The following is a 65,631-nucleotide window of genomic DNA, read 5'->3' as shown; positions in this document are numbered from 1 at the left end:
ATAGGAGAAGGGGAGAGGGGTTCTGAAGAGTGGACCAGGTACGTGTTTACTTGGTTTTCCCTCTACCGCTTTGCTCCAGGTACTTTGAGAATGGGGGTGGCGTGGGGGTTCTCTAGATCACAGCCCCATCTCACTGGCTTTCTAGGGCACCCTCAGGTGGCGTGTGGTGCAAGCCAGCAGGGCAGCCGTGACAGAGGAACAGGTGACCTTCAGACCAGCAGGGGTGCGTCATCCCAGTTATAGCTGGAAAGAGGGCAAGGTGGGGGTGTGGGGCGGGGAGGCGGGTTACATCGGGGGAGCACAGGGAAAGCCAGTCAGCCAAGCCCAGCGCGAGATCCTCTTTCCACCGTTTTCCACTCACTCACGCGGGACCAGGCAGAATGGAGACATCTTTCCACACAGAAGAGCAGAGGGCCCTCGGGAGCTCCAGATTCCTCCACATTCCCCTGAGACCACCAGACCAAAGCCCCCTCCACATGCTCAAAACCACCCCAGGAGAAAAGCAGGGGAGGGCAGCATCTCGGAGAGGATGTAGGTTTATCCAGGGGAGACTCAACTCAGGAACCCATAAAATTCACATTTGGATGAAAATGGTAAAACTGGTTAGGTAAGCTCACTAGGACTGCCATAACAAAGTACCACAGACAGGGCAGCTTAAACAACAGAAATGTGTCGTCTCAGTTCTGGAGGCTACAAGCCCAAGATCAAGGTGTCGGTGAGGTCCGTGACTTCTGAGCTTCGGATCGGCTTCAAGCCTCTCCTGGGCTGGTAGGTGGCCACCTTCTCTGTTCATATCATCTTTCCTCTGTACCTGTCTGTATTAAAACTTCCCATTTATAAGGACACCAGTCATTAGATTAGGACCTAGATTAATTAGGATTAGATTAATGACCTGATTTTAACTTGATCACCTCTGCCCAGCAAGTCATATTCTGAAGTACTTGGGGTTGGGACATCAAAATATGAATTGTAGGGGGACACAATTCAACCCATAACATGGATAAAAGCTCAGGGTTTTTTTGTTTTTTGTTTTGTTTTGCTTTCTGCCAGTGCAGTGGGGTGGGGGGTGGGCGATGGGAGGGTTTGAGAGGGAGGTTATAAGAAAGACCAGATCAGCTACAGACAAAGAAATTCCATTTTCTTCACACACCCAAATTGTAGCGAGCAGTCAATGTACCACCCCAATACATAATTTAGGCAGATTTGTGCAGCCTCCTGAATCAATGGCCTGAATTAGGCATGGCCCCCAGAGATAATAAAGCAAATGCAGTCTTGTCGCTCCAGTAAAAGAAAAAGGAAAAAAGGAATAAAACATTACAACAGTGAGAGCTAGCAACTTTTAAAGCACATGATATTTTCCAGGTACTGTACGTGTATTATTTTATTGAATCTTCATGCAACCCTAGGAGGCATTTCTGTTACACTTCCAATCTTACGGATGGGGAAACCGAGGCTCAGAGAGGAAAAGTGATGTCCCCAAATGGGCCTCATTCCAGAGCCTACATGTAGTCTCACCGCCCACCCCACCAGCTCCTTTCCTGAGCTTTTCTCAAAAATTCCAAACAATGCTTTCCTCTGCTCCAAGGGAAGAGGGGATTGGTGGTGCAGGGACCCAGAGACCGGGCTTGTGGGCAAAAAGTTCGGGTTAATCAGGTCTTCCAGCTTCCCAGAGCTTGAGTGTCAGGCTTCAGAGCTCAGCTCTACCTTACCTTCTTCGGGGAGAACCCAAAAGGGGATTACAACAACAATAAAAATATTTCTAAAAAGAAACACAACCTAAATGTCCATCAACAGGGGTTGGCTAAATAAACAGTGGTACGTCTACTAGGTCTCCTAGGCAACCACTGGAATAATCAATGCGAGATAGCAGAGCACTTGGTGACTTGATCACACAGTGGATAAAAGGTTATAGAACAGAATTATCTACAAATCTTTTTGCTGGATAGATATTGAAAGATATACAGACTAGACTGTATCCCCACATTGTCCCTGAGGTTTTAAGTGATTTTCCTTTTCTTTTTGCTTGTTCATATATTTTAATTTTTGTTTTGTTTTGTGTTGCCAAAGACTGTGCATTACTTACCATAAAGAAAAGGAGGAAATCATTACTCTCCACAGAGGGTGGTGTTTAAAGCATTTTGATTTTCTAAGAAATAAGTTCCTAATTTCTAAGAGCTGTCCCCTCTCAGGCCCCCACTGTATTTTTGCGCAGATCTCAGAGTCTGTGTTTCCTCGTAACAAGAAGGGGAATCGGCAGCCTGGGTAGTTTGCTTGTTATTTTTCAGAGCATCTCCTGTCCACCACAGATGCTCTTTTTCTTCCTGACATAGAACCCTGATTGTGTTTGAATGTTCACGCCTCTCCTATGTGTCTTCTGGGTAGATCCTGATTGATCAAAGCCATCTCCTTTCCCTGTCACCGATTGGTCTAACTGTGACTCAGTTCCAGCCAAAGTAATCTGAAGAGAGCTCTGCTGGGGGCTCTGGGAGAGATTCCCTTGCAACATATTCAAACATTCTCTCCTCTTCTGCTGGATGCTACACAAGACGGAAACTATCTTCTGTCCAGGAGAGATGCCATCCTGAGGACAAAGCCCAGCCTCTGAAGACGGCAGAACACAGAGAAGGAAACACTCTGGGTCCTTGATGTCATCATTCGGCTCCTGAACTCCCAACCTGCAGGTGTCCTTATTACGTGAAGGAGTGCGCTTTCTTCATTGTTTCAGCCATTTTGAGTTGAGGTTTCTGTTACTTGCAGCCAAATGCATCCTAATTGATATTATCTTATTTCTTTTGGCTTGTGCTTGGTTTAGTTCAGACTGGGAGCCCAAGGAGAAATGCCAACTAGAGTGGATAATGAGACTTTCATTTGTGTCATGTATATTCCCAGCCTTTGAAGGTACACCAATTTTGTGAGAAAAAGACTGAGCTGGTAATGGGAACCGACAGAACAGGGAACAAAGGAACTGGGCATGGGGACCCTAGGTGCTTGTCCTCGTCCATCTCTGATGCCTTGTGGGACTAGTTCCCCATCAGGGACCCTCAACTCAACTGACCATAAGGACCTTGTCATCTCACACGTTAAGGTCGAACAAGTTGTTTCCACGGGTCTGCCTGCATCCTTGAAGATGCTATGGTCAGGGGACCAGGATAAGGTTTACAATCCAGGAACCAGGAAGGGGTGACATGTCACATTCCAACAGGATTGATGATTCCATCAATCCCTGGAATGAACCTGGACGGGGATCAGGGAACCCTCACTCCATTCCCAATTTCTTGTCCCTTCAACCTGCCTCAGTGCCTGCAATTCCACCTTTGGCGTGCTCTTTCAAAGGAGGGAAAGAGCTGTTGGATCAGATCACTCTCTTACTTTCAGGAATCAGGGATGTGGGAGCAGTTGCTGACGGCTGCCTCCTGGCTGCCAGAATCAACCTCAATTCAGCAATTCCAGCCAATACGTGAGTCCTCTCTCTCTGACTCTTGAGAGATCCAAGGCTTTAGAACAGGAAGTCTTTCTCTGTTCTGCACTAATTGCTCCGTACCTCATTTATGTAACTCTGGAAGCAGCATCTCTAGTGAAAGAGTGTAAGCCACAAAGTGACAGAGACATGGGTTCAAATCTCAGCTCTTCTATGCACTGATACATTGTAAGATTCATGAAAGTAAGGATGGTGACAGCTGCCATATCCCCTAGCACAGCGACTGGCATGTAGTAGGTGCTCAGTAAAAATCTGTGAGTGGCTATCTGTGTGGTTCTGGGAAACTTACGTAACCTCTTTGAGTTTCAGCTCCTTCATCTCTAAAGTTGGGTTTACCCTGCAGGCTTCTAATGAGAATGAAATGGGATGATGGGTGTGGAATTGCCTCTGGCTGCTCGTCACCATGCCTGAAATCCCATCACTGGTCACTCCTACCCAGTAAAGCACAGGGGCCTGGGCAGTGGCCTGGACATCATAGTAAACTGCCTGCCATCGACCAGGGGCTCACAGGCTATTACCAGCCACTAGCGAAGAATGAGCGCCTCCTTTCCCACCTTCCTGTACGTGTTCCCATTCAGCAGCACCACCATCAGGGAGCCGTCAATGGATGCCAGGATCTCATTCATTCATCCAGATGTTTTTGTATGGGCACCAAATAACTGTATGATGGACACCAGGGAAAAGATAATCCTGGGTTCTGCCTCTGTGGGGACAGAGTCCCAGAGAGCCGTTTCCAGGCTCTCAGCCTCACGTGGAAAGGTGCTGGCTCGGGTAGTAGATGGCCATCAGCTGTGACTAGTTGGCCATCAGCTGTTACCGGTTAGCCATTAGCCACTGATATAACTGCCTTGGCTACGCTGGTTGTGGGTTGGTTGGCAGAGAAGCGGATGGCAGATTACGCATTGTGTGGCTCCTGCTTCCTGTGTCTCCAGCCCAGCCGCCAGCGAGAATATATAGTGGTATGACTCCCCTATCTATGGCTCCGTGGGTGTTCCTTTTTGGCCTCACCATGTCCTACGTTCTTGTGCAGGGAGCGGGAGCAGAGACCCCGCATGACAGCCTCTCTCAGAGATAGGCATCTGGGCTCCTGGGACCCTTGGGTGTCAGGTATCTGGCTGTGCTTTTGGCCATCGCATCACCCAGTGCCCAACACAGACCTGGCGCCCAGTTGGCTGCTCCTCTGTGATTTCGAAGAGGAAGGGTAAATACAGGAAGTTTGTGGTCACGGTTGTACCAGCCAAATCCTTAACAGAGTCCTGGGCTGGAAAAAAACTACAAAACAATAAAAGCAGGGGGAGGAGAGGGAGGGAGGCATCTGGTTCCTTTATTTTCAGGCTGCAATAAATCAGACAAAGGGGAAAGGAGAGCTGAGGGAGGAGAAGCACTTAATGGAAACTTCCAGCGTGTGTGACTTTCTGACGGAACAAGGGAAAGAACTGTGGCTTCTCCACTTCCAACTAAGTGGCCTGGGGCCTCAGTTTCGATGTCTGTGACATGGGGGCACTCGTACCATTCCCAAGTGTCATCAGTATGGAAAAAAATGTGAAAACACTTTACAAATGGTGTATTATAATAGTGCTTACCATGAAACTCGACGATGGTGAGAAAAATAATGTCCACTTGTGGTTATTTCTTCATTCGTTCAACAAAAATACTATGAGCACTTTTTCTGTGCCAAGCATTGCTCTGGGTGCTAGGGATACAGAGGTGAGCCAGACAGACACGGTCCCGGTTCTGATGGAGCTCACGGCCCAGTAGGGGGAAAGACTTAAGGCAGCGAAACACATAAATAGTTATTCCAGATGTCAGGAAGTACTAGGATGAAAGTAAAACAGAGGATCTGATAAGATAATGAACAGGGGTGGGGAGCTGTTTGGAGTGGCGGGATGGGTCAGGAAGGACCCCTCTGAGGAAGGAGGGGACATTTGAGCTGAGACCTGGAAGCACCAGCCATGCCAACAGTGGTCCGGGGCCAGAAGGAACAGCAGAGGCAAAGGCCTGAGGTGGGAACAATCTTGGATGTATTAGTGTCATTTGGGTCTGTTTGTTGTTTTTGAGAGTCAGAAAGGCTTGCCTGGCTGGAGAGCAGCATGAGGTGACGATGGAGGAAGTGCTGCTGATCTTCCAGGGCTTTGCCAGCCCTAGTGAGAGGTTTGGGTGATTGTACTCTGTGATGGAAGTTTGCCCTGGCTGCTTTGTGGAGAGTGGGTTGTGGGGGGCATGCCTGGAAGTGGGGAGACCAGTGAGGAAGCTGATGATCCCAGTCCAGATGAGAGAGAGTGGGGTATGTGAGCCTGGCACCTGCTAAATGCTTACAAGTGGCATCTCATTTAATCCTCACAACAACCCTGTGAGCAACAAATTGTACCCATTTTACAGATGTTAACACTGAGGCTTTGGAGAGGTTGAATAGCTTACCCAAGATCATAACACTTAATCCTAGCCCTAACCCTACCTGATATAAATAGTGGAGCTAGAATTCAAGCCCAGGCGATCTGACTCCTGAGCCCATGTGATCCTGTGTCATAATCATCAAAGGCCCTTTGAGTCAGGGGACAGGGCCGGGGTGGCCCCTGGGAGGGCTCAATCCTTCCTGAGACCCTGCCTATTTGGATGGACCCTGCGGGGAGCCCCTCCCTCTGAGATGCTCTTTTGAATCAAAGAGAAGTCCCCAGACAGAACTGGCCCTGTCCAGTGGAAGTGGGAAGTCATTTCTGAAGACACCATGAATTAATCTCCTCTTAAAAATACTTTCATTGAATCATAACTTGCTCTAGTAAGTGCATTCATCTTATACATACAGAACAGACAACTGGGTTTCTACATATAAAGATAGCAGCGGAACCACCATCTAGATAATACAAAGGGCAACCCTCACCTGTATCCAGGACAATTTCGAAGGGTAAAGTTTGTGACCCAGACACAGCATGCCTCCCCTTCAGCCAGGATTCTGCTGGAAACTCCCCAGTGCCTCCCATGTCCTGACAAGTGCAGGTCTGCCCCAAAGCCTTTGTCAACACTCTAAGAAGTGAAGAGGGGCCTTAGGGAATGGCCAGGTCTCTAGAATGGAGGTGCTTTCAAAGTCACTCCCATGAGCATTTTCACACATATCTTATCTCACAGCAGTCAGTCAGTGAGGTAGGAGGTCCCAATCTTATTTGCTAAGAAGCCTCGGTTTCACCATCTGTAACATGGGGAGATGGGAAGGGATGAAATCAATGAAGTCGAGTCTCTTCTAAACTCAAACTCAAAAATCCCAAGATTCCCAGGGCTGCGAGGAAGTGACTAGGTCCTCCAGATACCACTTCCTCCCTCCAAAGGAAAAAGCATCTTCCCCACCTCCTCAAATTCTCACCCTTGAAAGAGAGTATATGACATGCTTGCCCTCCTCTTCCACGGAGGAGGCTCCTCAGAGGAGTTTGAATCCCAGCTCTGTCACTTACTAGCTGTGTGACACTGGGCAAGTCCCTTCACCTCTCTGAACCCCCATTTCCTCTTCTGTACATGGAGATAGTAATGGCCCCTACCACAAAGGTCCCTGTAAGGATTCAACGAGATCATGAAAGTAAAGTTCTTGGTGGCACCCAAACCTTGGACGTGCTCAATTCAGATGACCCATGACTGACGTGTTGCTTTGGTTGAAGCTTTGAGCCCAAGGTGAGTGATCCATAGACCTGTGTTTCCTCCTCCCTCAGCACCGGTCTCCTCGTCCCCACCTGCCCATGGACCAGGTCTCTAGAGCAGTAGCTGGCTGACACAGCTGGGGGTATCCCATCTCGCAGGGGGAGAGACTGCTGGAAGATCCCCCAGGACAGAACGCGGTGACCGCCAAGGTTATGCCCCAAGTCCAAGCGCTGGGAGTCTTGTCTGCACAAATTCCCCACAGCCACCACCAGCAACTGCAGCATTAACTGCCTCCGTTCCTTGTAAGTTAATATATAGATTATTTATAGGGCTTTATTGTGTGCCCAGAGGGCTCCCCTGAGCAATATAATTGTGCATTGGGAGGTAAATTTGAATAATATTTACAATTAATTTCCATCAATAAAGCAACGCACCAGGCCCTCTGTACAGCTGAAATGGTCCCTGGGTTGCTTTCCCACTAACCACTCCCCTGAGAAAGCGTGGGGAGCTTTTAAATCTCTCTCCAATAGTCCACATCTCTCAGGCGGTACCTTTATTCCCCAGTCCAAGCTCCATCGCACTCATTTGGAGGCAGCAGCCGCCCCCACCCCGAGCTGCCCCTCCTGCCCCCCTCTCCGACTTATCATTCCCAGAATGGCACAGGCATCGGGCATCATTTCAATACCAGGTCTGAGCATGACGCTAACCTGCACAGAGCTTCCCCTTCAGTCTCAGGGTCCCACGGTCTGGCCCTGCCTCCTCTCCATCCTACACGGCCCAGGCTCCGTCTACGTGTCTGTCGTAGTCGCCATTGCCTTCCAGCCCCTCGAGTTCACTCTGCTCCTTCCCACATCAACACCGCTGCCCTGCCCATTCTGCTTCCTCCACCTGGAGCACCTTCTCCTGCACCTCCCACCGAATCAGTGCCTACCTGTCATTCACCTCTCCAGGGTCTCTTCCCCGCGAAAGTGTCCTTGACCTCTGGACAAGGTCAGAGCCCTCTCTAATGTGTGCATTGCACTCCCTGAGCTTCTTTCCCATTCAAAGGGTGGGGTTTTGTTCTGCTTTGTTTGTACATTATTGGCCGTCTCTCCCACTAGCCAATACATGAGCTGAGAAGGACAGATTGTACATGGCCCAATCGGCCCAATATTCCCAGTACCTACTACAGGGCCTGCCAAAGCGTAGGTATTTCATAGATCTTTATGGAATGGTTCAACGGGTGGAGATAGAGAGAGAGGTGCTTATGTTAATGGATGGGTGGGTGGATGGGTGGGTGGATGAATGTGTAGATGGGAGCGTCTGTCCTTGGATGGCCTGACGTGATGCCAAAGAGCAGACTGGGCAGTAAGGCATCCAGGAGTTCAGTCTCCTATCTGCCATGGCTTGTTATGTTATCTTGGGTAAGTCACTACCTGTCACATATCCTTGGTTGCTAGGGAAACTAAATGAGTGGAGGGAAGTTTTTTTCAAGATGCATACTTCTTGAAGTCCAAGATTTAGGGAATGGTAAGTTGGGAATTTCAGGGTTTCTCCTACAGGGTCACCACATAGCTGTGTGACTTTGGACAGGTCACTTGGCCTCTCTGAGCCTCGACTGCTATTCTGTGAGGTGGACAGGGAAGGCAAGGGGGTGTTTGTGGCAGGAATCTGCTGCACGGAGCCCCACTCTTGCTTCAGTCTCTTCCTTCCAGAGAAACTTAGTCCTCAAAGGGAGGAAGCAAGCAAGCCCTCTATTGAATTATTTCATGGCTTCTTGGTAGTTCTGAATACCACGCCCAGCAGCAATTATCCAAATCTGGGGTTTGGCAACCACAGGCCCAGGGTGCTCCGGCTTCAGCCAGAGCATAGCATGTTAGGGAGGAACGGGAGAGGGAGGCCAGCGGTAGGAGTTGGGGAATGAATCACTGATGACTTCCATCCAAGCCAAGTACCACTTCCTTTAGCAGATTTCTCAAAGGGCAGCTCCCAAAACCTCAGCTCCCTCATCTGTATAATGGGAAAGGCCTGGGTGAGATGATTTAAAGGGCCCTCATAGCTCTCACTATTGGATTCTCTCTTCTCCCACCCATCCTGGCCCCTAAGTTCCCCCCCACCTTCCCCTTTGTCCCCCTCTTCAATCCTCCTGTCTCTCTCCTTCCTCTCAAGGGCTGAAGAAGCTGGGAGCTCAGGCAGCAAACCTGGTTGAAAGGCCAGCTCCATCATTTACTAGCTGTGTGACCCTGAATAAGTGAGGTCCGCAATCCAACCCTCCCTTTCTGCATCCCCCATATGTATCTGCTGGTCCTCTTCTCAGAACTATTCTGAGGGTTTCATGACATTTTGTGCCTATACATGGAAGAAGCTTAATAAATGCCAGATTCCTTCATTGTCACTCTCCTTTCTTTTGTGCTTCCCTTACCCTTCCCTCTCCCGACCTCAAATACCACCTTCTCTTCTAGCCCCTCTGCCTGTTTCCCAGCACTCCCTGGGCCCACCCACCCCACCCACCCCACCCACCCCACCCACCCCACCCACCCCACGCAGGAGGCAGCACTGCGCCCCTATGCTGAGTCCCAGCCACCAAGGGAGGGCTCTCGGGCACCACGTGAGCTTGTCTGTAGAGTAATGCAGGTGACCACACCTTGGGAACCACAGGGACATTGTGTGTGACCGGTGGCGATGCTCAAAAGAAGCGGTAGGGACGAGAGTGAAGGGGATGTCATGTTTGCATTTAAGCATTTGATGGGAAACTACAGTTAGAACAGGAAGACCGGTGGAGCGGCCAGAAAAAGGAGGTCTAACCCGAAGGAGGAAGACAGCTGGTTTGAATTTTGCTCCTGTTCATCAGCTTTTCCAACAACAAAATGATTTCCTGGCTCCCCCAGCCTGGCCACTGTGCATCCGGGAGACCTGAGGTGTGGGGCCCAGGAAGCAGCCCCGTCCTGGGGGGGTCAGAGGCCCGAGTGGCAGACGACTGTCTCTGGGACCTAGAACATGTCCCATGCTGCCTTGTACTTTAGTTGCTTCACCTGTGAAGTTGAAGAAGAAGGTGCTGGAGGGTGGGGCCCTGGGTGATAGTTAAAGCCCCCTTGTTGTTCTCAAACTGTGCTAGTACAGATTGCTTAAAGCAGTTGGAAGCCCCAGCTTGGGATCAATTCAGAATTGGCTCATCATAAACACAACAACCCAACCATGAAAGAACAGTTTGTCTCTTAACGAGGTGTGATTCCAAACAGCCCGTGGCCTCAGGAGCTTGCCCAGCGCCTATGGAGACATTACATCTGTTCACGGCATCTTGGAGAATTGGCTTCATGATGAAGGGGCTTGGAAGAGAACAGAATGCGGCCCCTCAGAGGCCAAAGGGCCTTTGGCCCACAAGGGCTACTTCCTGCCAGGCCTCTCTCTCCACTGCCTTCCCTGAGATCTCAGGGGTGCAGGAGCGGGTGGGCGTGTGTGGACGGGTGTCAAGGGAGCTGGAGGCCAACTGCATTTTCTTTGCCATGTTGGGTCATTTTTGAAAACTATTTGCAAAGCTGGCTTCAAGGCCACTCGGATGTTTACATTCATCGGATGAGGAATGTATTTTCATGGTCCAAAACCCAAGCCCTTCTCAGAACCGTAAGATTCCACAGCCTTATCTGAGCCAGACAGGCCTAGGTTCAAATCCAGGCTCTGGCAGAGACCAGCTGGGCGCCCTCTGGCAACTTACTTAACCTCTCTGAGCCTCTGTTACCTTATATGTGAAAGGGAAGTAATACGTAATTGTACCTAACTCAGGGCAGCTGTGAGGAATAAATGAGATACATGTAAAGTGCTTATCATAGGAAGTGCTAAATAAATGTAGGCTATCATTATAGTCTAGAATATTCTTAATAGATACATTTTCCATAGGGCCAGACAGAGCCTCTGACTAGCTGTGTGCCCTCGGGCCAGTTACTTGTCTCCTCTGAGCCTGGTCTTTGTCATTTGTAAATGGGGAAATAACACTCCGTAGCACAGGAAGCTGTCCTACGAGAGGAGAAAAAGCAACATGGCTGCACACAGGACGAGCTCTGTGCCTCTGGCACCCCATGGCCTGCATCTCAGGAGCACAGTTCCAGAAGTCAGGCTCCAGACTCCATTTGGAGTTCGGTGTCTGAGCCCTTGGACACGCTTATCAGCCCTCGAGACACTCCCAAGTTGCTTCTGGAAGCTGATTTTGGATTAGTCTCCAGCAAGTCTTTAGGAAGTTGAGGTGAAGGAGAAGCGCTCCTTACTCACCTCTTGTCCCGGAGTGTTTTACTCTGAGCACCTTCAGCCAGAGCCAGGGAAGGGAAGGAGGGAGGAACCCCTGGGATGGGGTGGGGGGTGCTGGTGAAGCTGGCCCCTCAGCCCAGCCCCCCGGGGACAAATGCAAAGTGAGAACAGGGCTTGGGGAAAAGGACAGACACCACCTCCACGCTCAAAATAGCTACAGCCCAAAGCACCGTCACGCTCAGTTCTAGGGTGAGCTGCCTCTTGCCACACCCTTTGAAGGGCCCCAATTCCTCACTGCACCCCACTTGTCTTGCCCTCACAAAGAGCCCACATGGCCCCTCAGGACCTGTTCCCCGTCTTCTCAACTGATCTGAAAGCCAAATTCATGGTCCTGGGAGTTCACAGGCTCATCCGTCATCTTCCCCTCCCAGGTAACCTGTGTATTTACACACGCCCTAACCCAGAGGAAGGGCTTGAGTGGCGGGGTTTCTGGCTGGCTATTGAACAGGTACGTGGGGTGAGGTGTGATGTGCACCATGCTGGGTTTGCTCCAAGCGCCTCTGCTCACACTAGGAACGGACCCTGTCAAGCGTTGGTGTCATTCCTGGGGAGCACACAGCAGAGCGCGTAATCTCGCTCTTAATGCTGATCGCAGTTCATGGCAGTGTTTTGAGAATTCTCCCTTTTTTTCACTTTGTGTCAGTCAAGACTGGTCTCCCCAAAAGCAAGGATGCTGGTCCAAAGCTGTGAACCACACAGCACACCCTGTCCACCATGCCACTGGAAGAAAGGGGTCCTGAGCCCTGGAGGCCCCGCTGCAAACAATGTTAACCCCCGTACAACACATGGCGGGCATTGGTGGGTACTGAAGAGGTCCCTGCCATAGTCTTGAGAAGGCAGAGCTTTGGACTCCAAGGTTGGGAGTGTCCATTGGGGTCTCCCAGGTGAGGATCAGAGCATGCTGGTCTCCCTCCCATTCACCGAGGACCTCTCATTGAGCGACGACATCTTGGTAAAGCTCCTGTGGCTGGGGTAGGGGGAGTGGCCCGTGTCCTCACTCAGAGCATTGACCAGGCGGGAGAAGAAGGCCACCTTGAACTTCTTGAAGTCCTGACCCATGAAGACGTACAGAATGGGGTTCATGCAGCTGTTGGCAGTGGCGATGGCCGTGGCCAGGGGCAAACCCAAGCTGAAGACGGACCCAGGCATGGCGGTGTGGTGGAGCTCCAGGAGGTAGAGCGTGTGGTAGGGGCACCAGCAGAAAAAGAAGGTGACGATGATGGTCATGATGATCTTGAAGGGCTTCTTGGTCTTGGCCAGGCGGTTGCGTCGCAGCTTGCAGACGATGGTGAAATAGCAGGCGGTGATGATCAGGACCGGGATCAGGAAGCCGCAGAGGAAACGGGTGACGGTCACCACCATGTGCCGGCCAAACGCCACCGCGTCCAGTCGGGAGGAAGAGGACGACGGGAAAGCGTTGGCCGCCGACAGGCTGAAGTTGTTGAAGCAGGATATCTTCCCGTGCACATGCGCTGTGTCCCGGAACACGAGGGATGGGGAACTCAGGAAGAAAGCCAGGAGCCAGATAACCACACAGGCCCCGTAGGCCAGACGCACGTTGCGGTGGTTCTGGGACCAGACGGGGAGCATCACGGAGACGCAGCGGTCGAAGCTGATGACGGTCAGCAGGAAGACGCTGGTGTACAAGTTGTGCATGAGCAGGAAGCTGCTGATCTTGCACATGGCCGTCCCAAAAACCCAGTGGTAGTCCATGGCGGTGTAGGCAATGTGGATTGGGAGGAAGACGTTGAACAGGAAGTCTGCCACGGCCAGGTTGAGGAACCAGACGGTGTTCACCGTCTTCTTCATCTTGAAGGTGGCCATGAAGATGACTAAGCCGTTGCCCAGGATCCCGAGGAAGCAGACGACGCTGTAGATCGCCACCAGGAAGATCCTGACCGCTCTGCTTTCAGGGGGGGAAAGCTCCTCCAAAACCATGATGGTGCTGACCTCGTCAGGGTAGTCATCGTAGGACGCGTTGTAATCCTCGTCCCCCATTCTCTGCAACGAGGACACAGGGGTCATTACAGGAACCTTGAACGCAAGTGTTAAGCGTTAAGAGGATGACCAACACCAGCAAGACCGACATGGCTCTCCCCGGTTCTGAGCAAGGCCGGTTTGGTGCTTTAACTACTTCCTGTTTTGCTGTTTTTATTTATTTAATGAACACCTCTCCGGCACCTCCTACGTACCAGGTGCTATTCTAAAGGTTTGATATATATAAAATCTCTTTGTCCTCCCAACAACTCAGTGAGGTAGGGAGGTTACGAACCCATTTTTCAAATGAGAAAACTGAGGCACAGAAAGCTTAAGTTACTTGCCCAAGGTCATACAGCTGGGAATCAAGCCCCAGGTTCAGAGTCTATCCTTTGGACAACCATGCTCTGCTGCTACTCTGGGACCCTCCCCTTCCCCTTACAGTCTGGTGGGGGAGACAAACATTCATTAAAAAGTTCCTTAATCATGGAAAAATCTCTACGATGCTAAGTGCAATGAAGAAGAGGAGCATAGCACCACGAGCTTGGTTCCAGCCATGTTTCCCAATCCCAGGGGACAGTTATGTTGGCATTCTCTGGTGCTCTCACCTTGTCAGTGGTCCCCCGCTGGTGCCTTTTGGAAATAGTTCAGACCACAAGAGTCCCTCCCCATTCACTGTTATGGTGTCCGAAGCTCTCCAGCATGGGTCCTCAGCCAATCAGTTCCTGTGCACAGCTGGAAACACCTGCAGGGAAGAACAAGGAGGCAGCAGTTGAATCCTGGTCTAAAGGCCAGAGCTCTGGGTGGACCAGGAACCACAGAGAGGATCTATTGTCATTACTTCCAATTTACAGAAGAAGCAGCAGAGGGCTGCAGAGGTTCAGTGACATACCCAAGGTCACTCAGCTCGGAAGTGGTGGAGCCCCTTACACCCATATCAACTGCTTGACCCTTTATCCCAAACCATAGCACATCCATAAATGACAGCCTGAGTCAGGGGTGGGTGCAGGGGAGAGTATGGATGGATCGAAGCAAACAGTGCTAGGGCAGGACCCAGAAAACACCATTCCAGGCTATGTTGGGCACCCAGAAGACAGAAGAGGTGCTAGCCAGAGCACCCATTATGTGCCAAGAACTGTAACACCTTTTTCATCTCATTTCATCTTCCCAGGGGCTCTTCCAGACCACGTTATTAGTCCTTTTTTGAAGCTGTGGAAACTGAGAGAGAAGCGTCGTTCTCACTGGGCATTCATTCTCTGGGCCCTGCATGTACCATGAATGAGACACAGACCCTGCTGTCACAGCAGTCTGGTGAGGAGATAGACACAAATAGATTCACTGAGTACCTCCTAAGAACGTAACGGGTCCTTCCCAATTGGGAAAAACAGTTGGGTATTTTCCCAATTGATAGGAGAACAAACTGAGATTCTGGGGAGTTTGAAAGCTTGGGAGGTCTTGGAGGCAGTGGTCGTATGCATGGTTCACGCCCAACCTTGGCCATTTACCAGCCGTGTGGCTTGGAACACGTGACTTTTCCCCCCCTGAACCTCAGTTTTTCTCATCAGTAAAATGGGAACAGTCACTTCACAGAATGGAGGTAAGAACCACTGGCATCAGGAACATGGTGCATTTGGCTTAGTGCTGGCACACAGTAAACCTTCAGTAAACATTAGTGATTACATTATGGCCCAGAGGTAACAGCTGCTGCGCAACCAAGCTGGAGTTTGAACCCAGGGCTCTGACACCCCAGAGTCCATGCATATGCCACCACCCAAGCTCTCCTCATCTTGACAAATGGGCTCCAAACCAGACCTCTCAGCCTGGCGAGACTGCCAATCAATGCTTCTTGATCAGTACCTCCACCCTTCCTCCGCCTAAATTCATTGCTGGTCCTTAGTGGGTTTGCGTTTAATATTTTATTGCATAAAAGTCATCTTTTGCTTTTATTAAGTAAGAGCCACTTGGGAAATTCCTTTGAGAACTCTGGGCTCCGATGACTCAGAATTTGAGCTCGGGTGTTGTTCCACTCTGCTGGGAGGATATTCCAGAGGTGACCAATGAGGGGTCCCCAGAGCTTCATGGGACACTGGAATTTGGAGAGACGACAGGGACACTGCAGCTGGCCCCTCTTAATTGGGGAAATGTGACTGGTGTTCATGATAATGATGAATGCCAGGGACTGCTGAGCCTGTAATACAGGTGGCCCCACTTTAGCCCATGAGTGGCACCCACAGGGCTGAAGACCCTTGTTCCAGGCATCCAGGCAGGAGGTGGCAGAGCTGAGATCCGGGATCCAGGATGCCTGGATCCCAGGCATCTAGGCAGAGGTGCAGAACCAGGTCTGCAGAACCTGGGCTCTTACCATCACCCTGGTGCCCTGAAATCATGATCTGATGACAGTCACTGAGTATATCCTTGAGGAAGGGATGACCGTGTCCTCATTCCCTGTGCAGGCCCCAGGGACAAGGAAATGGCTTTCCTGCAGCCATCACATTCAAGTTCCAGGCAGGAAGAAGGGAAAAGACGAAGGAAGGGGACTCCACGAAGCTCAGTTAGTAGCAAGGCACAAGGCAGAGGAAGTGCTGCGGTGGGAGCCAGGTCAGGAAGTTCGAGCCTTCCCGGGGCAGGCGGATTCCCACTAGAGTCCCGTGATGCTAAAGTTTTAACCTCCTAGCTGAGTTTTCCAGGACAACTATGAGTTAAGAAGATGGAAGGAGGGCATTCCAGGCTATCTCCCTACGCCCCCCCAGAGCTCCCCCTTGATGGCAGTATGGGGATGTCTGAGCCGCAGGAGGAGGGTGGAAAGGAGTGGGGACTCAGGCCCAGCACTTTGCACCACAGTGTCTGCAGAAATGTGCCAAAGACACAGAGAACGTCATGTCTGGCTCTCCTGCTGTACAGGAAGTAGCTTGGGGTCAGAGGCCACATCTTTTCATCTTTGAATGGCGGCCAGACTGGGCGCTCACAGGGTGGCTCTGACATCCTCTGGGCATTTCTACCCGTTCACCCCTCACCCCTCATCCTGAGAACTGAGTGAGTCAGTATCCCCAGTTAGTATGTGTCTTCCCCCCACCAAGCCCCTCAGCTCTTCCTGGACGGGGGCCTCAGTCACAGGTTTGCATTCAGCCTCCACTCCGTCCCCACACACATTCCTCTTATCCTGAGCCTGTTTCTGCCCCCAGAGCAGGAAGTACTGGAGTGGTTGGTCAAGGACACAGATTCTGTGACCTAGCCAGGCTGTCAGCATCCAAATCCTCCTTGTGCATGAACTTCCTGTGACCTTGAGCAAGCGAGTTACCTTCTCTGCACCTCTGTAAGGGAAGAAACAGCACTGTTTCCCCTGAGAAACTGGGCTGCTTCCTCATTCTCAATAACCCAAACTCTACAATTGATCACATTTTCCTTTTTTGATGTGGCCACAAGGAAGCTCAGAGTCACATTTGTAGGTAAAAGGCAGCAACCCCGTGAGTCCTGTTGGTCTGCAGGTTTCTGCATTGGTTTTGGTTAGCCTTTATGTGTACATCTAATTATACTTTATACTGGTTTTAGTTCCTCGTGATAATGACTGATGGGTGTACACAAAGCCCAAATACTACACCAAACGCTTTAATTGCATTAGTTCGCACATTCCCACTATTGCCCGGGAGTGGTACTTTTGTTAGTCCCAATGTAAAGGTGGAAAAGTGAGGCCAATGTCACAGTCAGCTAGTGGCCAATGCACATCCAGGTTGCTCTGACTCCAAGCTCTGCTCTTCCCCACCTTGCTTTCCATGTCTATTCATACCCTGCCTGACCCCCCAGGGTCCACCCTCCAGGAACACTTCCTCATTGATTTCCTTTGCCTAGTCCCCTCAAGGAATCTCTTGTCCCATTTTCAGGACAATCTGGCTGAGGTCTGAGGCACACATGGGGGTCATTGCCAAAGATGACTTTGTCCATCACAGCCCAGGCAGGCATGAGAGCCTGTGGCCAGCCTGTCCCCCTTCCTGCCCTCAGTTCCTCAGGGAGCCCAGGGGGCAGATGAGCTGTCCTGGATCGGCTACCAGATTCTTCCTGTGACCCTGAACTCACACCCCATTTGGAAACAGGGCCTAGAGCTGGTCTGCTCTGAAGCCCCTGGGACAGACTCCTGAGGCCAGTCCTGGCTGTCCTTTCCTTGGGACAGTTCCCATAGGTCGCCAGGAGAAAATGTCAGGGAGAAGGTGGTAGAGAAGGCAGGAGACCTGCTGCGACATCTGGGCAAGTAGCTTCTACTCTCTGAACCTCGGTTGTGTAATCTGCAAAATGGGTATAATAGTACCTGCCCTACCTACTTTTCAGGGCAGCTGGGAGGATGAGCTAAGGCAATAAATGAGCTTTTGGAGTTGGGACTGGGAGATAAATGGTTTCTAGATCCTATCTGCCCAGTTCAATAATAAGAAATTGCAAAAATAGTATTGAGAAGTCCTATTTACCTATCACCCAATTATCCCCCATAACAGTGTCTTCATAATTCTGGCACATTACCTGGAATATTGTTTGACAAATAAATGAATGAATGAATGAATGAATGAATGAATGAATGAACGAACGAACGAACAAATGATTGAAAGAACAAATGGATGGATGAATTCATGCTTTTTCTAGTTCACCGGGTTGCTCTGGAAATTAGAAATAATAACAATGACAGTAATGATGTCATGGAAAAAACAAAGCCCAATAAAACAAAGGGATTTTAAGGGCCCAGAATATGGCCTTACACCCACCAGGGTTGGACTCTTGGCTCCACAACCTACATGCTGTGTAACCTTGACATCTTTGTGTCCCCCCAAAAATTCATGTATTGAAGCCTAACCTCCAATGTGATGCTATTAGGAGGTGGGGACTTTGAGAGGTGCTTAGCTTATATGGGTAGAGCCCTCATGAATGGGATTAGTGCCCGTATAAAAGGGACTCCAGAAAGCTCTCCTCTCTTCCACCATGTGAGGACACAGTCTAGGAACCAGGAAGCAGGTTCTCACCAGACACCAAATCTGCCAGCAGCTTGATCCTGGCGTCTCAGCCTCCAGAACTGTGAGAAGTAAATGCTTGCTGTTAAGCCACCCAGTCTATGGTATTCTATTACAGCAGCCAGAACAGACTAAGGCCTCTTGCTTAGCCATCTCGAAACTCAGTTTCAATGCAAGGGGCTAATGCATGGGGCTAATCCGAGGACCAAGCTCCCGGGTCTCTTGTGAGGCTTGAATAAAGGGTGTTGGTTAAATGCTTGGGTGCTGACTGCCTGGCACATGGAAAGCTCACCATTGATAATTAAGCACTTCCTGTGTGCTGGACAATAGGCCACGTATTTTACTCACAGGTCTCGCCCAGTCCTCGTGACAGCCCTCCGGGGTTAAGAAATGATTATACCCATTTTCAGATGGGAACACCAAGGCACAGGAAGGTAAAGTAAGCTCTGTGAAGCATTTTGCAACACTGTGGACCTTATGGCCACTACTGTTTTTGTTTTCGTCGTCGTTGTTGGTAGTGGTGGCTCTGTCTATAATGAGTGTTTACCAGAGTTTTCTATTAGCACCCGTTTCTGACCCTTCTTGCCTCCTTCATCTCCACTCTGTCCAATTCCCCAGGGCTCTCCCTGTGATGCTGACCATGTCCTACCCGCCCCCCAGGCCACCTCCCCCATCCCCCCACAGAAGGGATGACACTCGCTCTTCACCAACCCCCAGCTTAGATCTGGCACACAGCAAGTGCTTAATAACTACGTGTATTACTATTACTGGCATCGTAATTTATTGGGCACTTACTATGTGGCAGGTGCCGAGTCCATTAGAAATGTGGTCACAGACTGTCCCCAAACAGCCCTGCAAGAGGGGGTGGTATCCTTCTCTCCAAGGCTTTGGAAACCCAGCCTGCTGTATCAGTCAGCTCGGGCAGCTCGAACCCAGTGCCACAGACTGGGCTACATAAACAACAGACCTATTTTCTCACAGTTCTGAAGACTGGAAGTCTGAGATCAAGGAGTCGGAAAGGTGGGTTTCTCCTAAGGCCTCCCTCCTTGGCTGGTAGATGGCCACCTTCTCCCTATGTCCTCACCTGGTCGTCCCTCCGTTTGTGTTTGTGTCCTAATCTCTTATAAGGACACCAGTCGGATTGGATTTGGACCCACCCTAGTGACGTCATTATACCCTAATCACCTCTTTATAGGCCGTATCTCCATACATTCTGAAATACTGGAGGTTGGGATGTCAACATATGAATTTGCGGGGGGTGGGGGGGGTCCCGTGGGGGAGGCACACACAATTCAACCCATAACAGCTATGTCATTGTCATTGTTGTTATAAATTAACATTCCTATCTGGAGCGCCTCCACGTCACTGACTGTGCGTGGGGGTTTCAACCCCCAGCTCTCTGCCCCAAGGCCCCACCATGCTGGGGACCAGGCCCTGTCCTTCCAGTGGGCTACACACACACACACACACACACACACACACACACACACACACCTGCCTTCAGCATAAGTTTACAAGCTCTAAGCCTGACAAGGAATTGCTATCTAGGCTGTACAAATAACTCTTTCCTACAAATCCAAAAAGAGAGCAACCCCAACAGAAAAATGAGCAGATGCTATGAAGAGGTAATTTACAGGAGGGAAACCCCCAAATCCAGGCATATAACAAATTTATCCTCAAAGACGTGCAAATGAGAACCAGAACATGGGCCGGCCCAGTGGCTCAGGCGGTTAGAGCTCCGTGCTCCTAACTCCGAAGGCTGCCGGTTCCATTTCCACATGGGCCAGTGGGCTCTCAATTACAAGGTTGCCGGTTCAACTCCCGCAAGGGATGGTGGGTTGCATCCCCAGCAAGTAACAATGGCAACTGGACCTGGAGCTGAGCTGCACCCTCCATAACTAAGACTGAAAGGACAACAACTAGACTTGGAAAAAGTCCTGGAAGTACACACTGTTCTCCAATAAAGTCCTGTTCCTCAATTCCCCTTACCCAATAAAATCTTTAAAAAACAACAAAAAAAAACCACAACCAGATAATACTTTGTGCCTACCAGACTGTGGCAAGGAGTAGGAAGCTAGGAAGCTGGCATGGATTCCCCCCGGGTTGGGGAGGTGAGGCACAGGCTTGCATACCAGTCTGAGGGGACCCGGGAACCCCTCCCAATCCCCCAAGGGCCTATGGAGAAGAATGCCCATGAGCTGTGTCTGCACGGGCACGCCTTAGCTCCGGTCCTGCAGAAGCAAGCCTCACATGAGGATTCCTGCAAAAGTGATTTATGAAGGAAGTGTTTCAGGAAAAATCGGTAAGGGAGTGGAAAAGTAAGATTGGGAAGGGGAGGAGGCTAGGCAAGGGCACAGAAGCGTGGCCTTGGCCCAGGCTGGTGACTCAGGAAACAATGGAGTTCACCCTCCAGGAGGCTGAGTATTTATACCCCCTCCGCCCCCCCCCTCCTGGGGGTGTGCTATCCTCCCACAATGAGGCTGTCAGAAGAGCCCTCAGGGAGACTGTGCTCAGGCAGCTCGTCTGCCTGTGGTTGGAAGAGAGGGGATGGGTGACTGCTCGGCAATTGGTAGAAGCCACAGATTATCCAGAGCACACACAGCAAGCAAACACAAAACACCTTGATACCTCTTACCCTAACAGCACTTGAGGACATCGAAAACATGCATGCAAAGGCAGCAACAAGCATAAAACAGTAACGCACTGTTTGCAAGAACACAGCCAAATCACAAGATACACACTGAATAAATTAGGGTGGTTCTCTGCAAACGGAAAAGGGAGGAGGAAGGAGTAGCAAACAGGGCTAAAAGGAAATGAATGCAGTGAAGAGAGAAACTAGGACAAGTGCGAGGGCTTCCAAAGGCCAGTGATGATGATGAAGATGGATGGAGGGGTGTCATTATGTCAGCCCTCCCTCCTCTCCCCAGGTCCAGAAAAATCCAAAGCAAACAAACAGACACCTTAAACCCCTGCCTGGGGTTTATGCTTGGGAAGTGTCTGGATCACTGACTCCCTGAGGAAGACACACTGCGCAGGTGAAGGGCCAAACAAGCAGCTTTGGCCTTGCGCTGCACGTTTTCAGAGGGCCACTAGCCTCCTCTGTCAGGTAGGGAATGAACTTAGAAGCAATGGAAGTCACAGCATCAGCCCAGTTGGAGGGTGGCTATGCAGCAGTCAAGGCGCTGGTACCTGTTCGGCAAGCCCAGTCCCCTCCAGGGACCAGACGGTCACCAGGCAGACGACACTGTGGCAGATGGCCCTGCCCTGCCCACACCACCACCGCACACCCTTGCTGGGACAGGGGCTGGGAGTCAAAGTCACATCTGGTTCTTCCTGCCGCAGAGGGCAAAAATCTCAGGCAGACGTTCTTTGCTTAAGTTTTGTTAAACAATCATGTATCTAGATAGCCCTGACTGCATTCCAGGTACAGTTCTAAGCACCATTACAGATGAGGACACGGAGGCCCAGAGAGGGTCAGTAAGGTGCCCAAGGTCACACAGGTAGATCAGGTAAGCAAGGTAGGTCTAATTAGTCAATGTGGACAGAGGAGGAAGCTCAGAGCCTGCTGAACTGCCAAACCTACTCTCTTTCCTTGTCCGGTGCCTCACCTTCTCAGAACACTCCAGAATGCTCTGGTTTTTGCTGCAGGGGAACCTCCCAGAAGCCCCCATGAGATCAATGGGGCAGGGTTCTGGGTGTGCATTTTACAGACAGGACAAGACAAGGCTTCAAGTTCACTGGGCTTTTCCCCAAAGCCTCTCTGCCTCTAGTGAGCAGCCCAAGTGGGAATGCGCCATGATCCCAGGTGCTGCGGGAAACGCCTTTTGTGGGCAGGGCTCATTCATTCATCCATCCATCCTGGGCCCTGCAGGGGAGGCTGGGGTGCCTTGAATGCGTCCTTTCTCCCCCTAACCCTGCAAGGTCGCTGTCATCAGTCCTGATTTACTAAGGGCACATCTGAGGCCTGGGTGCAGGTGGAGGACAGTCATTTGCCTGGTTAGAGGCAGTGCAGGGATTTGAACCTGGGTCCTTATGAATCCAGGGCCCCACCTTCTCTAGCTGCCACCTGCCAGCTCCTGTCCCCACCGGCTCAGTGGACAGCAGAACTGAGAGGTATCTGGACAGCAGAGATGTGCCTTCTGCTTCCTCTCCACGTCACTGCCCAGGCCAATTGGCCAAATGGGTGCCCTGAATCTGCAAAGGACTCCATCCTGTTCTGTCTATGTCTGTCTGTCTGTCTGTCCATGTCTGTCTGTCCTTGTCTCTCTCTCTGTCTCTTATTTCATGCTCTCTGCCTCTCTGTATGTCTCTGCGTGCCTGACTCTCTGCCTTTCTCTTCTCCATGGAGTCTCCCTGTCTCCTCTCTGTCCCCCCAGCCTCCCCTCTGAGAGGCTCAGCACCCCCTTACCCACCCATATCACTCACCTGGATGGCTAGCCCGCCCAAACTGCCAGCAGCCACGGACTGGCTCTCCTAACCCCGTGCTCTCCTGTTGCAGATTGCAGCTAAGCTTCTCCAGGCCACAGGCCGCAGGCCCAGTGCAGGGGCCTTATCAGACCCATGGGCGTGGGAGCCCGGCAGGGGAACTGGAAGATCTTCCCTAGTGTTTGGCCTGGCTGCCATCCCCATCTCCCACCTCCCCCACCGCCCACGCTGACAGCCCCGCTGGGCGTCCCCATCCCCTCCTAATGACCCTCCTCCTCTTGGCCTCTTAAAGGCTTTAAGGGGCTGCGGGGGCCCTCAGAGGGCATCCTGTTTTGTAGCTGGGGAAAGTGAGGTCCAGAGAGAGCAAGTGAACCCGCTAAGCCACAGCGACGAGGGCCCTGGGCTGTTTTGTGTGGCGTAGCCTCAGAGCCTACAACTCTACCTGGCACCTCGCACATCTTATGCCTCACCACTCTGTATCCTTACTGCACAGGTTTGCAAATGAAGGCTCACTCAGAGAGGTGAAGTGACTAACGCTGGCTCACACAGCGTTAAAGCATGGGCTTAGGATTTGACCCAAGGAGTCCAACCCCAAAACCTTGGCTATTTCTGCTCACCCAAGATCACAGCCTCAGTCAGCACTGAAACGAAATGGAGCCTTCCAGACACCCCTCTCCCCCTCAGATATCCCTCCCCAGAAGCCTCCTCGCCACCCCCAGGCAGGCCCAGCTGCTGACTGTAGGTGCTGATGTCTTTGGCTGCTGCCAGGGTTCCCTGGCTGGTCCCATCCACCAATTCTTCACCCTTTAGGACAGAGAGAAGGGGCCTCCCAGCCCCCATATATGGCTCTAGGAGACACTTCAGGGGTTACAGTCCCTGGATTCTCAGCTCTGAGAGACTCAGAAACCTCGAAACCACAGCACCAGCAGATGTTCCAGCGGCAGGCCTGGCTGCCAGCCCAGGACAGAATTAGTGTTGTGTCGGGAGATTATTTCCTTTCTGGTCCCACGCCCACACTCCGGAGTTCACACCGAGTCACTGCAGTGGGACTCGGAGGCGCTGGCTGCCTAACAGGCTGTCCCATTTTCTGTGGGTTGGGCTGGGGCCACGTGTGAGCTTAGGGCTCTGCCAGGGTGGGCCAAGCCAGGAGCTTAGGCCCCTGAATTTGGACAGCCCCCCTGCTTAGAGGCAGAAGCCCCAGAAACCTCCAGCAGCTGATATGAACACAGGAGCAGGAGACCTCAGATATCTACTCCACTGCCTGACTTCCCCCTATTAGATGGCCACGCCTTCCTCCCAGGTGTCCTCTGTCCCCAAATCCACTCCCTGTGACTGTTCTTCAGGCTGACCTGTAGGAATGACATCAATAGGCTCCTTGCCGTCTGCTCTCTAGTTGGGTTTGATCAATGAAGGGCCCACTAGTGGGGGTTACAGGGCAGCAGGAGAGCAAGCTCAGGTGTTTATTCTCCCAGCACCCTCTCTGCAGGGTCTCCCCGAGGTGGCCACAGCAATCTGCAGGGCCGTGATTGCGCCCTTCTCCAGCCTTCAGCCTAGGGCAGGAAGTTCTCTTTGCATCCAAGGCCTTGCATGGCTGCACCTTCCCTGATACTGTCCACCTCTGTCTAGGTCTTCCCTTGCCTAAGCTCTCATCGATCACCCCCACTTGAGCAGGTAATTCATTTCCTGCTGAGACTCTGACAGAGAACCCAGACTCTCCTGTCTCCCCCTTCTTCACCTCTATGTCTATCCAATCTTGTCATTCTGTCTCCTAAATCGCTCACACAACTGTCCATCATTTCTGCTCTCCTGGATGACTGTGAAAGGTCCCTAAACAGTGTGTTGCCTTAACTACGTATGATTTCATTTTCCCCCGAGTAGCTGGACAGATCATTCTAAAATTCAAACCACATCGCATTGATTCCTGCTTAAAAGTTCTCAGCTGCTCCTCTTGTCCTTAGAATAACACCAACTCCTTACCCAAGTCCCGAAGGCCCAAGAGATCTGGTCTCTGCCTACCCTAGGACGGAGGCAAGGCTTGTCACAAGCTCCAGCCCTGACCCAGGGCCCAGGTTGCTTGCAAGCGCCCCCTTGCAAAGCCAACCCCCTGTTTGATTACAGACCCAGCCACAAAAGGCCCCCAGCAAGAGTGTTTGGATGGACAGCTCTCCTTCCAGGCCAGAAAGCCACTCGGCTCCCCACAATGGGTCCAATGCACAAACACTACGTGTTCTCCAAGCCACTCAGCTCTCATCCAAAGCCATCCCGCAGACAGCCCATGCCTCTTCCCATAAACACTGCCCCCGCCCCTGGAGGTAGCCTGTAAACAAATTTTCTCCCCCACGTATATATCCCACTGGGCTGAAAGGCCCAGCGCCCCATTTGCTTAATCCCCTGAAGTAAGCCTTGAGTCCACTCACGCAAATAATCCCGAGCTGTGTCCACAGCGTGTCTGGCAGGCAGCAGGCACTGTTCATGCGAGCTGCTCAGGATGTGGTCTGAGATGGCTGCCGCTGATGGTAACCATCTCCCTAAGCCAGGACCAGCCCGTGGTGTGCGCTGGGTGTCCTGCGTTCAGCCTGGGTTTGGAGCCTGAACATAGGGCCTCCTGGGTGCTCCCTGAGAAGTCGCCGTCCCAGCCCCTGCCCCCTAAATCCAGGCCAACACAGCCCACCTTCAGCCCTGAGGGCCAGGCTACACCTGATACTACCCCAAAGCATGGGTTCTCTTCCTGGTCCCTTGAGACACTGGGAGTGGCAGCCAAAGCAACTGTCCCAATCAGCAGGGCGCTCACCTTCTGTGGGAGAGAAGAGCAAGGAAGCTGAGTACCAGGCTCGTCTGCATCTGGAACCTTTGTTTTCGACCCCCTAGGTTTTGTTCCCTCCATCCTTCCCTTCCTCTCTGTTGCTGTCAGATTAATAAGAAACTCACCAGGGCCCTGAAACTCACACCAGAGCCCCAGGCCAGTATATGAGACCCAGTTGGCCATGCTGGTTTAATTCTAGAATGTCAGGGTTAATTAACATTAATAATAACCACCAAAAGAGCATATTTTATTGAGCACCTACTATGTGTGCCAGGATTCTGAGAAGCACTTTGTGTACATCACTCACACAAACCCCATGGAATGGTGGCCATTATTATGCCCATTTTAGAGGTGAAGAAGCTGAGGACCAGCGAGGTTAAACATCTTAACCTATGCGCACCTGGCCACTGAGAGGCAGAGGTGGAATTTGAATCCAGATTAAGAATCTAGTGCTCTTTCTTTTATATCTTGCAGACTCTACTTGGCAAATGTTCTTAGATAAATCCCTGACCCTTTGGGGGCCTCAGTTTCCCCATCTGTAAAACAAAGAGGTAGTTGGAGTTGATGGTTTCACCCTTTTCCAGCTTTAAAAAATACCATAATTAAATGGCTCAAGTGTCTGTCTATTCCCAGGCTTGTGTCAATATAAAAACAACAGGATTCAGTGCCATACTGTGTGACTCTGGGAAAGTTGCTTTATCTCTCTGAACTCTAGTTGAGTTACCTATGAAATGGCAATAATAAAACCTTCCATTCAGAAAATCAAAACGTCTTGATGAAGTAATCTCGTGGGACCCCTTACAGACCTAAGATCTCTGGGCTAGAAGGTCAAGGTTAATTTACAAGCCTTCTTACCACAATCCCATGAATCTGGAGTTCTTGCTGTGACAAGATTGTCTCAGGCTTGTCTCCAACTCCAAGGTACCCAGTGGCTGAAGGAGCCCACACTTGGGAGTTCAAGTTCAAAACCCCTTCCCAGTTCAATGACTGTAGACAAATTCTCTCTCTTCTCCAAGCCACAGTGTGCTCCTCTGTAAAATGGGACTGACATTATTATCCTCCTCCTAGAATTAGTGTGAGCATGTCATGAAACAATGATGTGGACACAGTGCCTGGCACACAGTAGGTGCCCCACAAATGTTTGTATAGAAAAATCAGATGATGACGTATTTGCAAGAACCAGCAGCATTTCTGTCCCAGGCTGGGAAGAAAGCCAGGTTAAATCCAGTTTGCAGATTCCAAACCAAAGCAACGGGTTGTATTTCCAGAAACCAACGAAGCTCAAAGATGAGCCTGGAGGGTGTCTGGAAGCAGAGGAGGGATGGGAACCAGTCTGCAGCTAGCAGTTCTTCTCAGCCTCCTCCTCCCAGACCAGATGCTGCCTTGGCTGGATGCGGAAGCTGTGGCTACTGGTCCTCCACCCTCAGCTCGGCCCCATCTCCCTTTCCGGCATCCCCACATCCTCTGGGAGAGACTCTGCAAGCCATTTTTCAGCTTGATTAAAGCCTCTCCATTGAAATCAAGCTATTGTCCCACCTCTGGGTCCCACCTCTGCCAGGGCATAAAAGCTTAACAAGGAGATGGTCCCTTCAGGGACATAGAGATGGCCCAACATACTGTGAAGATGAAGGAAAGTGACTGATGGAATGCACTTAACAAAACAGCCAGCAGTTTATAGGGTCTCAGACGATGCCACTTTCCCCTTATTCCCATTTCTCCGTTGTGTGACTGCACAGATTACCTCCCCTCTCTCTCCTCTTCTGTGCTTGGGAAGTTGTGAGTGTAAACGTGCAAAACCTTCACTTCTTTAAAATGACCTGTTCTCTTTCCTTTCTCCTTGATTCCCACTGGCCTTGTCCAGTCTGATAAGGACTCGCTTCTTCTTTCCTTATCCTCCCATCTTTGTACATATTACACGACCCTCCCTTCGTCACGAAGCCCTTAGGACATCAGATTGTGGTCAGCATCAAACGGTCTTAGGAACAGGTGTGTTGACCACAGAAACAGATCCGATCAAACTAAAGATAACATCTGGACCTCAGCTGTGTTTCAACTCCAGACCCATGAAGGTGGAAAGTGACGCCAGACTGCTATCAGGGCCCGATGCAATGATCAATTACCTCCAGCTCAGCCCTGACCAATCAGTGGGGCCCACGACCCCAACGCCCTCAGCGTCCACGACTAATGACTTGTCCCCTCTATAACATAGCCCCTAGAGGCCATCTGGGAGTCAGGTCTTTGAGAGTTAGCTCGCCTGTGTCTCCAGGCTTGGTGCCATTTCCTTGACTAGTAAACCTTTACTTTCTTTGTTGCAAACCCCTGTTCGTGTCTTGTTTGGCCATAATGCGAACAGGCAAGCAAATCCCCTTTAGTTCGGGAACGTGAGGATTCCGTGAAACAAGGCGGGTGAAGTGCTTCGCTTAGTGCCAGTCACAGTTGTGATTATTAATATTATAAGAAAGGAGAAACTGAGAAATGTGCTCCCGCTGCTCCTTCAGTGGGGTCCACGATATTAGGGTTCAAGGAGGGCGTGGCAGGCCACCAGCCGTCTCTGGAACTGCTCGAAACGGGGTCTGATGTCAGGGAACGCTGGATAAATTGAGACACCAGCTGTCTGCAATAGCAGGTCCCCTTCCCAGCCTTCCTGTCCCATTCCATCTGCTCATCCCCTGGGCAGCACCGAGGCCTTGAGCACATCTGACCAAAGGTAGCCCCACCCAGGCCACTTGCTGGCTGCCCAAGAGCCACGTTCACTCCTGGCCATCTTGTTCTGGAGACTTCCTGCCTCTGGCCTGGAACATTCTCCTCCATAGCCCCTGTCAGAGGAGGAAGTGTGCTCAGCATGGGCCCAGGGTTCCAGCAGGGCAGTTTGGCACCTTTGCCTGGGAGAGGTCAGAAAACAGAGGCCCTATTGGAGGGCAAAGGAGGGGGGTGGGGGGGAGATGGGGCTCCTCTCAGACTGGCTGACTCAAACCCTCCAGGAAGCTGAGCAACTTCCAATAAGATGGCCTTGGCATTCGGCTAACAGAAAGCTCAGAAGGCTAAGGATTCTTCCCTCTAATTCTCTGATCCTCCTATCTTTCTTATCCTTCCAAGAAATATTTATGAAACACCTATTATGAACCAGGCCCAGGTCTGGGTCCTGGGGATACAGCAGGGAACAAAAGGACACATCACTTCCCTGACGGGGCTAGCGTTCCCGAGAGAGAGGAACAGGGTAACAAACAGATTGGGAAAAAAATAAAAATACAAATAATAAAGAAGTCAAACACCTCTGGAGCCAAAGTTTGAATCCCTGCCTGGGTTTGAATCCCTGCTCTGCCATTCACCAGCTGTGTGACATTAGACAAGTCACCACACCTCTCTGTGCCTCAGTTTTCTCATCTAAAAAGACGTGATAGTAGCCCTTCCCTCACAGGGTTGTTGCGAGGATTAAATGAGCTTACATTGGTAATGTTTCTAAGCATACCTGGTTCACTGGAAGCGCTATGTAAATGCTGAAACATAAAATAAATATAACAGCAGGTGGTAGCATATGCTTCGAATAAAATATAAAGAGGAATGAGGCATAGAGATTGGGGCTGCTGTTTTAGGTAGAGTGCTCAGAGAAGGTAACCTTTGAGTAAATACCATAATAAAGGGAGAGGGAGGCATGCCTATCCAATGGAAGAGAACTCCAGGCAGTGGGGACTGCAAGTGCAAAGGCCCTGAGGCAGGAACAGGTTTAGCAGGTTCAGGAAACAGTGTGGATTCCTGCATTCAAACATCACTTGAAAAAGCAGCTAGTAGGTACCTTCTAAGTGCCACACTCCTGGCTAGATGCTAGATGGCCAAGTCTCTGTCCCCAAATAAGGGAGGCAGACACAGAAACAAATCATGACATAGTCAGTACTCTGAGTGCTCACCTGAAGGCCAGACTTCCAGCAAACTGGCTCTACTGGACCTACATAACAGACTGTTTGGGGTTCTCCCCAGTCCTACCCCTTCTTATTATCCACTTGACCCTGGGGCAATGAGTCAGCTGGAACAAGTTCACCACAGAACTTGCCCAGGGTCTTTTCTGTTGTGGAAATAAGAGCATGCTGGTGACAGAAAGATGAACCAAGTCATTCACGTTTTCAGCTTTCATGGGAGAGCGTGTATTTCTTTGTGGAAGTGAATAATGTCTCCACATTAGTCATTCATGTCTCCTGCTGAATTTGTGGCCCTGGCCCTGTGCAAAGGCTGGGGAAATCGGGGAAGCTTCTTGGAGGAGGTGATATTTGAGCTGAGTTTGGGTGGGTGCAAAGCCTTTGCTAAATGGAGCTGAGCACCCAGCTCAGGAGCCAGTCTGCCTGGGTTTAATCCCAGCTAGCTGTAGGATCTGGGGAGAACCATTTAGTGGCCGTATGCCTCAGTTTCCCTGTCTGTAAAGTGGGGGAAATAGTAGTACCTCTTACATAGAACTGTTCTGGGATTAAATAACTTGATATACATAAAACGCTTAGACTAGATCCTGGCTCTTATCATCTCACTGTTAGTGCAAAAAAGGCTAAAAGTGTGTATGTGGGATATGCGTGTATGTGCGTGCATGTGTCTGATACTGACGCTCCAGAGCTCAGGGAGGGGATGTTAAGGGGAAAAGGCAGAACAGGACGGGAGACTGAGTGGAGATAAGCTGCAAAGAGAGGAAGGGAGGGTCCCTGGGTGTGAACACTTGTCTCTATTCCCCTGGGCCAGGGGGGTGAGGTCAGCAGTCTGGGGTCACTGACCCAGGACAGGACTGCAGGACTCACAGGAAGCTCCTGGCTGGGGTCGGGGAGGGGCCACTGAGGGGTAGACCTCAGAGCCCAAGTCCTTCCAAATCAACCCACTCCCCGTATTCCAGGAGCCCAGTGGGTCAAGGCCTCTGAGCCTTTGCTCCTGCAGGTCCCTCTGTTGGGTGTCCTTTTCTTGTCCCCTCTGCTCCCCCCAGCCTCACCGTGCACTCAGCACTAATCCAGGTAGAACAGGCAGCAAAGTGATAATGATGAGAGCAAAGAGAATGATCACGCTGACATGTGTCTGGCTGGGCTCTTGGGCTTCCTTATGTCCCCATATCCTGACAAGTTCCCCAAGTTCCCCCCTGCTCCCGGGTCTGCCCAAGAGGACATGATTACTATCCCTACTTCATACGTGTTGAAAGTGAGGCACTGAAATAAATCTAACCAAGATCACCGGGCAGCACCAGGTGAAGCAGGAGTTGAACTTGGACCTGTGGGAATCCAGAGCGGACCTCAGCTGCAATCCACACAGCTGTTTACAACCCTCCTCTATTTGTTGCCAGACAGGAGGCGGATTGGGGGCAGGGTGAAGAAGGTGAAGGAATTAAGAAGTACAAATTGCCAGTTATAAAAACAGAGGCTGTAAAGTAAGACATAGGGAATATAGTCAATAATACTGTATGTAATAAGTCTGTATGGTGCCAAGGGGGTACTAGATTTAATTTCTCTGTAAGTTATATAAATGTCTAACCACGATGCTGTACATCTGAAATTAATATAACATTGAATATCAACTGTAATTGAAAAAAATTAAAATAATAAATGAATGAACAATTAAAACGTTTCTTCGTCCTATCACAGCATTTGCAAAGCATCCCAATGCGGTCATGGCCCCTTTCACTACAAGGGTGTGAAAAGCGTTCAAGCAACGTCCCTTCCCCTCTCTCTGACTTCCGTCCCTTCCCCTCTCTCTGACTTCCGTCCCTTCCCCTCTCTCTGACTTCCATTACGTTTCCCCAGCAAGTCTTCTCTGTGGTGACTCAGAAGCCCTCAGCTGTCACAGGGTCCCGGGGTGCAGCCCTGGGGTGAGAGGAACAGAAACCCAGAAGCTGGGGGTAATGACATTGACCCCCACTTACTAAGAGCCAACAGCATACCCAGTCCCTCTACTCAGAAAAAACCTCTGAGGTGGGTGTTTTCATTCCCATTTTGTAGATGTAAAAACTGAGGTACAAACAAGCAAAGCCACTAACCCAAGATCCCACAGCTAGGAAGGGGCGGAGATGGCATTTGAACTTGGGCTGTTCTGACACCATGGCCCACGTCTTCAATCACTGTGATTGCCCTTGACATTCTGTGACTTGCCCAGGAGGGACCTCGGTAGGTACACAGCCCTATGCTCTGGCACCCACTGACCCCACCAGTGCACAGGGCTGGCACGGTTGCAGTGTCCCACACATCCACAACCCCACCTCAGAGAGCCCTTAGTGACCCGACTCACCCACCTCTGAACGGCAGTTGCCACAGGCAGGGCTCCAGAGGAGGTAGGCGGCTGCAGAGGCCTGCCTAGCCTGGTGGCTCCCTGAGAGATCCTGGAGCCTGGAGCTGCCCTAGCCTCTCCCCCGCAACCCTCTGCCCCTAGGCAGCAGCCCCAGCCACAGGCGCCCTGGGGCATTCAGGCAGGTCTGGCCCCTTGGAATTCTCTGGCTCCAGCCCAGGCAGCTGACGAAAGGGCTGGTGCTGCTGCCAGCAACCAGGTTGGCGGGAATGTGAGATCCCACCCTGTTCCCAGGCGCTGGGGGAAAAGGGACAGGCTGCCCTCCCCTTCAACCCTGTCACTGTGCTGTCACCTTTCCCAAGGCAAAGATCAAGCCTTACCCCAGGAACGGTCTTGCTGGGAAAATTGCCCCCTACGCTCAACGGAAAAAACAGCTGGTTGACGCTCAGAGGAAATTCCAGAATCCTAAAAGCTGTTGCTGGAGAGGCATTAGAATGGAAGGGTCAAGGGTCTGCTGCTCTCACGTTGCAGAAAAAGGAGAGTGTGGCTCAGTGCAGCTGGAAGCTGAAGCCCCCCGCAGCTGCAGCAAAGCCAGGTGCCAACGCCAGCCTGGCCCCACGCTTGCCACGAATTCTTGGGTCACGGAATAGTCTCCCCATCTGTAAAGTGGATTGCTGGGGAGATTCCATGAGATGATGTCTACAGGGTGTACAGGATAACCAGTCATCCCAGTTTGGGGGTGTCCTGAGATGCTGACCTTTCCATGCTCAAACTAGTATTCTAGGCAAATCAGGATGGGTTGGTCACCCTACCTATACGAAGAGCCTGGCTCCAGCAAAAGTGCCCCTTGACTATTGTGTTTAAAGAGGGCTACTTCTGGAGTCGGGTAACATTGAGTTTGAATCCTAGCTCCGCCATCATAAACTTTGTTTGTTTGTTTGTTTGACTTAACTAATTCAACAAATCTCTGTGGTACTCCAGGCACTGTGCTAGGCTTGGGAATGCCAGAGAGAAAAGAGAGCAAAAACCCCTGCTTGGCAGGGCTTACATCACGGTGGGAAGAGACAGGCCTAAAACGTCATCACTCGGGCACCGTGAAGAGCTGCCCTTTGGCAAGTGACTTTGCCTCTCTGAGTCCTAGTTTCGCCTTGAAATGAGGGGAACCTCCACCTGGGACCTCCCCTCAGCCATCCCCTGAGCCCTCGAGTCACGGCTCAGAAATAAAATAATCAGAAATAACCTCTCTCTGGGTTCTGCCATTTTCCAGAGCAGATCTCCCCTCTTTCCCCTCCCCCACTCTCACCAGCAGAACTTCTAGAAAAATTCATGAAGTCATTTAGAAAGCTCTTCCTTTTTTTTTTTTTTTTTTTTTTTTTTTGTAAACCGAACTGAGCAACCTGCTGTGTGTTCACCTCAAGCCTGGTTCAGCTGCCTGGAGTCACACAGGATAAGCGGCCACCTCCTTCCCTTGGCAGCTGCTGGCCACTTCCTCAATTTAACCTTGGCCAGCATTTCCTCTGTTTCATTCTTAACCTCTTGCCTGCTGGCCCCTACCAGGTGGGACTGCTCTCCCTGGGCAGGGGGAGGGGTTCCAGGATGTTTTTGCTTGCAGATTTGTCTATATATTAACTTGGTCAAGAAGGGAGAAGGGGCGAAAAAAATCTCAAAAGAGGCTCACGTATCCACGAGAACATAAATTAAGAGGGAGAGTGAAAGGAGGAAGGGAAACGTGGGTGGGGACAGAAAAAGGAGCCAAGGCTGAGGGAAAAAATACAGACGATAAGTAATGTCCTAAATACTTAGCCTGGGTGGGCCACAGACTGGACTCCCAGACTCCTGGTCTGAAAAGGCGAAGCCATTTACTCCAGCCAAAAACAAACCCGGTAGGGAATAATGAGCCTTCCTGGGGCCAGAAACACAAGGACATTCTAAAGAGGACACAGTGGGATGAGGTGGTCAGCATCCTCAGTGACGTCCTGACTGTGGTAGTGGACATGGCCTTGAGGTTCCAGACGTTTCAAGAGACATCCAAACACTGGCTGACTGAACAACAGCCCACCTCCCCATAAGCTGGTGGCACTGCCCCAAACGGCAGCTCGTAAGAGCCACGTTTCCTAGATGTGCCCGGGAAGGAGAGACTATGTGTTTCAGTCTAGACATCCAGGTTTATGCATTGCTGGTTTAATGTGAAGATATGTCTGGAACATTTGGCACAGGGCCTGAACTGGGCGGCCTTCGAAGCGCTCTCCCTGACTTTGTTTCTCTGAATGGACGTCTTCATGCTATTCCCTTTGGGATGGAAAAATAGAGCCACAGGGCAATCAGTGACCACGTGCTAACCAGAATATGTGATGGGAGCTTGTCAGCGTCTTTCATTAATTTTAACAGGAAACAGTAAGTGGCGTTTTTGTTTTTGTTTTTTTGGTTTTGGCTTTTTTTTTTTTTAACATATAGTCTGTTTGGTGGTTTGGAAGGCGGTGTTTGAGGAGGTCGTAGCAGAGAAAAGACTGGTTCAAAGCCCTGTTAGGTTTCAGTCATTATTTTCTCCAGAGGTTCTCTCTGTCCATTGGATATTAGCCTCCAGGAGAACTCCAAGAACACATTATTTTCCTACAAACACTTTAGCAAGCAGGTTTCCGGTGTTGTCCCCAACCTCAGAGGTCACAGCCCAAGCCCGCAAGAGGCCATGTCCTGGAGGTGGTGTGCCAGCCATGAGCAGCCCCCAAGCAGCCACCAACTCAAAAGCTGTTTCCTGATTGTATTCTGTTTTAAAATACAGCAGTGATCGCATTCACAGCGCGTGAAGAAACTTCTCCCCTTCGCCAATTTGTCTTAGCCTTCCCGGCCCTTCAGGAAAGGATCCAAAGTAATTTTCCACCCATTGCTCATGACGAACAAATCCTGGCTGGTGAGAGTGTGTCCACCCCACTGCCCAGCATGAGTCCTCGTTTCCCTCTTTATAACGCTCACCTCTTCCCAACTCTCCTTGCCTCCCCAAGGGCAAGCCCCAAGTGGCTGACAAAGGAGCCTTTGTCTCCCTCCTCCCTGCTTCTCTGCTGGTGCAAGTTTCCCAGGGCTCCCACAGTGTGTAGCCTCCAGCAAAGACTCTGGAAAGCACTGTGATGCTGAGCTATGGGGACCCTCACTGTCAGCTCTCAGGGTCCTTCCTGTCCCTCATTTGCCCCAGCCACCCACCAGCCCTAATCACCATCCCCACCTTACAAGTGTGGAATCACCTCCGATCACAGCCAGCTCCCAGAGGGAAGAAGCCACCAAGAACCTGGCAGGCACCTGGGGCCTCAAAGATCCTCCTACTGGGGACAAGTTAGTGCTTGGTTTTGCTCAAAGATGTACCATGCAAGCTCAGAAGATGACATCTGGCTCAGAGCACTGGCCACAGATGAAAGGACGGCAGAGAGAAGAGGGAAAAGCAGAGGGGTCACAGGGTCAGGTGGTGCATGGAGAAGACGGGGGCCAGGCAGCCAGCCTTGACCCGGCTCCTCACAGTGGCTTTATTCTGCACCCCAGTGCTGGGGGACAACCCAGAACCCCATGAACTTTGGAGCCCCCCCTAAGGAACTCAAGTATCTGGAGATGCCCCCAGCATTTCCATGTGACTCCCAAGGGGAAAAACAAGCTGGCCACCACCACTCCTGGGGGAGCCAGATGACACCCAGAGAGTCCTTTCAGAAGGTTCCAGAAAATTATTACTTCCCTGGGGCCAGGGTCATCTTGGACATCATCCCTGCATCCTCACAACCACCTGAGAAGGAACTGACACAGTCCCAGTTTTCAAGAACGCACTTCCCAACAAGGTGAAGCAACTTGCTCAAAGCCCCACAGTGAGAAGGTTGAAAGTGGCAGAACTTCTCATTCAATCTACCCCATCACTAAGGACAGGGACAGACAGCTAGTGACAAAATAGTAAATGTCGTGCAAACTTACTGAGCACTGGGTCCGAGCTAAACGCATTCCCTCTGTGGACTTCCAATTCCAAATTACCCAATTCCAGATTTTTTTCCTTGAAACAACTGGCTGTGGTGAATACCAAAAATATAAAATAAAATGTCCCTTCCCTTAGATTCATCCCCCCTTGTCCCCACCCCCAAAACCCAGTGTTGTTCTCACCCCCATTTTACAGATGAGGAAACCAAGGCCACCAAGCTAGGAAGTCAAGGAATTTAAGGCCAATCAGTCGGATTCTAAAAGTTCTGAGTACCCCACCCATTTTACAGATGAGAAAACCAAGGCCACCAAGCTAGGAAGTCAAGGAATTTGAGGCCAAGCAGTCGGATTCTAAAAGTTCTGAGTACCCCACCATTCTATCTCCCCAAACGTACCTTGATGAGATGTTATTCTCCCCACAACAACCCAGCCGGCACTGCCCCTTTCTCTCCTAGTGCCCCCTCCAGTCTCTGCATAAGAAAGGAAGGGGTGCCCACGAGTGAGAAAAGAATGTTACCAGGTCAGCGATGGTGACAGGGAGCCCAGGCTCCTTATTCAGGACATCGGACACAGCCGGGCTTACCACTCTGTCCCCAGGCTGTGTGAGAAAGCGGCAGGCAGGTGGGTGGGAAATGTAGACATGGGTTATGCCAAGATTGCAGCACTTGCCTCCACAGTCTGACCTGTTTCTCTGAGCTCTGCTGATGTAAAACTTTGTCACTTAAAAGGGAAAAAAAAACGTCAACCCAATTCCACCACTCCATCTGCAAGAAAAGGAAGAGACAGAGAGGCCCCAGTAGCGGTGGGAGGAAGCCAGCAGTACAAACTTCTCCTATGGAATTGACGCAATAACTTCCTGTCTTCAGGTCCTGTAGAAGGGGAGGCTGCTGCTTGCTTGCATCCAGGAAGACCCCTGGCCGGAAGGCTTCTGGCGTCCACAGTGCCTGAGTGTCCATCATTGTAGATACTCTCTGCTGGCTTAAGGTGCCATGCTCACAAACCCCCACTCCTGCAAGCTATCATCAGTTGCAAGCACCTCAGTGTTAAAGAGTTGATTGCTTTGGTTTTCAGCTGGACATCTGGATGAGAACAGGCTTCTGAGGGAATGGGGCATGAGACTGATTAAGTTTTGATCGAGTTATCAAAGATACATGAGATAACCCTAATTGAAGTAGCAAGAGTCTGTGGCCTAGGTAAAGTGGAAAGGTCTGCATATCACAGAGAAAGAGGGTAGGTGGGCTCTGGAGAAGGAGACCAGGAGAATAGCAATAGTCTTTGGGCTGTACAGGCAAGTGTAAGGTGAGGTGTCAGGAGTCTGTTTCCCTTTGTTATGAGCTGTTGTGGCCTTAGGCAGCTAACCGACCTCTCTGAGTCTCGGTCTCTGAGCCCCATTCTGGACAGGAAAATGTGTTGAGCAGAGGGGCCATTTAAAGAATTCAATCTCAAACATTTAGGAGTTCCAGTCAAGATGGCAGAGTAGGTAAATGCTCTGCTTGCCTCCTCCCATGACCACATTCAAATTACAACTAAATTATAGAATAATCTACCTGAAGAACCATCTGAAGACTAGCTGAACAGAAGACCTATAACTAAGGATATGAAAAAAGGAGCCACATTGAAACTGGTTGGACGGGCGGAGATGAAAAACAGTCTGTGCCCACACCCACGTGAGTGTTGGGTGTTGGGAGAGAAATCTCAGCTGCAGACATCTCCCCTGAAGAATGAGGGCTCCAGGTTCCCCACCCTGGAGCACCAAAGCAGAAAGAAGAGCCCCCACAACATCTGGCTGTGAAAATCAGATGTGATTCCATCCATCTGAATGAGATGGAAGGCTGCAGAAAACCCAGGCATTCCTCTTAAAGGGCCCGAGCACAAACTCTCTCACTCCCAGGCACTCACCCTGGGCTCTGGCAGAGGGACAGTGATTTGGGAGGTGATGGAGACATAGGGAGAGACTGGGTTGAGTGGCTTCAGGGCAAGGACTGGAGGGACAGTGTTCATTGTCCCAGTGTTGAGCCTTCTTCCCATGGGGCTGGGGCGAGGGTACTATCTTTCTTGTGTTGAGCTCTCCCCACACACAGCCAAATCTGAACCTCCCCTGGCCTGTTGAACTTTGCTCACTTCACCCTGGTGACTCCCTGGGACCCCACCCCACCAAACTTGCACTGCCAGAGTTTGTTTTTGGTGATCAGTTGCCACCAGGAAGCTGGGGTTGGCTGGTGCCACAGACTTACTTAGACAATTCTTGGGTGTCTGTGGGCCCCAGGTGGCAGCGGCTGGCCTCAGTGTGCTCTGAGCCTTTTGAGTAGTGCCAGGATCAGCACTGAGGCCAATCTGCACTAACCTAGTGAACCCCACTCTGGCGGTTCCCTGAGACCCTACTTCTCCCAATTTGGGCACCACTGGAGGCCTTTTTGGCGGCTGGTAGGCAGCCAGGGTTAGCCTGCGCTGCAGACCTACTTGGACAACTCTTAGGAACCTGTGGGACCCAGGTAGGTGGCAGTTGGCCTCAGTGTGCTCTGAGCCTTGTGAGTGGCTCCAGGATCAGCACTGGTGCCAAATTTGAATCTGCACTAACTTAATGAATACCATTCACCCCACCCTGGTAACTTCCTGAGACCCTGCCCTTCTCAAATCATGCATCGCCAAAGATTTTTCAGCAGCTAAGCCATTCAGACAGCTGACAGGAGGTGGCAGATCTCGGGCAGTCCTGAGCTTTTTGCTGAGCTGCTCCAGGTGTGGTACTGGTGGTGGTAAGCCTCGGTTCACAGCATGGCCTTTCCCATGCTCCTCCAGGTCCATCACAGGAAGCAAACAACCACAGATCTCTTTGTAGCTCCTACCAGGTAACCCCAGGCTAGTCACAGGCAGCAGCTGACCTTGGTCTACATGGGAGCCCCTCCCAAGAGGCCCCAAACCAACACACCTGAGGGCTGGCTTCAGACGATAAGAGAGCACTACTACAAGTGGCATACCCAAAGGGTGGTCTTGGCGGGTGCCAGAGCCCCCTGGGCCAAATTCCCCTCCATGGCATCAGCCCCCACACAGAAGCTTATATGCTCTTGTCATGGCCAATCCTCACAGACAGTCAGCCTGAGAGTCAGTCCCACCCACTGACATGCCAACAGCAATCAAGGCTCAACTACAACAGCAGGGCACACACAACCCACACAAGGGACACTCTGGGAGTATCGGTGCAGGTGACCAGGAAGACTGTGCCACCACAACCCACAGGACACCTACTACAAAAGGCCATCCAGCCAATGCAGGGAAACACAGCAGATCTACCTAATACATAGAAATGAGCAAGAGGGGCAGCCAAACTGAGGAAACAAAGAAACATCCCAAATGAAAGAACAGGAGACAACTCCAGAAAAAAGAACTAAACAAAAGGAAAGCAAGCAGCCGACCAGATACAGAATTGAAAACGCTGGTTATAAGGGTGCTCAAGGATCTTAGTAAGAACTTAAAAAAAAAAGAGAAAGTAAGAATAAAAAAGGACACAGAAACCATAAAAAAGAACCAGTCAGAAATGAAGAATACAATAACTGAAATAAAGAATACATTAGAAGGAATCAACAGCAGATTAGATGAAGCAAAGGACTGAATCAGCAATTTGGAAGATAAGGTAGCAGAAAACACCCAATCAGAACAGCAAAAGTTTTGGAGGTATCACACTACCTGATATCAAACTATACTACAAGTCTATAGTAATCAAAACTGCATGGTACTGGAATAAAAACATACAACTAGAACAATGGAACCGAACAGAAAACCCGGAAACAAACCCACACGTATATGGCCATTTAATCCATGACAAAGGAGGCAAGAATATCCACTGGGGTAAAGACAGTCTATTCCATAAATGGTGTCGGGAAAACTGAACAGATACACGCAAAAAATGAAACTAGACCACCTTCTTATACCACATACAAGAATAAATTCAAAATGGATTAAATATTTAAATGTCAGATCTGAAACCATAAAACTCCTAAAATAAAACATAGGTGGTAAACTCTCTGACATTGCTCTTAGTGATGTTTTTTCAGACATATCTCCTTGAGCAAGGGAAACAAAAGAAAAAATAAACAAGTGGGACTACTACATCAAACTAAAAAGCTTTTGCACAGCAAAGGAAAACTTAAATAAAATGCAAAGGCAACCTGCTGAATAGAAGATATTCTCTAATGATACATCTGATAAGAGATTAACATCCAAAATTTATAAATAACTCATGCAACTCCACACACACACACACAAAAAAACAAACAACCCAATTTAAAAATGGGCAGAGGACCTGAATAGATAGTTCTCCAAAGAGAACATACAGATGGCCAAGAGACATATGAAAAGATACTCAGCATCACTAATCATCAGAGAAATGCAAATTAAAACCACAATGAGACACCACCTCATACCTGTCAGAATGGCCATTAATAAATCAACAAACAAGTGTTGGCCAATGACGTGGAGAAAAGAGGGAACCCTTGAGCACTGTTGGTAGGATTGCAAATTGGTGCAGACACTATGGAAAACAGTTTAGAGGTTCCTCAAAAAATTAAAAATAAAACTACCTTATGACCCAGTAATTATATTTCTGGGTATTTACCTGAAGAAATCCAAAACAATAATTCAAAAAGACATATACACCCCTATGTTCACTGCAGAGTTATTTACAATAGCCAAGATATGGAAGCCACCCAAGTGTCCATCAATAGACCATTGGATAAAGAAGCAGTGGTACATTTATGCAATGGAATATTATTCAGCCATAAAAAAATGAAATCTTACCATTTGCAACAACATGGATGGACTTAGAGGGTGTTATGCTAAGGCAAATAAGGCAGACAAAGGAAGACAAATGCTACATGATCTCATTTATATGTAGACTCTAAAGAACAAAATAAATGAACAAACAAATTAGAAACAGACTCATGGATACGGAGAACAAACTGATGGTTGCCAGATGGACGAGGGATTGGGGGAGCTGGGTGAGAAAGGTCAAGGGATTAAGAAGTACAAATTGGTAGTTACAAAATGGTCACAGGGATGTAAAGTACAGCATAGGGAATATAGTCAATAATATTATAATAATTATGTATAGTGCCAGGCGGGTACTAGACAAATGGGAGGGATCACTTCATAAATTATTTATATACATATATAAATATTTATATATATATAACCATTAGGCTGTACTCCTGAAACTAATATAAAATTATATTGAATGTCGACTGTAATTAAAATTAAAAGAAAAGAGAATTCAATCTCACTTCAGAAAGTATGTACCCAGGACCTTGCACGCACTCTGTCTTGTTTTAAGTACCCAGAAGCCTAAGGCCAGCTCCCTTTACAGGTGCTTACTAACTGAAGCTCTTTAAAGGATCATTTCATTTAATCCTCATTGCACAACGCAGGGCAGATCCTGTCATCACTCTCATTTACAGATGGGAAGACTGAGGCTGAGAGTAGCCGACCCGAGATCACCCAGCTGCTATTCAAGGGACACAGGATTAGAACCCAGGTCTGTCTGACTCCAAACTCAATTATTAGGCTGCAGGCCCCACCAAAGAGCGAAAGCTAACGCCACTGAGGGGGAGGGGCGCGGTGAATTTTAAAGGCAGAAAGGAAGGCTGGAGGACAAAAAAAAAGCAAATGAGCACACATCCTCTCTCTGGTCCTCAATTTCCTTGGCTGTAAAATAGGACCATTGGCCCCACTTCCCGCGTTTCTGAGGAGTCTGCTACGATCTTTCAGAGAGGGAATGACTGGCTCCAGAAGCCTATGTTGCTGGTGGAAAGCAGGATTGGGCAGAAGCCCGGCAAGGACACCTGTCCCTTCAGGCTGTGGAAACAACACAAAAGGTTCTTAGAAGGAGGAATTTGGGGCTCTGCTGACTTCCCAGCCCCTTGGAAAATGTGAGACGCCAGGGATGGGAGAGGGCTGAGAACAAGGAACAAGCAGAAAGCCTGGATCAGGGGCCAGCCCAGTGGAACAGGGAGGAGGTCCAGGGCCCCCACCTAACAAATGCCCTCCCCCAGCCCACCAAGAATCAGTGATGGGGAGGTGAGGGGCGTCGCCCAGCTGGGCTCAGGGATCCTCCCCTGCCCTTCCCCAGAGCCCTGTTTCTGATTTCCTTCATGTTTGGGGCTTTTCACAGGAGGGGAGAGAAAAACAGAAAAAGAAAGGCCCATTTAGGCTAGACAGGCCCTGATTTCCCTCAGGAGAAGCGAATCAAGGTCTCCACCCAGTTGCTACCATGTTTTCAGGCCAAGACAGGAAACAGAAGTGAAAGCTTGGCCGAAGCTCTGACTCTGGCACCATTCACAACGGGCATTTCTTAGACTCTCATGGCTCAGGATTTCTGGTCCCCACCATTCCCCCACCACCAGAGCCAGCCCTCTCACATTTGGGTTTTCAGCCCCAATTCTGTGCCACGCATGACGTCATGGAAGCCACACGATGCCACTCCTATGAGGAAAGCTCTTTTCTGATCACAATTTACAATGGGGGAAACTGAGGCTCAGAGAGGTTAAGTGACCTTTCTGAGGCCTCACAGCCAGCAAGCCGCAGACATGGGTTTCAAAACAGGTCCGTGAGATGACAGAGTTTCTGTTTCTACCCACCAGGTGGCCATTCCATTCGCTCTCAAGGGACGGACACACTTTTTCTTTGTGGAAGAAGCCCCTTTGAGTTTAGTCTGTCATAAAAAAAGACTGCAAATTGCCTGCATTTCCTGAAGACCCGCTCTTGACGTCAGTCACCCCACCACTGGGAGGCCGGTGGACCCTTTAAAGCCCAGCCTGGCTCAGCGGGTGGTGGTGAAGTCTCTCTTACCCCTGTAGCTACATCACAGGCCAACCACCGGTGCCATACGAAATCAACTCTCTTTATCCCTGAAGGAAACACTTCCGTTTTCCCCCAACCTCTGTGCCTTCCTCTGTCAGCAAGTCTTGGGCATGGCAGGAGAGGGGACCCATCCTTCAGTCAAAAAAGCCTGCAGTGCAAAGAAATATTCTCTTCTCTGAGTTGGTTTATGGACCAGACAACCCAGAAAAGAAAGCCACAAACCAACAGGCCAAGTTGGAATTTCAAAGTCCATTAGCTTGAGATTGTCTGAAGTCTTCCATTGTCTAAACGTTCAAGTTTAAGCACCAAGTTTGGAAAGGAGGCGGCCTGGGGACAACAGGATATTGTTTTGGTGAAATGGGATCTATTGGACCACCCAGAAAATTGGATGAGACATTCAAGGCCCTGCACAGTGATCAGACTCCCTCTGGTTGCTCCCTGCTTCTGCCCACCACACCAGGAATCCTTTACTCGTCAAACCTCTACATCTCTGCTCATGCTGCTCTTCCTGCCTGAAACATCTTTTATTTCTGGCCAACTTCCCCTTCAAGCACTCAAGGCCAACTCATCCTTGGAACCAGCTCAAATACATGCTTCCTTCTCAAAGTTATTTCCGGACTTCCGTGATCAAAGCTACCCCCTCTTTGCTCCTGCAGTAGTTTGCACACTGAATGCACCAGTCAGGCACTAACCCAAGTGTATGTAACAAGGAACTGGAAGTCAAAATGGCCCAGTGTTCACCTACTGAACTGAATGGATGATGGATGGAATTGTCACGGGTGAATTGAGCCAGGAGCCACTAACCCCTGTGTACTCTGCCATCAAAGCCAACCTCCTGGCTAGACAAACCCCACTCTGTTTACACACCTGTCTTTGAGCTCAACTGGGAGCAGCTTAAGGACAGGGCTTGTCTTTCCCTGTATTCCATGCTCCATGGCAACTCAGTAAGTGCTCAGAGCATGCTGGGGGGTGCACGGAGGACCTATCCCGGCTCTCTCCCTACTTTCCCATGCCCCTTATACAAGTCCCTCTCGCTTTCTGAGTTTCAGTTTTCCCATCTGAAAAGGGAAAGTGTGGACTTTCCCATCTGAAAAGCTCGGTGCTGTGGTCAGAATGCATGTGCCCTGCCCAAATTCATATGTTGAAACCCTAACTGCAGTCTGGTGGTGTTAGGAGGTGGGGCCTTTGGGAGGTGATCAGGTCATGAGGGTGGAGCCCTCAGGAATGCGATTGGTGTTCTTATACCAAAGACCCCAGAGAGCTCCCTGGCCCTGCCCACCATGGGAGGACACATGAAGAAGTCGGCACCCCAGAAGAGGGCCCTCATCGGACTGTGCTGGCACCTTGATCTCGGACCTCCAGCCTCCAGAACTGTGAGCAATGAATCGCTGCTGTTTATCAGCCACCCTGTCTCTGCTATTTTGTTATAGGAGCTCATATGGACTAAGACACCCAGGAATGATTGTCTCAGATGACCATTGTCATCCATCGGATTTTAATGTCAAGCCTGTCTTGACCTCCTAGGCTGTCTTTAAAGATGGATTCTGACATCACCCCCTCCCGTAAATGCATGTCACTCTCCCCATCAAGAGGTGGCCTCTATTTCTCCTCCTTAATCTCGGATGGCCGGATGACTTGCTGTGACTAACATAATGTGGCACAGATGTCACCGTGCCAACCCCAGTTTTATGTCTCATGGAGCCTGGCGGCTTCTATGTTCACTGCCCCAGAGCCCTGAGCCTCCAGGTAGAGAAGTTCAGGCAGTTCTGCTACAAGGAGAGAGACAACACGACTCCCTGCAGGATGTGAGGCCATCCTGAATGCCCCAGCCCTGGACGAGCTGAGCAGAGCTCCCAGCTGCATGCAACCCCTGACTGACTCCCCCGCCCCCCACCCCCGTATACTAATGGAGCAAAGATGGGCCTTCCCTGCAGAACTCTGCCTAATTACAGAATCGCGAACAAAGAAGTCATTTCAAGCCATTACCTTTTGGGGTGATTTGAAACACAGAGAAATTACTGAAACATTTGGGTTCAGCTAAAGGGTTGATTGGGTTGATTGGTGATGTCTGCCATGGTTCGCGCGTAAGGAGTATAACACTCTATCCCTGGATTAGAAAATGTCAAGGTCAGTGTCAACTCAATTCGATGGCAACTCAAGATCTTTCGTAGGCCTACTGGAAACGAAGATTCCAAATTGAAAGGGAACTAACCCATCATCAGAGAGAAACCTGAACCCCGTTAGGGACCCCAAGGATACTCTGGCAGGACTAAATGAACCAAAGGCAGTCCCTCGGAGGTGTTTAAACAGGGTGGAAAAATCAGTAGCAAGGCCAGAAGCAGAAAGGGAAACTCAAAAAGAGACAGAATTGGAGGAAACTGAGCCACATTGAACAGCAGAACAGAGAGCTGCAGGGTCTTACAGTTGTGTGGACTGAAATAACCCTTCCTGGAACTACCTGAGAGTCTGAGAACCTCCCTCGTTGAACACAAGCCTGGCTGGGCAGCTGTTACCTGCCTTTTCCCCAGTGAGAACATACATCCTCAACAATGACTCCCCTTCCTTTGAAGGGATAGAAAGTTGCTCTACTCCTTGTAGCCCAGGAGCCAGGCTAGAACTTCTCCCCAGGCTGGAATAGAAACAGAGGTTCCTATACTAGAAATCACCAGTGCTGACACAGAGAAGCCCAACATGGAAAACTAAACCTCCCTGGGATTACCGGTTCATGCGGAGCCCTTTATCAGGTTCCAAGCACCATGCTAAGCACTTAACTTGGACACCCTTATTTCCTCCTAAACACCACCCCATAAGATGCGTATTGCCATCCCATTTCACAGATGAGGACACTCTCTTGCTTGGAACCATGGGGTTTGTAAACAGTGGAGCAGGGATTTGAATCCAGCCTCGATGATGCCAAAGCCTCGGACCTTGGTCAGACTTGACAATCACCCCATATGCCCTGGTACAGCCTCATTGGTCGTTTCCACCCACATCTGTTCTGATTGGTCAGTGCCCTGCTAAGCTAACTGCAAATGCAAGGACAGCCATCGAACTCTCAATGTCCAAATTCAGGAAACAAATAGACACAGATCAATGTCTAAGATAAGCCTCACTGTGGTAGGCAGAATAATGCCCTCCCTCCAAGATATCTATGTCCTACCCCCCCCCCCCGACCCCAGAACCTGAGAATATGTTACCTGACATGGCAAAAGGGATTCGGCAGAAATGATTCAGTTAAGGATCTTGAGATGGGGAGATTAGCCTGGATTATCCATGGGCTCAATGTCATTATCCAGGTCGTTATAAACAAAGGAGGGAGGTAGGAGAATCAGAGAGATTTGGTGAGAGAAACCTCAACCCACTGCTGCTGGTTTTGAAGATGGAGAAAGAGACCATGAATCTACCAACGGGGGCAGCCTCTAGAAGCTAAAAAAAGTGAGGGAATGGATTCTCCCCTCCAGAAATAATACAGTCCTATCAACACCTTGATTTTTATCCCAGTGAAGCTCATTTGCATTTCTGACCTCCAGAACTATGAGATAAATGTGTGCTATTTCAGGCCATGAAATGTGTGGTGATTTTTTTAGCAGCAAGAGGACACTCATACCCTGGCCATCTAAGCTCTTATTTCATCTCACACCCAGAGACTCATAGATTCTCACACTGTTCAAACAAATTCAGATAACAAGAGATGGGTGTATTCTGGATGTCTTCTGTCCTTAATCACCACCCCAGACCATTTGCTGAACCCTGCAGACACTCTCTCAAAAACTATAAGAGGAAACTAAGATTCAAAAGGCTATGTAACTTACCCAAGTTCACCCAAGTGGTTGGTGCCAAAGCCAGGACTAGAACCTATGTCTGCCGGGCTGCACCACACCACCTTCCCCCAGCTCTCCTGTCTCTCTGACCCCTGATTCCCACAAGTAAAAACTGAGTATTCTAGCTGTTGGTTCCTGTACCAATCAATTGGTGCAAGAATCAACTTACCCACCTTCTTGCACAAGAGCTGCCCTCAGCATGAGCTCCGGGCTTGGATAAGAGGACCGAAGATATGAACCCAGAGAAAGCAGAACCGATTCTGACATTCTGCCTGGGTAGCAGCTGATCACCCTGCTGAGTCAGCTTCTGGTACTTCCCAGGTTGCCAGAGCATGTTTATGGTGGATGGAGAAACAACTCACCCCCACCACCGGAGCCCAGGATTTCTCCATGGGGTGAGGCATGAAGCCAGGAAATTGGCTGATATGACCTTTTCTAGCCTAGGAACCTAAGGTCACAAGGCACCAGATGCCCGCATCAACTTAGATATGCAAAGGCAAATTTCAATGCTTACTTTCCTAGGAATAAAAATAGAAATGCCTTCATTGAACTGACCGTGAGCTTTATTCAGTTCTTTATGTATAATAACTCACTTATTCCCACAATGACCATATAAAGTAGGCACTGGTAGTGTCCCCACCTTACAGATAAAGACCCTGAGATGGCAAGAGGTCAAGGGGCAGAGCTGGAGCCTGAACTCTAGAGCAGCACGGTGTAGAATTACTATCCCTCGGTTCCATCCAGCAGAACAAGACATTCTACTCTTTCTCTACCAAGCTTATGGCCATTACTTCAACAACATATAAGTTCCATTAGAGAAGTAAATTAACTAAGTTTCTTAATGTTGCTGGAAACCAGCATGTTCTGGAGACCAGAAGCAACACAAAGTGGCTGCCAACCCACAGGGTCCCTTCCCAGCATCCCAGGGATGATAGAAAAAAACTTTGAATCGCGAACAAAGACGTCATTTCAAGAAACTTTGTAGGCAGGCATGGGATTGGCATAAAATATTCAAAGTGATGAAAAGCAAGGACCTACAACCAAGACTACTTGACCCAGCAAGACTATCATTTAAAATTAAAGGAGAGATTAAGAGCTTCCCAGGCAAGAAAAAGCTAAAGGAATTCACTACCACTAAGTCAGCATTATAAGATATGTTAAAGGGACTAGTTTAAGAAGAAAGGGGGGACATAAATGTGAATTATAAAATGGAAATAACTATGTACATATCAATAATCACTTTACATGTTAAAATATTAAGTGCTCTAATAAAAAGACATAGGGTAGCTGAATGGATAAGAAAACAAGACCCATACATGTGCTGTCTACAAGAGACCCAATTCAGATTGAAAGACACACACAGACTGAAAGTAAAAAAAAAAAGAGAGAGAGATTTTATGCAAATGCAAATGAAAAAAATCTAGAATAGCAATACATATATCAGACAAAATAGACTTTAAAACAAAGTCTATAATAAAAGACAAAGAAGGATATTTCATAATGATAAAGGGATCAATCCAACAAGAGGATATAACCCTTGTAAACATTTATGCACCCAACGTAGGAAGACCTTAATATATAAAGCAAATATTGGCAGACGTAAAGGAACAGATCAACAGTAATACAATAATTGTAGGGGACTTTAACACCTCATGGACCCCAATGGACAGATTTTCCAAACAGAAAACCAACAAGGAAACAGTGGCTTAAAATGACACAATACCCCAGACAGATTTCATTAATATTTTTGGAGCATTTTACTCTAAAGCAGCAGAATATAAATTATTTTCAAGTGCACATGAAACATTTTCCAAGACAGACCACACACTTTGGGCCACAAAACAAGTGTCAATAATTTTAAGAAGATTGAAATCATATCAAGTATTTTCTGTGACCACAATGGTATGAAACTAGAAATCAATTACTAGAAAAACACTGAAAAAATACACAAACACATGGAGGTTAAATAACATGCTACTAAACAATGAATGGGTTAACAATGAGATCAAGGAAGAAATCAAAAGATACCTTGAGACAAACAAAAATGAAAATACAACAACCCAAAATCTATGGAACACAGTAAAAGCAGTTCTAAGAGGGAAATTCGTAGCAATGCAGGCCTACCTAAAAAACAAGAAAAATCTCAGATAAACAGTCTAACTCTACACCTAAGAGACCTGGAAAAAGAACAGCAAACAAAGCCTGAAGTGAGTGCAAAGAAGAAAATAATAAAGATCAAAGTGGAAATAAATGATATAGAGACTAAAGTATATATATATACAAAAGATCAATCAAATCAAGAGCTGGTTTTTGAAAAGATAAATAAAACTGACAAATCTTTAACCAGATTTGGTTATCAAGAAAAAAACCAGATTTGGCTCATCAAGAAAAAAAGAGAGGACCCAAATAAATAAAATCAAAAATGAAAGAGAAGTGACAATGGACATCCACAGAAATACAAAAAATTTAAAGAAAATACTACAAGCAACTATACACCAACAAATTGGACAATCTGGAAAAGATGGATAAATTCCTGGAAACATACAGTCCTCCAAGACTGAATCAAGAAGAAATAGAAAATCTGAACTGACCAATTGCTACCAATTAAATCAAATCGGTAATCAAAAAACTCCCAACAAACAAAAGTCCTGGACCGAATGGCTTCACAGGTGAATTTTATGAAACATTCACAAAAGAATTAACATCTAGCCTTCTCAAACTATTCCAAAAATTTCAAGAGGAAGAAAGACTCCCAAGCTCATTCTATGATTCCAAAACCAGGCAAAGACATTACAAAAAAAGAAAATTAACAGGCCAATATCCCCAATGAACATAGAAGCAAAAATCCTCAACAAAATATTAGCAAACTGAGGCAGCTGGGTGGCTTAGTTGGTTAGAGCACAGTGCTCATAACACCAAAGTCATTGGTTCGATTCCCACATGCACCAGTGAGCTGCGCCCTCCACAACTAGATTGAAACAACTACTTGACATGGAGCTGATGGGTCCTAGAAAAACACACTTAAAATAAATAAGTTTGGAAAAAAATTAAAAATAGAACTACCTTATGACCCAGCAATTGTATTTCTGGGTATTTGAAGAAATCCAAAGCAATAATTCAAAAAGACATATGCACCCCTATGTTCACTGCAGCACTTTACACTAGCCAGGTATGAAAGTAACCTAAGTGCCCATCAATAGACAATTGGATAAAGAAGATGTGGTACATTTATGCAATGGAATATTACTTGGCCATAAAAAAAAGTAATGAAATCTTACCATTTGCAACAACATGGATGGACCTGGAGGGTATTGTGCTAAGTGAAATAAGTCAGACAGAGAAAAACACCATATAATCTCATTTATGTGTGGAATCTGAAACAAAATAAACAAAGCAACAAAACACAACCAGACTCATAGATACAGAGAACAAATTGATGGTTCATCGATGAAGGGGTTTTGGGGGCTGGGTGTAAAAGGGGAAGGGATTGAAAAGTACAAATTTGTAGTTACAAATTAGTCATGGGAATATAAAGTACAGCACAGGGAATATAGTCATTAATATTGTAATAACATTGTATAGTCAATAATATTGCAGTAACTAGACTAATCGGGGGATAACTGCATAAATTATATAAATGTCTAACCACTATGCTCTACACCTGAATCTAATATAAAATAATATTGAATGTCAACTGTAATTGAAAATAAAATAATTTTTTAAAATACATTTTTAAAAACTGTTTTAAAAAAAGAAGAGGAAAAAGTTCTGAACTGGGAACCAGGAGCCCCAAGTCCTTGTCCCACCAAGTAACCTAGGGAATGTCACTTAACCAATCAGGGCCTCCCTTTCCTTGTCTCTAAAATGGCAGAAAACCCCACAGCCCCTCTAAAGTTTTAGGAGGGCAGAAATCCCGTTTTTTTTACATCATTCTGCCTCATAGTGTATCAGACACATAGTAGGTGTTGATAAATATTTGTTGAGTGAATGAATAAAAGTATAAGTGACAAGTTTACTTCCCCTCCTTTGAAGGCCTTAAGAACAGGAACTGGGCTTGATTCATCTGAAGTTCTCACGTTAATCCAGCTTTCACTCTTCCATGGGTTTATTCACACAGGAAATTGATCCCAAGTAGTCACTATGTGCCCGGTCCACTCAAGGCCTTGGCACCATTCAGGATCCACTGATGTCCTGCGTCTGTGTCCTCACACACTACCCTCTTCCCTTTTTTTCTGGCCAGTAGCTATAATGCTACCCACACTTGGCTTCCTCAGGCCCGGACAACCACCCAGCTACTTTATGATCAGCAAGCTTGGCCCATTCTAGGGACTTAGACAATGACTCCTGCATTTCCAATTCCCTTATGCCCAGACCTAGGGGAATAAAGCCCAAAGAAAACCCCTACCTTAATCACAAACACATGCACGCACAGACACACACACACACACACACACACACGCACACCAATGTACAATGGGGCCCTAGGAGTAGGATTTTCTGAGTTCAAATCCCAGTTCTTTTGCTTATAAGCTGTGTAACCTTGGGCAAGCTCCTTCACCTCTCTGAGCATCATCTTCTTCGTCTATAAAATGGGGGTGATAATCCTGAAGCCTTTCTATATCAGGTTGTATGGGGAGTCAATGAGATGATGGGTACGGAAACCTTTGGTTCAATAAATATGCCGTGCTCAATAAAATCGTTATTCTTGTTTCCTTTTTCCAAAAGGGAAAGAGAAACATCAGCTGCCTAAGTTCCAGGGAAATCTGTGTTTAGGGGCCTGGAGTGTAGGAATTTACTCAGTATATTTGATGGGGATTATCTTGAGGAGCAGGAAGTCGTTGTAGATCCAACATCACCGTGTTAACTTTAAGAGTGACTAATGAAAATTTAGACTTAGAACCAGAGAACAGAAGAGACCCTAGAGGTCACCATATCTGTGGCAGAGACAGTCAGCTGCCCAGCAAAAATCCATCCTCCCTTTACAGTACACTGCTATAGCTGGGAGGAAGCCACCCTGGCCAAGAACTCCATTTCCCAGCCTCCTTTACAACTAAAGTGATCACATGACTAGTTCTTACGTGTGGTGGGAGGCAGTTAAGAAGCAAACATGCCATCTCCATGCTTTCTTTCATCAGTGATGATGTCCAGGGAGATAGTAGGGACATGAGATGGGGGTCAACAAATTGCCGCGTGGAAGAGGACCACCCTCCATTCAGAAATACCTGCCTTATAATAAACGTCTGTTTTGTTTGAGCCATTATACATGTTTGGGTCTGTTACTGCAGCTACTATCGTGACAAATACAACATTCAGTCGCCTTGTGTACAGATGAGACGATGATGGCCAAGAGTGAGAGTACTTTGCCTAAGGTCACAACAAATTCAGCAAACGTCAAGAACTTTAGTTTCTTAACAATTTGGAGTAGAGTTGCAGTTTTCAACCTGCCCAACAGAGCTATTAACGATTCTTAGAGGTCCTTCAGCAATAAGGGTAAAGTTAAGTGAGCTGCGGTCTGGAGTTCTCCACTTCTGTTTCATCCAGAATAACACCACTTTTATCTGTTTTCAAATTGCACTTCTGCATATATTTTCATTGAAGGAAAGGGTTCTGTGGCTTAAAATACTTTCCAAGTCTACACACTGGGTGATTGCTACCATGATCTGACTTTCTGTGGTATAACACAACAAAGTTTCACTTCTTCTCCGCTGTGTCTCCTGGCCTCAACTGCTGACACAGGACATGTGGACTCACAGAAGTACATAGATATTTGCTTAGAAAGGAAAAAAAGAAACCTCAGTGTGCAGAAAAAAAACACACAAAACAAAAGCCCCGAAACCTGGGCAAAGGCAAAAAGAAAAGACATTCAAGTATTCTAGCTCAGTGGTTCTTAAGGTTTGGGGTACATCAGGCACATCCAGGGGAGCTGGTTCAAAATGCAGACTCCCATTGCTCACCCTCAGAAATTCTGACTAAAAACTGCAGCTTTAAAAAATATTCATGATTATTGATCATGGTGCCAGTAATACCAGGATTGCACTTTGAGAAGCCTTGAGTCTACTTCGCAGCCTGAAAACAGGCGGTGATAACCGCACCACTGCCACTTCACGCAAAGAGAGTGAAATCAGCTTTTTGTTTTCTTGTACACAGTGAAGAACCTGAGCATTAATAATACACTGGCGGGCTGGCTCGGTGGCTCAGGGGGTTGGAGCGCCCAGCTCCTAATACTGAGATCGCAGGTTCGATTCCCACATGGGCCAGTGAGCTGCGCCCTCTACTGTGAACAACAGCTCTCCCTGGAGCAGGGCTGCCGTGAGCAGCCGGAGGTTGGCCTACCCTGCTGTAGGCTGCCTTGGGCTGCCGTGAGCTGCCATGGGCTACCATCTGCCGCCGTGGGGGGCCGGTGGCCAGTGTGAGCTGCCGTGAGCCGCTGTGAGCGGCAGACCAATGACTGGTGACCTACTGCCTCAACTGGGGGGAGTGCAAGACTCATAATCCCAGCATGGGCCAGGGAGCTGTGTCCTACACAACTAGACTGGAAAACAATGGCTTGAACCAGAGTAGGGAGTGTAGGGGAGGCGGAAGAAGGGGGAAAAGAATAATATACTGGCAAAGAAATAAATAATAATTTCTATTTGGCTCAGATGCATGTCACAAGTATAGACAGCATGGTGGTATAGAAATGAAATAGAATAATAACTAATGTTTATAGAGCCCTTACGTCACAACAAGCCCTCTGCTAAGCCCTCATATGTGATCTCATCAACAAGCCCTCATATATGATCTCATTTAATCTTTATAATAATCCTAGGAAGTAGTTACTACTCATATTCCCATTTTATAGATGAGGAAACTGAGGCATAGCGATAAGGAATAAGTGGTTCCACTAAGTTGGCAGGTGGCAGACCATGTTCAAACCCACCTAACAGAAACCTACCCCACAGCCACAATACTCTATTGCCTCACATGGAGGTCTAGCATCCGAACCCACCTCCAGGCCTCACTTTCCTAATCTCTCCAATGGGCATATAAACAGCACCTTTATCATATAGCCATGGTGAGAATTCAAGAAAATCATCATAATGAAATGGTTTGCAAACTGAGAGGAGCTAAGTAGACATCTAAGAGATGAGAACTTAGTCCAATTCCCCCATCCAATTTTACAGTTGGTGAAAATGACACCTGGCTACGTTATTTATTCAATGAGCATTTACTGAGCTCCTACTACATGTGAGGTCTTGTCCAGGGGACTGAGGATACAGAAAGGATAACGCCCCATTCTGGCCTAAAGTTGCATCCAGGCCAGCAGGAAAGACAGACAAGACGACCGGGAAATTACAACATAGTGTGAGACACATTGTGATGGGGAAGTACAGGCACTGAGAAAGCCTAGGGGACAGGTCTTGTCCCTACTGGGTGAGGTGGCATGGGAGGGAAGACTTCTCAGGAGGATTTAGCCAAAGAGGGAAGTACTTGTCCAAGGTCAAGTTTATTCCCTGAAGTTTGGGGGAGTCCAGAGAAGGTCCCTGTGCACCAAGAGATAAATAATTCTTCCCATGGGCTTCTCAGTGCCTGACACCCCACCGCGTGAGTGTCACTGATTTAAGTTAAACTTTCTGTCACAAGAAAACGCCAGGCCACCTTCTCCTCCTGCCACCAGAGGCCTGGATTAGGCAATCATGTTCATCTCAGCAACCGAGACATTTAAAGGAATCTTCCCCTTGAGCAAGTTGGAGGAAGCAGGAGAGACAGCAACCACCGCAGGGAAGTTGGTCTTGAAAAGGAAGTAGGGGATTCCAAGAGGGAAACTGGGGCCTGGGCCCCTTCTTGGAAAGAGAAGACAGATGCAGGGCCTGGCCACTTTCTCACTGACCTCTCAGCACCACACAGGTCTGAGTGATCAGACTTACAGAAAGCATCCACGAGGGATTGATTCCAGGAGCCCCCTGGAACCGAATTCACAGATACTCACGTCTCGTATAAAATGGCATAATTTGCATATAACCTCTGCACACCCTCCTTTAAATCATCTCCAGATTACTTACAATACCTAATACAACGTAAACGCTATGGAAATAGTTGTTACACTGGATTGTAGGGAATACAGACAAGAACGAAACGTCTACATGTTCAATACAGATGCGACCATTGCAAGCCTAACTGCAGAGTACACGTCAGCAACAACAAATGTTTTTCATCTATGGTTGGTTGACTCCACGGATGCAGAACGCATGATACAGAGAGCTGACTGCACTTGATTATTATGATGTGTTGTTTGTTAGTAATTTTGCCAAAAGCAGGTCTTTAGGGCTTACCCATTTAAAATGTGCTAGTCCAAAAGCAGAGAGGGGGAGTGGAATACGTTCAAGAGAACAGAGGGTTCATATCCTTCGTATGCAAAGAACTCTTAAATATCAGGAAGAAAAAGATACAGGCCAGCAGAAAAAGATGGAAATGGACTTGAATCAGATAATCATCAAAGAAAAGTGAGTATGATAAAGGCTAATCAGTATTAATAAAGAAATGTCAAGTGAGGCAGCCAAATTTTGTTCTCACCTTTCCCAACAGAGAGGGTTTAAGAGATGGGTAGCAGCCAGTGTGGGTGACACTGGAAGAATATCGACCCCCCCCAATACAGCACTGGAGGAGTGCACGCTGGCACAACCTTTGGGGGCAACGTGGCCAAAAGCTTCAACAGCCTTCAAAACTGGCAAACCTTTGACCCAGCCGTTTCTCCTCTGGAAAGGTGTCCGTAGAACAAGCACACAGAGATGACGGATTAGAGTGGTCATGGCAGCACTGTTTATAACCACAACGAGGAACGATTAAAGAAATCCCAAGACATGCTCTCTATGTAGTCATTAAGATGTATGGTGGAGGAATATAGATGATAGGGAAGGAAGGTCACAACCCGTGTGAGGCACAAGAGTGACCAGACGAGATGTTGGAAGAGGTGAGCCTGTGTATGCTCATGTTCGTACTTATGTGTGTCTGGCACATTGCAGGCAGCCAACAACATCATGGGAAAATTAGTGAGGGACGGAGGGAGGGAGGGATGGAGAGGGGCACCTCTCTGGGTTCAGGCCCCCCCTTTTGTCTCTGTCCTGACAGGTGGTACAGCCCAGTGGTTAAGAAGGTGGGCTGGACACTCATTTCATTCTAATCTTGACCCCCCCACACCCTGGCTTAGTGTCTCTGCAGCCCTGAGCCCATTCCCTCCTCTCTCTGAGTCTGTTTCCTCACCTGTACGAGGAGGACCGTGGAAGTACCTCCCTCCTGGGGCTGCCGCAAGCATTCACGAACTTAAGCGAAAGGAAATGCTGAGCACGCTGCTTTTAAAATTCTGGTGATCCTGCTAGTTTTGACAATTGGCGCGCATTTCTTCGGAAATCTGAAAATCACAACAGAACTATTTCCATTTTGACAAGAATTGAATTCTAAGCAGGACCAAAGAACTTCTCCCTCGACCAGGACTCCCCTTTTCTGGCCCCTCGGGCCCCTCGTCACGCCAAGCATGGTACCTGGAGGCTGGTCTTCCTGAGCGTTCCCCAAGACTTCAGGCCACACGAGGCTGTGCAGGAGACCTGTGTTCCCCGACTTCTTTCTCCCAGTCACACCGTGATTTGGCTGTGGCTGTTTGCCCAGAAAACAGCTCATCTATTCATTCAAGATCCCCTCAAACCCCACAGAGCACAGCCCGCCCCCCACCATAGAACACCTTCATGCACTGAGAGGCTCCTGGGGAGACCTCCATCTGTCCTGAGCTCCTTGTTGTTTGGTGCTGCTGTCCTGAATGGGACAGACTCTGCCAGAGAAACAGCTGGAGGGAGGGGAGAGAGGGAGGGGCAGGAAGCTGGGCTGAACAAGGGCAGAGGCGGCCAGCTGCGTGGAGTGGGGGCTGCCAAGGGCGGCTGTGCTTGCCAGCCGGGGACTGGGCTGGTCGGTTGTGGCTGGTGGCAAGGCTTGCTGGGGACGACCCACTCCCCGGCGGCCACGCCCAGCTGGGAGCTGTGCCCACTGTCTGAGCACAAACCAGGAACATATGCAGCTGGGGGAAGTGTCGTGTTCCCTGAAAGGGCCTCAGAAGCTCCAGAGGACAGGCTACCAGGTATTCCACCACTCTGGGCCCCTTCCTTACCCCAGGTCTTCTTGCATGCTGTTCCTTCCACCTGGATGTCCTTCCTGCCCCTCTTTGTGGCCTGATGACCTTCTGCTCCCTCTATTTTTGGTAAATTAAAACAGCAAGGAGGTTGTTTTAAAGCACCAAATGAACAAAGATTACCATGTTTTATAATGTCTGATTTTATTAAATGTTACAGGGAAGCAACAATCTTAAACAATCTTATACATAATTGGAATGTACACTGATATCCCATTTCTGGAGAGCTATGTGACAAAATACATCAAAACCTTTAACTATGTTCAGAATGCGTGTGGTTTACATAGAAATTTTCATCCCAAACCCTGCTCCCCCTGAGATAAGCATCATGAACACTTGGGTATGAACACACATATATATTTTACATAGAAATCTAAAATGATCCAGTCATACTCGATGTACCATATTGTAACTTGCTTTTTCATTCAATGATAAGATGTATATATATCTTACCCTATTTCAACAGCTCCTAATCGTTTCATTGACTCTCTGCACCATAGCTTATTTGATCAATAGTTTCTTGATGTTTGATTAGGTTATTTTCAACTTTTTAGCTATAATAAACACCCCTGTCCTATTATTTTCTTATATGAATTCTTATGAACATGCTTATTATTCGAAAGGTTCTATGCTTCCTCTTCAGGTCTCAGCTTGGGAACCATCTTCCCAGGAAGCCTTCCCTGCACTTTGGGGGACCCCTGCTCTGGGCTCCCCTTGGCCCCTTGGGCTCCCCCACAATCAGGGCACTGTTGTGGTCTTGTCCCTACCTGTTAAGGTGTCTCCCTTACACTGGGAACGCCTTGGGGAAGGGACTGTATTTTGTCTGGCTTACCATCATCATGACATCATCGTCACCATCAGCAGCCGAATAATCAAAATGGCTGACAGCCAAGCAGTGTGCTAGGCACTTGCTATTTATCCTCACAGCAACCCTAGGAAGTAGGTACTACTTCTGCCAGCATTTTACCGATGAGGAAATTGGGACACAGAAAGGTTAAGTCACTGCCCAAGGCCAACAGCTGGTCAATGGGAGAGCTGGGCTGGCAACCTGGCTGCCTGGCTCCAGCTGGCCTTTGCCTCCACACTAAAGAACTAACAGAAGCGCCCACCGTGTGTGCATGGCCCTCGACCAGGGGCTTTCCATGGAGAGAGTCATGTGAATCTCCAGCAACACTCGGGAGGGGTCACGGGCCCATTTACAGATGAGGGCCCTGGAGGCCACAGAGGGGAAGTGGTTTAGCCAAGGGTGTCCAGATCGTGCCCACAGGTCTGGTGGCACCCAGGCCTGTCTGACTCCAAAGTGAAGGCAGCAGAAAATAATGGTGTGGAAAGGAAAGAGGCAGGAAAAGAGGATGAGGCAGGGAGGGTAAGAGGAAGGAGGGGGGAGGGAGGGAGGGAGGGAAGGAGACTCACCTGTATTTCGTTTGGCCTCAAGATCTTGGGCAGGAGGGAGGACATATGTCCTTCACCATCTGACCAGCCTTAGAACCTCACCTTTCTCTCCCCACCATCCTTAACTATTAATTCAATGAGATCGACACTTAAAAACTATCTAGGCTAAGGCTTTCATTCCCAGGATAATCATTGGAAGCACAGAGAGGTTAAGTCACTTGCCCAAGGTCCCTAGAGTCAGAAGTCAGACCCAGCCCGACTCCAAACCCTCCTCTCCCGCACGCCAGGCTTGCCCAGGGAACCAAGAGCTTATCATCCGCACCTTACCATACTGATGGGAACATTGGCTCCAGAGAAGGCAAGGGATTTGCCCAAGGCCACCCCACAGTTAGCAGTACAGCAGCAGCCCCAAAGTCTCCTGGTCCAAAAGAGAGGACATTTCCACAACGCGACGGGACTCCTGTACATCACCATCTAAAGGTTCGTGATTAATAGAGACCAGTGGTCTCAAAGCGTGGCTTGGGAACCACCAGCAGCAGCCTTGCCTGGGAGCTTGTCAGAAATGCAAACGTGCAGACCTCACTGCAGGCTGCAGAATGGGGCCCTCTGGGGGCGGGGCCCAGCCAGCTGCAGGTTGACAAGCTGCTGGGGGATTCTGGAGCTCACTCACTCGTTTGCAAATCACTGAAACAGACATTTCCATTAGGAATACATTCTGGATCCCAGAACACGTTCCCTTGTCAGTCCACAGAATAGTGGTTAAGAAGGGAGGCTTTGGGATCAGACAAATCTGATCTGATTGAATCCCTGTCTCCATCACTGTGAGCTCCCTGACGGTGAGTCGGGAGTCTCTGAGCTCGTCGTCTCTGAGCCTCAGTGTCCTCATCTGCTGTGGATGGAGGAGGGCGGGGGGGGGGGGGGGGGGGGGGAGAAGGGGAAATGAAGGAGGAAGAGGAGGTCGGGAAGGTGATGAGGGCCGGGAGTGAGAAGAAGTGCAGGAGGGTGAGAAGACGAAGCAAGAAGCAGCAGCCTTCCAAGAAAATCAAACACACCAGAGGATCCTGGAAGGGGAGCCAGGGGCACCCACCCTCTGCATGGATTCCTGGAAATTGCCTCTCCCTCTTTCAATGGGCCACTTGCAGACTTTGTGGAGGCCTCCCAGCTCCGGAGCCAACCGGAGGCTACAATGAGGTTCCGGTTTTATCAGCGGCGCGACACCTCTGGCAGAGCCGGGATGCTGGGCTCCTAGCCCACTGAGCCTCTGGATGCGGGCGGTGGGGGGTGGAAACACACAGCCCCACCCATCCTCCCCCCCCCCATAAGGAGTCAGCCTGCCACGGACACAATCAGAAGCCACAGGTCTTTGGCCACCATTCTGATCACAGCTGAGAAGTTTGGTTTTTTCTTCCTTGGAGTGAAAAGGGTTTGGGGGCAGTGGAGATGTGTTTGGTTTTTGATTTTAGTAGGATTCTGAAATCTGCGGCCTGACCTGGGGCGACTGGGCCCTGAGAGACGCAGTGGCCTTCAGGTCATGAAAAGAAGTCTCTGTTTATTCCCTTGGAACCTCTGTGTTCCAAGATGGCGGATTAAGCTTCATTTTTTTTATTAATTTTTTTTAAATTGGGGAATATTGGAGAACAGTGTGTTTCTCCAAGCCCCATCAGCTCCAAGTCGTTGTCCTTCAATCTTGTGGAGGGCGCAGCTCACGGGCCCACGTGGGAATCGAACCGGCAACCCTGTTATTCTAACCAACGGAGCCATCTTGCCGCCCCCCCAAGATTAAGCTTCATCTTGCTGCTCAACTCCAGTTGGGTGGTTCTGGAATTCTGGAGCTCGGTGTTCAGGGATTCAGAGGCCCATCCCGATCTGGCTGGAAAGAGCACAATGATTGATTAGCAGTGTCTGTCCTGGGCCTGGGGGAAGGGCTTTACCTCATCCCACTCTGTCCTCCAACAGAAGTTCATCCCATTGGCTTAAGAGGCTGGGGGGCTGGTTCCAGCTCTGTCCCATCCTGTCTCATGTATTCACTGACCCTAGGAGAGATGATCTGAATTCTCACACCCCTTAGTTTGTTTCTGATTAATTTTTAGTGTTCATGGATTCCTATCACCCTAGTTAAAGCTAAATGGTTTCCTCTTTCTCCCTGACCATCAGTTGCTAAACTAGGTTGACCAGAGAAGCTCTCAAACCACAGGAAGCCTTCAAAGATGCGTCTTGTGACATGAGGATTCTCTAGAAGTCCAACACGGTGCCTATTTTGCACTTTCCTTAAGGCATGGACTGGACTCACTGAAATGAGAGCTCCGTTTCAGCCACTGACTGGCTGTGTGGCCTTGGGCAAGTCATTTGGTTTGGTCAATGCTCGCGTGATTCAATTATGGGTGTGATGAAATTGTGCATCTTGAGATGAGATTATCCTGGATTATCCAGGTGAGCCTAAAGTAGTCCAAGGGTCCTCCAATTGCTAGCTGTGGGACTCTGTGCCGTCTCCTAACCTCTCTGAGTCTCAGCTTTCTCCTCTGCACACAAGAGCAACAAAATACCGACGTCAGACAGTTGTTGAGAAAATGAAACGAGTTGATACACAGAACATGCCTAGAACAGAATCTGACACACAGCACTCAATACAGGTTGGATTTCTCCCCCCTCTTCTATTAGGCATTAAAAGGCCCACACTCCTGGGCCTCCAGATGGCTCAGTTGGTTAGAGCGCGAGCCCTGAATGATAGGGTTGTCAGTTCGATTCCCACATGGGCCAGTGAGAGTGGCCCATATTCACTCCACAACTAGAGTGAAGACAACGAGCTGCCACTAAGCTTTCAGAGAGGCCACCGGATGGCTCAGTTCGTTAGAGTCCAAGTTCTCAGCAGCAAACATGGGCTGGTGGGCTGCACCCGCTGCCACTAAAGATTGAAAACGGCAACTGGACTTGGAGCTGGGCTGCGCCCTCCACAATTAGATTGAAGGACAACAACTCGGAGCTGATGGGCCCTAGAGAAACACACTGTTCCCCAATATTCCCCAATTTATAAAAAAAAAAAAGCCTCCATTCCCAAATGCACACCCTTTAATCTGGGACACTTCAAGAGCTGCCTCCCTGAAGCTCCATTTTATTCAATGTCTCTCGACTCCTCAACAACACTCCATGGCTCCCCAGTACAATGTCTTCACTCACAATTTCCCATAATTCAGGTTCTGCCAACCTTACTCCTAGGAAAGAGAAAACTAAAGGGATGGCAAAGCTGAAAAGAGAGCTTGGGGAGCCACACCTGCAGGTGTCAACTGAAATATCACTTTCTCCAAACCCCAAGACAGGTCAGGACCCCTGATGTTTATTGTCATAGCACCGTGCCCTCTACTGCAGCACTAACCTTAGTCGTGATGCAATGATCATTTGTGTTGTGAGTATTCCGTCCATCTTCCCCTCCACAGGTAAACTCCATGGGGGCAGAAACTGGGGCTAGGCACAGAGCAGCTGCTCTAGAAATATTTGTTGAATTAATAGATGGATAACCAAAGTCAGCCACTTCTTCAGGCCACCTGGGCCAAGGACCCAAAGTCTTCTTCCTGACAGCCAAGTTCTGGTTCTAAACCACGGAGAGGACCGCAGAGCTACCAAGATAGGAGAGCAGAGCACGGGGTCAAGTGTCATCAGACGTTTGTAACACCCTCAGCCAAAAGTTTTCTTGGAAACATGATAGATGTCGGTTTGACATGTATTCAAGTAACAGCAAGAGTTAATTCTCCCGTTGCGTAGACCAGACTCAGAGAGGGAGGGTGAAGGGGGGTTCCTCCTCTGCGTTGGGATTGTCTGAAGAGGAAAGAAGGAGCACAGAAGTGAGAAGCTGAGTTTTGGGAACTGAGAAGGAGGAAGAGGTGGGAGGTTGCAGCAGCCTGCTCCATTCTGTCCACTCGGCAAGCACGAAATCCCTGGGCTTTTGCGCAGGCTGGAAAGGGCTAATAGCACTGAGTGGGGCCTGGGTGGGACCAAGGGCGAGAAAGGCTCAACCCTGAGGCCAGGGAAGGGGGCTTTCCCGGTAGGGGTGGAAAGGCCCACTGCTCCCATTGCTCCCCCTGTGAACCCTGGACCCCACCCGCTCATCTCCTCCTACTGGAAGAGACAGTTTGCCACTGGGTGTGGGGGACCACCCTGGATGCCTGGGAGGGGTGGGTGTGCCCTGCAAGATTGTTCCAACCCATTTCTCCAGGATGGGAATGGGAGGAGCTCAGCTTGGAGCCCAAGCCAGCCATTCCCCAGCTCTCAGGTGATGTCTGACTGCATATAGCTTGGGTCTAGGAAAGCTTCCATTTTCTGGGGGTGGAATGGAGGCCCAGGGAAAGTTAGCAGCTGCTCAAAGCCACATACGAGTCCTTAGCAGCTCCTCCCAATTCCCAGAGAACTTCTCCACCTCTGCTACACACACACACACACACACACACAGGTTTTTTGTGCCTTTGCCCCTGCCCACCCCTACCCCTCCTCTACTCTGACCCCATCATGCAATTTCAAATCTCAGCACCTTTGCCCAAACAGCCCCTTCTGCCAGAAGTGCCCTCTCTCACCACCCTGTCCTCAGCTGCCTGGCAATCTGCTCATCTTTCAAAGCCAAGCCCCGATGTCCTCTCCTTCAGTAAGCCTTCCAGAGTTGCCTCTTCTCTTCCTACCTACCTGGAAAGTTGATCACCCCTTCTGCCGGGCGGGTCTGTACTTGTACACCTCCACCCTTTCTCAAATCACACTGCTATTTCATTCTGCCATGTACACATCTGTCGCCACCCCTGGACTGCTCTTGCCCCTGGCTCCTAACACCAGACCTGACCCATACTGGAAATGCTTGATGAATTGAGCTCACCCCTCATGCCCGTACCTCCCTCCCCAGGGCCAGCTGTTACTGTGAGCTGCTAGAAATGAATCTGAAGCACCAAAGCCACTGCATACTAGGGCAGTTCAGCCTCGTGGTCAAGAACACAGCCTTTTGAGGTCAGCAAGATCTGGTTTTGAATCCCAGCCCTGCCACTATCTTGCTGTGTGACCTTGGGAAAGGCATTTGCCCTCTCTGAGCTTCCCTGCCCTTTCTGTAAAAATGGAGATGGTACTCTCAACCTCACAGTGCTGGTTGGGAGGATTCTCTAAGATGATGCATGTAGTGTGTATGGCACGGGGCTCAGAGCAAGCACTTAATACATAGTATTGCCAAAACTCTGTGGGCTATTTCTGGAAGCCCATCTCCCCCCATCCTCCCTCTGGCTCTGGCCTTTCATCATCCACCAGGGTCCCTGTTCTCACTGTGTCGTTAACACGGAGGACGTAAAACCACACTGCAGAGCCAGGTGCCCGGATTTGCTTCCTGGTTCTGTCACTCCCTAGCTGTGTGACCTTGAGAAAGTGACTTCACCTCTCTGAGCCTCAGTTTCCTCCTCTCTAACATGGAACTAGTAATGGCACCTGCCTGGCAGGGTACTAAGAAAATTAAAGGAGTTAGAGCTTGTGAAGTTCCTAGAGCAGCCCTGGCTGACAAGGTACTAGTACTACCTAGTAGCCAAACTCGAATTCACTATCTGGGCCGCTCCTTCCTCCACCGTTTCCCCTCCCACTGCCCACCTCCTCTTCTTGCCCCACAAAAATCTACAACCACAGACAGGGCTTCTTTTCCCTTCATTGTTAGAAAAGCCCACAACCTCCGAGGTCGCTGGACTCAGATTCTTCAGGTCCTCAGACCTGCCTTTGTCCTCCAGCATCTTTAACTTTCTCTTTAGAGGAACCCTTTCTTCTAGAAGAATCTGTATAGACTCCCCAAATATAAGGCACAGGAAAAAGGGACCTTTTGGCTAGAGGGGACCAAAGCAGGAGCCACACCCCTTAGCCCCTCCCACCCCAGGTGCCCCTGCTGGGCTCCGTGTGAGCACCGTGGGGAGCTTTCAATTATTCCATTAACCCTCCCTACCCTAAAAAAACATTTTTGGTAGCATTTCATTTCATTTTTCCTGTTTTGTTTTTTTTTAATTGGGGAATATTGGAGAACAGTGGGTTTTTCCAGGACCCATCAGCTCCAAGGTAAATGTTGTTTTCAATCTAGTTGTGGAGGGCACAGCTCACAGGCCCATGTGGGAATCGAACCGGTGACCTTGGTGTTATGAGCACTGCCGTCTAACCACTGAACAAACCGGCTGCCCTTATTTTTCATGTTGATACTATTTTAAACTTCACAAAAAAGTAGCAAGAACTCCTTTATAGCTTCACCCTAGGTCACCAATTCTTTATACTTTACTCCAGTTGTTTTATCTTTCTCTCCCCACCCTCCGACCCTCCCTCTCTATCTCTCTGCACATCTCTTTCTGAAACACTCCCATTTTGCATATGGGAAAACTGAGGTCTGAGGAGTTGCCCCTGACCCCTTGGCCCAGCAGCCCCACAGGAGAAGCCCCGAACTTGAAGTCCACAAGCTTGTTAAGGGCCCACAGAGAGATCTGAATTCTGAACTCACAAGCAGATCGACCCCAGAACACTCCAAAGGCAACTGAAAATTAATAAATGTCTGATTAAATGTCTACAACATGTTAGTGAGTCAACTGTTATTTCACAGCACTCGTCTGTAGAAATAGGAAAGCACAAATCACAAGAACACGATGAATAATTTATTCTTCGTAAAACCCTATGTACATGAATTATTTTAAAACGGTTTCAGATATTTTTATAAGACTTGAATATGTGTAATGGGAGCTGTAGGGACGTTTTGAGGTTTGCTGTGATGTGGGGTGGGGTCCCCAAAATGTCAGAGATCCTGGAGCCTTCAAAGGGCTTAAAACAAGCTCTCCTGGCCCCCAGCCCCTTGAGCCTCTCTCCAATTAGGCATAAGGTGGAGATTTTTCCGTGGGTTTTTACAAGAAGGCTGTATGTACCTTTTTATGTGGGTCATTAAAAAAATAAAAAATTTTTCAAAACACAGAGAAATTCGTCATAGCAACGGGCTGCCTCTCCTATTTTTGAAAAGTGAGTTTCTCCCTCCTCTTCTTAGTACAGAAAGTTTATTTTCCTCCCAGGGCCTCTGACTCAGAGACAAGCCCAGAACTCAGTCTGCTGCCTCTGAGGAGAGAGGGGAGGGTGAAGGCCCTGGGACCAGCAGGGGTGGGAGGGTGTGGGGGGGGTGATACCTAGGGGTTCCAGACCTCACATCCGTCTCAATGGGCATGTCCTCCAGACACCAAGGTGCCCCTGAGCTTCTGGTCACCCCCCAGGCCTCCCTCTCTGCGTTCACCCACATACTGCACCTCTTCAGAATAGCCCCCACCTTGCAGGGCACAGCTGGAGGACTCCTAGCAGTTCTGCAATTATTAAAATATTTCCTGACCAGTTGGTAAAGCCCAGCTACTCAGGAGCCTCTCCTAGAACCACCCCGGAGCTAGAAGAGTAACAACCGTCAAGCAGGGGCCTAGGATCCTGACTCAGGGCTGCCTTTTAACTGGTCAGGGCCTATGTCCTATCAGATGATAAAGAGACTATTACCACAGCCTGAGGGCTTCTAGGGAGCAACTGAGGGAGGTGCAGAGCACAGTGTGGGTTCCTATCCTGCCACTCGACTTACCAGCTGTGTGACCTAAGGCAAGTGGCTTCACCTCTCTGTGCCTCAATTCCCTCATAGCAGGATTAATAGTAAC

At 49.1% G+C, this 65,631-nt stretch overlaps 1 protein-coding gene across 4 annotated transcripts; it reads right to left on the bottom strand.

Moving 5' to 3' along the window:
* Window positions 1-9,785: 9,785 nt before the first annotated feature.
* On the bottom strand, window positions 9,786-56,223 carry CMKLR1 (chemerin chemokine-like receptor 1). 4 transcript variants are annotated; one of them, XM_081037314.1, is made up of 4 exons: window positions 55,947-56,220; window positions 55,669-55,834; window positions 13,966-14,102; window positions 9,792-13,381 (listed from the first exon to the last, which is right to left on the bottom strand). In XM_081037314.1, the coding sequence occupies exon 4, from the start codon at window positions 13,376-13,378 to the stop codon at window positions 12,272-12,274; it is 1,107 nt and encodes a 368-aa protein (XP_080893440.1). In that variant the 5' UTR covers window positions 13,379-13,381; window positions 13,966-14,102; window positions 55,669-55,834; window positions 55,947-56,220; the 3' UTR covers window positions 9,792-12,271. The 4 variants fall into 4 exon arrangements, with proteins under 4 accessions (XP_080893441.1, XP_080893440.1, XP_080893439.1 ...); XM_081037313.1 differs by having other exon boundaries at window positions 55,669-55,816; XM_081037316.1 differs by having other exon boundaries at window positions 55,669-55,816; window positions 56,144-56,220.
* Between the last annotated feature and the right edge of the window lie 9,408 nt (window positions 56,224-65,631).

Source organism: Rhinolophus hipposideros (assembly GCF_964194185.1).
Source record: "Rhinolophus hipposideros genome assembly, chromosome: 24".
NCBI lineage: Eukaryota > Metazoa > Chordata > Mammalia > Chiroptera > Rhinolophidae > Rhinolophus > Rhinolophus hipposideros.
This window is presented reverse-complemented; position numbering and strand designations above follow the sequence as displayed.

What these genes read in the sequence shown, in the direction of transcription:
- CMKLR1 (XM_081037315.1), bottom strand. Translation starts at nt 13,378, where the DNA reads ATGGGGGACGAGGATTACAACGCGTCCTACGATGACTACCCTGACGAG.